Source organism: Mauremys mutica, chromosome 23 (assembly GCF_020497125.1).
Source record: "Mauremys mutica isolate MM-2020 ecotype Southern chromosome 23, ASM2049712v1, whole genome shotgun sequence".
Lineage (NCBI taxonomy): Eukaryota > Metazoa > Chordata > Testudines > Geoemydidae > Mauremys > Mauremys mutica.
In genome coordinates this window covers 6,192,270-6,264,358 of record NC_059094.1, presented here as the reverse complement: position 1 = coordinate 6,264,358, position 72,089 = coordinate 6,192,270, and the positions used below count along the sequence as shown (strand labels likewise).

At 46.0% G+C, this 72,089-nt stretch overlaps 1 long non-coding RNA gene across 1 annotated transcript; it reads left to right on the top strand.

Moving 5' to 3' along the window:
- The first annotated feature begins 24,634 nt into the window (after window positions 1-24,634).
- On the top strand, window positions 24,635-70,133 carry LOC123355235. Its single transcript, XR_006575024.1, has 3 exons — window positions 24,635-24,769; window positions 25,992-26,101; window positions 69,712-70,133. It is a non-coding gene; the product is annotated as an uncharacterized LOC123355235 (long non-coding RNA).
- Window positions 70,134-72,089: the final 1,956 nt, after the last annotated feature.

Sequence of the window (72,089 nt, the reverse complement as noted above, 5' to 3'; positions counted from 1 at the left end):
TGAGGCACAGTCATTAATATAAAAAATATACACTAACTCTGCGAGACGACGACGATAGACACAGGACACAGCCCTGACTAGATCCACGAGAGGGGGCACACAGCCCTAGGAAGCTGCAAGAGGGGTTGTACAGCCCCTGCTGCAGCCCGCACCACAAGCCCCAGGCCAAGGACTCATGGTCCCAGCTCCAGCCCCCAGTAGAAGCTACGGGGCCAGGGGCACAGGGCTCCGGCTCCAGCCCCCAGCTGAAGCTGCAGGACAGGGGTACAGGATCCTGGTTGCAAAGTCAGATCCAGTTGCAGGGCAGGGGAGCGAAGGGTCCCAGTTCTAGCTGTGGCTCCTGCTGCAGTCACAGAGGGGAGGCCCCCAGTCCTGCCTTCAGCCCCAGCTTCAGCCACTGACAGCTGAAGCAAACTACGTCACAGAGGTCTGGAATCAGTGAGTCTAAATTATAGACTTAGTCATAATACATATTTAAACATACAGAAGTATTTGTACACTAAACAAACAACAGGGGTAAAGGGCTGGGTTTTTTATCCAGTCAATAAATCAGCTTCCCAATTTTCATACCTCTCAGATATGCCAGAAGTCTAGTTCTTCTTGGATGACTCTGCCATAGTCATGACTTGCTTCTGGGCAATCACAAAGCTGTAGAAGTCCTTGCAACTCATCCGGAAATTCATTCTGACAAGGGTTTCACTCCGCACCAAGTCTATGCTGCTTCGATTCCGGACATCAGTCCATGCACCTTTCATGATTGAAAATACACGCTCTGAGTATGCATTGCTTACGGGTATACTGAGCACGTATGACACCAGCTTTGCCATGTTCAGGAATTCAGTGCTACTGTCCTTGTTTATCAGCACTTGAGACCAGAGTTCCCCAACTGAATAGTTTCCAGGCTCCAACTTGGAGTTGATGTCTTTGATGATACAGTACTCATCATAGAGCTGATCAAGATCTGCTGTTTTCTGAAGGTTTACAGCTGTCACGGCTGTAGACAGATCCTTGTATTCGAATACCCTATTAACATTGATGTTCAAGCACTGGGTATTGAACAAGTAGCCAGTTGTTGAAAAATCAAACCATTTCTCCAAATATAGGATCGACACATCATAAAATTTCATGAAGACTTTCTGGAGACATGCAGCAGTGACAGGCAGCATCTGAGTTAATGAATTTTCAACTTTGGAGCCAAAGAATTTGTCATTTTTCCATTGCTGAAGTTTAATTCTCTGAGTATTCATTATGGCATACACTTCACATGCTGTCATACTCTCATTTTCCAAACAGAGCACAGTATCATTGAAGATTTTCAGGATATTCTGGAGGAAAAACAGATGAACCTCAACTTTTCTAGGCCCCTCACTTTGTTCACCGTTTTCCCTGTCTGAGAACAGCATCCATAGAAACGTTGGACACTTCTCACTGCCCAGAGAAACAAAGTAGCACTAACAGCCTGCCACGCATTTACAAGCCTGTTTACAGCTGGGAAAAGACTCAACCAGCGCGTCGGAACATGGCGCAGTAAAGTGGCGTACTCCATGTCCACAAAGTCAAACATATCCTTCAATGCTGCTACTCTCTTAGCAGAACTGCTGAAATGATTGAACATCTTAATCACCAGAGTCTCCATGTCAACTTGTAGGGTATTACTAGCATGTTTCACGGTGTTGTGCACAACGTGGGCAGGGCAGTTTGCTGGCAAGATATTTTCATTTGGTTTTTTTAAATTCTGGTACACTGATTGTTGCTTTCCATAATTCACGTTTGCATTATCAGCACAGTAGGAAGTCACTTTGTTTAGGTCTAGTTTGTGTGTCGCAAGTTTTTCAAGTAATGTGTTGCTTATTGCAGTCCCTTTGCTTTGCTCATAGAAGTCTAACAGTTTATCTTGGACTCCATGTCCAAGTGTCCAGTATCTCAGTGATAAGGGGGAAGTTTTCACATTGCCCTTGTTAGCTGCATCTGTGGCAACCGAGAGATAGGGACCATCTGGCTTGCTGAGGTCTTTAAAAAATTCTGTTGAGAGCGGTGACAGCACATTTTTGATCAATGCCTCCGCTTTAGTCCGGCCACAGCTGACGTGCTTCGCAATTGTTGAATCTGGATACAAGGTAGGCTCCAGTTTAAGTTCACACTCACGTGAGCGATAGGAGTGTTGATGGACGACTGTGTAGTAAACTTGAGTTAGCTCAGTAGCAATAACCTTGTTATTAAAGGATTCATTTGGCTTGCTGAAAAAAATGTGAGACCAGGGTATTGTTCTTGTGAGTCTGGGTGTTTTGTCCATGATTTTTTGATTCAGCATGATGCTTAACATCAGAGTCACCGCCATGGCAAATGCTAAATTCCTTCCTGCATGCTTTACAAAAGGCTTTTGTATCCCACTCATAGGATTTCCAAATTCAGGTGTAAGTGGCTTCCTATTCTGTCCTGTATCTGCACTGACTTCGTTTGTTGTTTTTTGGAAGTTGGCTCCTCCCTTGCTGTTGCCATTTCAGGTGGGGTTTTCGGCTGAAGATCGTTAGCTTGCTAGCTAGCCAGCCACTGAAAAGAACCATGCAGTCTCTGTGCTTCTTACGTGTTATTACGTGCCCACTGTAGTTTGTCCCATGGTATGCACTGTGGTTCAGAACTGTAAAGTACATATCCCTACTGTAAATTTGTGTTACACCAGAAAACAACCTGAAAAACCAAAATTGCCAGTAGATAACCGATCACAATCAGGTTTAATGGGTCATTCCCAATCAACTAATTTTCTATTTCACTACCAAATGTAAAATTTTACCTGACTATCGGGACAAATGGTATCCTGATTGTACATCGGGCAGATGCAGTGGTGAGCTGCAGTCAGTTCCCACCGGTTCACGCCAGGGACAACTGGTTCGAAAAGGGTTTTAAAATTTAACAAAAGCTCTAGCAGCTCCCTACCCTTCCCCCGGCCCCAGCTCACCTCCTCTGCCTCCTCTTCTGAATGCTCCTCCGACTGCTCCTCCCGCTCCCCAGCTTCCCGCGAATCAGCTGTTCACGCGGGAAGCCTGGGAGGGCTGAGAAGGAAGCAGCGGCTTCCACCAGGTGAGCTGGGGCCGGGGGGCGGGGGCGCCAGCGGGAGGAGGGCTCCAGGTGCCGTGCCACTCGGCGAGGTCGCGGCCGGACCCGGGGGCCGGGCGGCGTGGCTCCTCCCTGGCCCCCGGGTCCAGCCCCAACCTCAGCCGGGCGGCTCCACTCCGAGCCCCAGCCCGGCCCCCAGCTCCAGGCAGCATGGTAAGGGAGCAGGGAGGGGGGTGTTGGATAGAGGGCAGGGGAGTTGGGGGGATGGATTAGTGTCGGAGCGGTCAGAAGACGGGGAACAGGGGGATTGAATGGGGGCAAGGGTCCCAGGGGGCAGTCAGGAAGGAGTAGCGGTTGGATGGGGCGGTGGGGGGCAGTCAGGGGTAGGGATTCCAGAGACAGTCAGGGGACAGAGAGAAGGGGTGGTTGGATGGGGCAAGGGTCCTGGGGTGCCATCAGGAATGAGAGGAGGGGTTGGATGGGGTGGCAGGGGGCAGTCAAGGGACAGGGAAGGGGGGTGGATAGGGCCCGGGTCCCGGGGGGGTTGTCAAGGAACATGGGGGGTTGGATGGGGCAGGAGTCCCCGGGGGGGGCATGACCCCCTCGTGGGGTGAGGAGGAGGGAACCGGTTGTTAATATTTTGGCAGCTCATCACTGGGCCGATGTACGCTGCCAGGTGCAATCCCTGCTTGCCAATGTGGGTAAGTGACCTGGGCAGCAGCTTAGCAGCGCTCAGCCCGGGCCTGGCCAGCGTAGAATCAGCACGTGCAGAGGCAGGTGCCTCCTTTCCTTGGCTCTGCCATGAGCAAGGTGGACCAGTCTGCACACACACTGCTGGGGAGGGGGATGCAGCCTCTGACACTTACCTCAGGGACCTGCCGGCCGCTTCCTGGGAGCCACCTTAAGTAAGCACTACCGGGACCCACCCCCCCCGTCAGGGGCAGAGGTGAGCAGCAGGAAGGGCGGGGCCGGCCCGGGGCAATGGGGCATGCATGGCATGGCCAGAGGCACACTGGTCCGCCTGGCCCTGTGCTACCAGCCTGTCCCTTCCTGGTGGGGGTGGGCCCAGGCTGCGCCACACAGCTCCCCTGCCCAGCGCCCCCTGGATCCATTATGCCTTGCACCCCGTGAACCCACTATGCCCAGAGCTCCCCCACCCCCACCCCTACCCAGCGCCCCCCTACCCACAGCCCCACCACAGCTGCCCAGCACCCCACACAGAACCCCCCACTCGCTAGTTTCCCAATACACACAGATTTCCCCTCCCTGTGCCCGTCCCCAGAGCCCCACCACCAGAGCTACACAACGCCCCACACAGACCCCCCCGCCCAGTGCCCTGACACACACAGCTCTCCCCCACTTCCCAGCACCCCCCCAACAGGCCCCCACTGCCTAGCACCCCAAAACACAGAAACCTCCCCCACTGCCCAGCATCCCCCACACCCTCACAGCCCAGCGCCGCCCCCACACCTCCCAGACACTCACTCCATCACACCCTGCCTGGCCGCACTCACCAGCCCTGCTGGGAGGTCTCTGGCTCCTACGGTGAGAGCGGCGAGGGGAGCCTCCAGGCTCTCCCCGTGCTGCGCCCGCCACAAGCACGAGCTCCGTGGCTGGTGGCTCCCATTGGCTGGGAAAGGCGCCAGTGGGAGCTGCCGGAGCCGCGGAGCGGGGCTTGCAGGCACCAGCAGCACGCAGAGCTCCCCCCCCGCCCCCGAGCCAGAGGGACCTGCCAGGGGGCGAGGTGGGGAGTCCCAGCGGCGCTTACCTGGAGCGGCTCCCGGGAAGCACCCGGCAGGCAGGTCCCTCTGGCTCCTAGGGTCGCGGGTCAGGGTCGAGGGTGGGGGCGGGGGTAGGGGGGCTCTCTGCCCGCTGCTGGTGCCTGCAAGCCCTACCCCTGCAGCATGCGGCGGCGACCTCCTCGCCACCTCTGTGCCTGGGGCTGCACTGCAGGCTCCTGCCGGTGGGCGGACGCCGGGAGCTGCCCCAGGAAGAAGAGGTGCGTGGTGCTGGCGGCAGCTTGCGGTCCTTCTCCACCAGATGGTCCCGATATCAGGACAAAGTGCCTCCCGACCAATGTAAGGTCAGGATACGGGACAAGTCCCCTAAAATTGGGACTGTCCTGATAATATCGGGACGTCTGGTCACCCTAGTGATGCCTATGGCTTGATTTTTCAGAGAACTCAGCATTATATAGAGAGATATAGTGGATGAGATAATATCTTTTATTGGACCAACTTCTGCTTGTGAAAGAGACAAGCTTTTGAGATACACAGAGCTCTTCAGGGTTGGGAAGGGTACTCAAGGCATGTCTACACTACAGACTTTTGCCAATGCAAGTTGTGTCAGCATAAAGCCACCGCAATTAAGGTATCACTTCTGTGCATGCATATTTGGCTTCTGCGTTGGTGCCATGCATGCTGACTAGGAGTGTTTGTGTTGATGCACAGTGTGGTGCACCATGGGTAGGTATCCCGGTGTGCAACTCACCACTGTCTAGTGGTGAGATGGGCAGAAATGAGTCATGTAGGGGTGACTGGGAGCAAGGGTCAACTTCCCAGCATGCAACTTTCTCCATCCCATAATGTCATCTCTATCTCATAATTTTCACACCTTTTTTAAAAAAAATCCCATGAACCTGCATGGCCTTCCTCACTGTCCACCATCTCTGATAGAACATGGAGCCTGCACAGCTCTGCACTATTGTCATGAGCGTTGCAAGCACAGGATGCATGATTCTCTGGTATTTGCAGAGCTGCAAGAAGAACCAAATCAGTGGGGAAAATGACCATTTTGTGGAGGACAGATTGCTGTGAGACACAGTGAGAACCAATTGAAGGTTATTGGTAGCGTTCATAGAGTAGCTGCAGATGGTGGAGCACCACTTCTGTGCCTGAGAAATGAGCACTGACTGGTGGGATCGCATCGTAATGCAGGCTTGGGATGATGAGCAGTGACGGCAGAACTTTTGGATGTGTCAGGCCACGTTCCTGGATCTGTGCACCGAGCTTGCCTCAGCCCTCCTGCACACGGATACCAGAATAAGAGCTGCACTGACAGAGGAGAAGTGAGTGGCAATCACACTGTGGAAGCTTGCAACGCTGGATTGCTACCAGTCAGTGGGAAATCATTTTGGAGTTGTGAAATTCACTATGGGGGCCGTTGTCATGCAAGTGTGCAGGGCCGTTAATTGTCTGCTGTTACGCAGGACTTTGACTCTTGGCAATGTGCAGGACGGGTGGATTTGCAGCAATGGGGCTCGTGAACTGCAGTGGAACAATAGATGCCATGCAGAACCCTCTTTTGGCACCAGAGCATCTTGCCACAGAGTACATCAACAGAAAGGGCTACTGACGAAACTTCACTGGCATCAATGTTGGCTGGTCAGGGAAGGTGTATGATGCTTGCATCTTTAAGAACCCAGGACTTTGCAGAAAGCTACAAGCAGGGACTTTCTTTCCCAACTGGCAGATTATTATTGGGAATGTTGAAATGCCAATAACGATTCTGAGGACCCAGCCTACCCCCTGTTCCCCTGGTTCATGAAGCCATACATTGGCCAGCTCGACAGCACCAAGAAAGATTCCGCTACTGGCTCAACAGATACAGAATGGCAGTTGAATGTGCTTTGGTAGACTGAAGGGATGTTGGTGTTGTTTATTCATAAGATTGGATCTCAGTGAAATAAACATCTCCATGGTTATAGCTGCATGTTGTGTCCTGCATAATATCATAATATCTGTGAAGCAAAGGGGAAAAAGTTGCTGCCAGGCTGGAAGGCAAAGGTGGAGCGGCTGTCTACAACTGGCTGTTCAAACTTAGTAAGGGCAAATGGAAGAGCTCAACATGGAGCTATATGGCTCAGGGAGGCTATGAAAGAGCACTTTAACCGTGAGCAACAGTAATTAATTGTGATGTACTGTGCTCTGCCTGACCCTGCTGGTTTTGGGCCTGTTAGGAATTGTGTGGTGCTTGGTGTACCTCTATGAATATAGCACTGTCAATGTACCTATTAATTTTGTGGTGCTTGCTGAACTTTTATGATTATTACAGTGTTTTTTTCACTGATCCTCTGAGTTGTGTCAATAACAAGTGTGTGCTTTCAGTACTGCTAGGCACTCTGCAGCATATGTTGGGAACTAATAAAAATTAATTATTTTCCAAACAATAGAATGTTATTGAGTAATGAAAACACTTCCAAAAAAATTCTGTGCAAGTTTAAAACAAATACATTAAACCATAATAAATATATGGAACTGTGTCCCATCACCAGCCATTGGAGATATTCAAAGTGAAGTGGCAAGTTAACACCTCTGTAATCATAGGACAAAAAAGGGTGGTTAGTGGATTACAAGTTGTTGTAATAGCCATAAATCCAGTGTCTTTATTAAGTACATGATTTTTAGTTTCTAGCAAATTCATGAATTTAAGCTTCCAGGCTTGTCTTTTGAAGGTGTTGTGCAGATTCTTTTGAGGACGAGGACTGAGAGGTCAAATATGGAGTGATCATTTTGTGAAGAGTGTTTGCCCTTGGGTGATGTGGTGGTTTTGTCTGTTATCATTTTTCCGTGTGAGTTCATTCAAGAGTGTAGTGACACCCGCAAATTCTTACCCCAGCCTTGCACCCTACATATAGTTCATGAGTGGCTGGGAGTGACTTTACAGCCTATTGGCTGTGTGTGAGCAGAGCCTGGAGAGGCTGCTTGTCACTTTTGGCCACTGTCAGAAGACTGGATACTGGGCAAGATGGACCTTTGGTCTGACCCAGTCTGGCCGTTCTTATGTTCAGTAGCAGAACAAAGTAACAGGCACCCTGGGCTGGATAGTTAAAAGGACACAGCGGTTCAACAGTCCAGATTGTATCCTGGGGGATGTCACAATGGGTCATCAACAGAGTGAAACTTTTAGCTCCATTGCACAGTTAGCTCCTCTAACCTAACAGAGTAACTGACCTTTGAACTAACAGAGTAACTGATCGCAGTAATAGGCTGTCGTTTATGTGGCCCTGCCACCAAAGGGAGATGAGAGACACATTTTGCTAGTGGGTTTCACAGCTCTTTGGTCACTGCAGAGGAACCTTTAGACTCAGGAATTCTGGGTTCTATTTCAGATCCTGAGGGGCACGTACTCTGGTGCTTATAGACTCTTCTACACTCCCTACCCCTTCAAGCTTGACCTCTCCTGGCCCTGGCCCACCAGCCTGTCCTTGTCCCAGTTTTCCTCCACCCTCAGTTACCCCTACTTGTCTCCAAGTCTGAGCCCTGTTTCTTCCCCTCCTGCTCCCCCCCCCCCCCAGTCCATTCCCTCAGCTCCTCATTGCAGTACACCAATCCCAAGCAACCCAGCCCATTGTCTCAGTCTCTCCCCTGGTCACTATTCCCCTGCATCTAAGCCAGCCTTATGTATCCTTCTCTGCCTCCATGCTTGGTTGCAATGAGCACTGAGAGCAGGAGAGACAGACTCCAGGCTCTCTGTTCCTGGGCCTGGCCCCACAGTGGACCCTGGTTGCCAGAAAGAGCAAATGCAGGGAAAGTCCTCCTCAGACCCTGCAGCTGTGGGATGGCGCAAACCCAGGTCAGATGGAATCTTTGGAGAATGTAGCTGCCAAGTTTCCACTGACAGTGCACAAACTGAGATTTTCAGAGGCCCGTCACTTGGCCACATTTGGACAGATTTCACAAGGACAGCAAAAGGCACATCACTAACACCAGGGTGACCCTCTCTGCAGCGTTTCAAGTTCCTGTTCCAAAGCACGGAGTCACTAGAGCATTTCAGTGAAATTATTTTAACTTTTGTAACTGGACAAAACAACGTATTTCCCCTTAACCTCATTCTGAGAAATGACTGAACTGATTTTACTCAAATTCCCCTTCCCTCCCCCCAGAAAAATTCAGCCTGAGGCAGATCACTGGCATAGGGAATTTAAACCAGAACAGTTCAAGTTTGTCAAAGCTATAAGCAACTGACATGAGGATCTTATGGGAAGTATTGGGCAACCTTAATTATAGGCGTTGCTTCCTGCACAAACTATAATTGGATCTATACAAACCCTCCCAAGTTCAGTTCGAAACAGGTTTGAATTTTTTTTTTGCCACAGCTGGTTGTCAGTCTCCGGAACAGGGTTAGATATGAAGGAGAGCAGTTTTCCCATGCTGTAGTGTCCTTGCAAACTCAGAGCTGTAACGCCGTAGTAGTAAGAGATTCCTGATCATCCCTTTGATCAGTGGAGGGCAGCTTCACTCATGCACATAAGGCACTACCACACATTAGGTAGCAGGTTTCAGAGTAGCAGCCGTGTTAGTCTGTATCAGCAAAAAGAACAGGAGTCCTTGTTGCACCTTAGAGACTAACACATTTATTTGGGCATAAGCTTTCGTGGGCTAGGGAGGAAAAGTTGCTGCCTGGCTGGAAGGCAAAGGTGGAGTGGCTGTCTACTAAGTTTGAACAGCCAGTTGCAAGGGCTAATAGAAGAATTCAACATGGAGCTATATGGCTCAGGGAGGCTATGAAAGAGCACTTTAACCATGAGCCACAGTAATGAGACTAATCAATTAAGGTGGGCTGCTATCAGCAGGAGGAAAAAAAAGTTTGTAGCCCATCTTAATTGATTAGTCTCATTAGAGTTGGTATGGCAACACCCATTTTTTCATGTTTTCTGTTTGTGTGTATATATATATATATATATTCCTACTGTATTTTCCACTGCATGCATCCGATGAAGTGGGTTTTAGCCCATGAACGCTTATGCCCAAATAAATTTGTTAGTCTCTAAGGTGCCACAAGTCCTCCTGTTCTTTTCACACATTAGGTTGGTATTTGCATGGGATGCCCAAAGTCATCAGGAGATGGAAGATGGGACTGTTGGCCCATGTGACTAGCTGTGATTTTCACAGTGAACACAGTTTGAAATTGAAATTTACTGGTGAACAGTAGCCTCAAAATGTTAATCGAAATTGAAATAGACCAAAAAGTTTGCAAAAAAGTGCATAGTTCCAATAGTCAAACTCAAAGGAAGGCTGATTTCAAATGCTAATGCAAAATATTCAACTCAAACTGCAGAGCAGTAGGAAGCGGATGATATAGTTTTGTATTTAAATAAGACACTCTCTCCCTGTTTGTAATTAGTACAGTGTGAAATACAAAGTGTAATTTTCATGTATACCCAGATTTGGATCCAAACCAAAACCAAAACAATATGAGACTTTTTACCAAGTATTTTATGCTAAGCCAACTTGCATTCCATTCTAAATAAAACAAATAGTTTGTGGTGTTTACCTTTCTGAGCCACAAAGGAGAGAAGGAAATGCTATATGTGGTTTAAGCCTTTGCTTACTTAAGGAATTTGTCCTATGAAAAATACTCATTGATGAGAAGGAAGCCTTTTGGCTAAGATCTGACTCAGTGTAAACCCCCTGATTTGCCCTATTCAGCTGTAGGTTTAGATATGGGTTTTGGCCTGGCCCCTGAGTCTGATGTTTGACTCTAATTTTCATACTAGCCCAGTTACTTCCTGAGCTTAAGTAAATGTGTATGCTCAACCATTGAGGTCGAAGCTTTGTTTTCACGTTTTCCTACTTGAACTGGTTTCACTTGCATTATTCACCTGAGCAAAGTTTATCAGTTACTATGATTCCTTAGACTAGATGGGAGTGAAATCCTTGTCCCGGAGAAGTTAATGGGAGGTTTGTCATTGACTTAAATTGGGCCAGGATTTCATCCTAGGGCTTCCTTTTTTCAGAGTCTTGTGGCACCTTATAGACTTACAGACGTTTTGGAACATGAGCTTTCGTGGGTGAATACCTACTTCTTCGGATGCATGACATCCCATGCATCCGACGAAGTGGGTATTCACCCACGAAAGCTCATGCTCCAAAACGTCTGTTAGTCTATAAGGTGCCACAAGACTCTTTGCTGCTTTTACAGATCCAGACTAACACGGCTCCCCCTCTGATACTTTTTTCAGAGCTGATCCTAATTATTGTGGGAATTTTACTTGTACTGAATAGTTTTTACATCTCCTCTCCTATCACACCCAGCACCCTCACCCAGCACACTCATACACCATCTCATCACCCACCCACCCCAGCTCATGTTTATCCCCTCCTGCACCCAACTCCCTGCACTGAGCCCCCTGCCGCACCCCACACCCCTCCTGCACCCAACTCCCTGCACTGAGCCCCCTGCCGCACCCCACACCCCTCCTGCACCCCAATCCTCTGCCCTGAGCCCCTTGCCGTACCCCACACCCCTCCTGCACCCCAATCCTCTGCCCTGAGCCCCCTGCCACACCCCACACCCCTCCTGCACCCAACTCCCTGCACTGAGCCCCCTGCCGCACCCCACACCCCTCCTGCACCCAACTCCCTGCCCTGAGCCCCCTGCCGCACCCCACACCCCTCCTGCACCCCTATCCTCTGCCCTGAGCCCCCTGCCGCACCCCACACCCCTCCTGCACCTCAACTCCCTGCCCTGAGCTCCCTGCCGCACCCCACACCCCTCCTGCACCCAACTCCCTGCACTGAGCCCCCTGCTGTACCCCACACCCTCCTGCACCTCAACTCCCTGCCCTGAGCCCCCTGCCGCACCCCACACCCTCCTGCACCTCAACTCCCTGCCCTGAGCCCCCTGCCGCACCCCACACCCCTCCTGCACCTCAACTCCCTGCCCTGAGCCCCCTGCCGCACCCCACACCCCTCCTGCACCTCAACTCCCTGCCCTGAGCCCCCTGCTGTACCCTGCACCCCTCCTGCACCCCAATTCTCTGCCCTGAGCCCCCTGCCGCACCCCACACCCCTCCTGCACCTTAACTCCCTGCCCATAGCCCCTGCCACACCCTGCACCCCTCCTGCACCCGCTGGTGACAGGGAAGGGGCAGCGTTGGGGTGGGGACTTTGGTAGAAAGGGGCAGGGAAGGGGTGGGAAGAGGTGGGGTAGGGCCGGGGCCTCATGGAAGGGGTGGAGTGGGGCGGGGCCTGAGGCAGTGAGGGCGGGGGTGTCAGTGATGCAGCCCTCAGGCCAAGGCACTAGACCTCATGTGGCCCTTGTGATCATTTGAGTTTGAGACTCCTGCATTAGGAGTTCAGCCTTTGGCCTTCAGCCAAAATGTGATTTTCATTTTTTTAAACCCAATAAAATCTTCTTGCCGTTTTTAATTTAAAAAACCCAAAACTTTTTCAGCTCTTATTTTTTCCCATTTGTAAAACTATGAAATGGCTTTAAAAATACATTTTAAAACTGAAAAATTAGATGTGCAACCAGAAAAAATCCAGTGTCTTTGTACTGAATTTGCAGAGCATTGCATGTTGTCTCTCCTGGGCTGCATGGATTGAACGTGAGCACTCTCTGTGTATTGTACTCATGGCAAATCACACACAGTGTGGCAGAAGGATGCAAATTAAAGACCCAATCATGCAATCTCTCAATGAAGGGCGGTGCTTAATTTGTAATGAAAGAGGTGCCGGGACTCAAGCAATTATTTTTCATTCATAACTGATGCAGCAAATCCAGAGGTGCCGGGGCTATGAACTGCCAAGCCCAGAGGTGCCGGGGCTATGAACTGCCAAGCCCAGAGGTGCCGGGGCTATGAACTGCCAAGCCCAGAGGTGCCGGGGCTATGAACTGCCAAGCCCAGAGGTGCCGGGGCCCAGCCCTGGCAAGTTCTGGCACAAATTAAGCACAGATGAAGGGCATGCAGGGCTCAATTCTAAGCGCAATCCCACTGAACTCGATAGGGCCAAGCACAGCACTTAGGAGTAAGTATTTGCAGGTTTGTGCCTTTAACTTTGAACGCACAGATTTAAAATGTAAACCCGACACAAAGTCCAGTTAACCCCCTTTACGTTAAGGCAGCAGCACCCTCGCAACATTCCGTCGCAGGGTTAGTTGGTGCTGAATTCCCCCATTTGCCGCACTGAGGGAAGCCAGATGCACTGTTAGTCTGAACCATGCTTTTTTCCTTCCCTTGGCATTCAGCCCCTCGGGAATGGCTGGCTCCTGCTCTGATGTGAAGTCCTAGAATGATGGTCACCTCCCAACTGCTAAGGGCTGCTGCTGGAGCACAAAGCCACACCAGCAGGGACAGGTCAGTGCTTGTTTACTGGGGGAGGGTACGTCTAAGGTATCTGGTTTGTGGGTTTATTTTAGGTTTGTTTTTGGCATGTTCTGGCTCTTGTTTGGTACTTTTTTTTACGAGGGGTGTTTAAAAAGATGTTTTCACTGTTGTAACTGTGTTGATCCCTGGATATGAGAGAGACAAGGTGGGTGAGGTAATATCTTTTTATAGGCTCAATTCCTGTCCTATAAAATAGAAGGAGCCAGGCTTTTGAGCTTAAGAACTCTGTGTTTCCTCACCCACCCTGTCTTAGGGACGAGGCCCGCTGGCCCTACTCTCCTGTGAGCGTGCGCCCAGCGGGACCGACGGGCTAGCAGGGCTTGCATTAGAGCTCTAAAAGTATCTGTGCAGAGGCTGGTTTGAAGCTGCAGCTCGGCACCATCTCAACGTGCTGTGGTAGTGCAGCTCCTTGTGGAGCGCGAGCAGGAGCCCGGTTAAGCCAAGTCTGTTGACCCAGAGTGGAAAGCTCACACGCTTCAGAGGCTGCCAGCCAGTGCAAAGCTGTTCTGAGCAGTGAGCTCCTAGTGACTTGCAGGGTGGGATCATTCAGGTGCATCATCCTCTACCACAAGCTGTTTTCAGCACTCCCCAAACTGTAAAAAACTCTTTTTTCTGTATCTGATTAAAACCCTTATTCTCCCCTAATTGCTTTTGAGGAGTTTTATCAATTTTCACTTGAACCTGGCAGCCCGCCCCTGGTAATATCTCAATAGCTATAAAATACTCTCTAAATAATTGCGCAAAACTGCGCCACACAATAAGAAAGCAGTGCTCACCTGATCCATCTGCCCACCCTCCCAGGGCCGCAGGAGAGGAGCATGTACAGAAAAACCCTCTTTCTCTTTTTGCAGAGAAAAATGGGCCTGCGTTGGTGCAGCTCTGAATGCTGGAGTGGAGAAGAAGGGCAAAACTCATGTAGGTAGATACCCTCATTCAGCGAGCAAGGGACAGTTACTTCACACAGTGGTACAGCCGACTGAACCAAGCCTGTAATGTTTTACTGTTTTAGTGTATTATACATAAGAATCCCGTCAGGTCTGTGTGTGCTCTGCAACAAAGCAGACTTACTTCAGTGGCAAGGGGTGGGTTACACAGCAGATTCAATAGCCACAGCATACGTGGGGCCTTGAGAACAGTGTGCCGTCCTCCTGGGCTCTTTAGTGGCAGCACACAGGGGACATAAAAGCCCCTTTGCCAGCCAGAGGAGAGTTCCCCCGGCACAGGCACTGCATTAAAGAGCTGTGTACACAGGGCCCCTTGCATGCCCTGGTAGAGGGGTTGGGGCAGAGGTGTGTCGGGAGCAGGACAAAAGCGCACTCTGCTACGACTGCTCTGAGCAGCTCCAAGTTGCAGTTACTCAGAGGCAGCCCAAGCAGGGATGCTGTAACTTAGAGTAGCGACCTAGGCTGCTTCAGCTATGTTTGGGCTGCACCATCCCCCAACAAGGCCAATCCCAGGGATGCCAAGGGGACCTAAAGTTGCCTTTGGCCCAGCTCCCTCTGAGCTTTACCTGTGTGTGCAGGCAGCACAGCACACAGTCACCCCCAGTCTTCTGAACTACTGGTACTTGGACCTGGTAGCACGGTGCACTCACTCTGGATGGATGTAAATGATGACACAAGATACAAGCGAGTGGAGAATCAGGTATCAAATGTCCAGACCTATGGGTCTGAGGCATCTCCTTGCATGCTACCAACATATGCCTGTGTCCAGTATGTTCACTTCTGAGTATTTCACAACTCTGGCAAGGTTAAGCTAGATGCCAGGGGCCAAATCCTCAGAGTAACTCCTTTCAAGTTAGTTAGATTGCTCCCATTTATCCCAGCGAAACAGGCAGCAGAGCTTGGCACTGTATAGTTCTGAAATAGTTTTTGTTAGTGGCCAGATATCTTTCTCTGAACTAAGTTTATGAATTAAGTTTCTGCCTTGAGGTTTTTATTGTCTGGCTCATGTTAGCTCTATGTACAATATTACCATGACCATGCCACAAAGCCAGACATATGGGTTACAATGCCATGGGTGACCCTGAGACAAATGGCTACCTATTAACAATCTTAGAAGAAAGACAGAAAGGTAAATGGTGTGTGTGTGTGTGTGTGTGTGTGTGTGTGTGTGTGTGTGTGAACTTCAGAATACGGGTCCAATGATACATCTATTTTGATTCAAATGCTAGGCACTTTTACAAAGTTTAAAATTATGCCCATGACACATCTCCAAATGTGTGCAATACACTACAGGCAGTCCTTGACTTTATGATGTTTGAGTTATGGCGAACGGCACTTACGACATTTATAAATTGACATCCTGTTTCAACTTTCTGACATTGGTTTAGACTTTCCAATGTCAGTTTTGACTTTACGATGCTTGATCCAACATTGCTCTTATGGAAAGATCAAGTTACAATGTTTCGACTTAAGACACAATTTTCAGGAGCCAATTGTGTTGTAAGTCTGAGGACTGCCTCTAGTGAGCGATAAGGCTGTCTGGGATAAATGGTATGTAGGAACCAAAACCAGGATCGAAGCGGTGTAATGGTGAGAGCAGGGACTGGTAGTCAGAATTTGTGGATTTTATTCCTGCCTCTTCCACTGACGTGAAATGTGTCATTGGGCAAATCTTGCTCTCTGTGTCTCCATTTACACGTTTCTGAAGTGAGGATGATGTCACCTGTCTACATAACTCAGCGCGGCTTCATTAACATTTGTAACGTGCTTTGAAATGCTCAGAGGAAAGTGGCTACAGATGTGCCCAGAGTTGCCAGCAGTTCAGTAAGTCGTTAAGTGGAGGGACCCATGTTCTCAGTGATGTGGACAGTAGAGGAAGCACTCTACTTCCAGGTACCTATTGCCAGGCCAGCTGCCTTTTGTCACACTTAAGAATCCTTTTGGGAAATGAAAGGAGTACGTGCCTATTCCGTCTAAATGATTTTATAATCACCTCCAGCCTTTATTTTATTCTTCTGTCCAGTCACTATTTTAATTATGATTATTTACCCCTGGGAACTAAAACCTCTTGGTTTTTGCTTTTGGTTCAGTTATTCTGGTAACTCATTAAATGTCTGTGTCACATGCTCATTATTAGAAAGTGAAAACAACTCCCTAGCTGTGCCAAGGGAGAGATTTTATGGTGAATTACCATAAATAAGTAGTAGCTTAACAGCTTGAGACTCTTCTAACATTAGGCGGGTTTTTTTTAGACCTGTAATGCACTGCAGATCATGATGCTTCCTGTACTGAATGGTATGAGGTTATTGTCTGTGGCTGGTTTTAATACAGATTCTTGTAGCAGGATAACAGGCAATCCTATACATGTAGAAGAATTAGAGTTCTCTGGTCTCAAGGAGAAGGGGTGGGGGAAAAAGCCCTTCTGCTTAGCTACTTTTATAGATCTTTTCTGACAGAATTTGGGTCAGGAATGAAGTTGAATCCTGTTGGGTATCAGAAGCCCAACTTCAAGAAATAAATTCATTTTAAACAAGCAGACCCCTCTCACCCTGGTGCTCCCACCGAACTATGGCACAATAAACATCTTAGCTAAAACAAAGGTCAGAAGCAAGTGTTAAACAATAGGCTGATTTACACTGAGAAGTTTGGTCTAGTGGTTAGAGTGTGGTGACTGGAAATCAGAAGTCTTGGGTTCTGTCCACAACTACCTCACAAGGACTGCACGAGGCTTAATTAAGTTATGTCAGTACATCATTTCGTGATACTCAGAGGACAGGTGCTAAAGTTCAAAGTATTGTTATTTATTACCGAAACCTGAGACTTATGGACAGGACTGTTGGTGGTTGTTCAGCTGGTATATTAGCTCTCTCTGAAGCTGGCAAATCAGACCTCTAATATGTGGCTTATTGAGTTAACCGATGGTCAGCAACTGGTGTTTGCCTGGTCACTGAAAGGAGATGCTAGGTTGTAAGGAAGAGATGGGCAAAGTGGATTGACATGAAAAAACTGGCCTGAATATCAACTGGTGACCCAACTCGGAACTGACCTGTGAACCTTTTGAGGTTCATCCATCAGGAGGTACCAGATGGCCATTTCAGATTCTTCCTCAAGTGCTTCAGATTCTTCCTCAAGTGTCTGTTCCAGTTAGACGTGTGTGTGCCCAGTGCATTCGAGCTGGAGAGGTCTGTGTAGCAGTACCCGATGGGGTGGAGTATGTGCTCTGCATCTCCTCATGCGTCCCTTCACGTGAGGGCATAAAGGGCAGAGCTGTCACAACTCCCCTTCCGCTCTCTCTCATGGCCCATGGCTGTAAGCTGGAGGTCCCCAGGCTCTGTCACAGTACCCTTTTTTCTCTTTTTGAGACCTTTCTTCCTGTCAATGTATAGTTAGTTAGGTAGTACTGCTGTGTTTAGCTTTGTATAATGTTTTATTCCCTTTTAAAATTTAATCCTCTTTTGTTCCCTGTGGAGTCAGCTCCCTTTGCCAGAGAGGGAGAACATTGGCTGTATTCTGGATTCTCCTGGGTTTAAACATTGCCCCTCTTGCAGGGCAGGTACCCGTTACCAATGGTCACACCCATTGCTTGTTGTGTGTGGGAGAAGGTCAGATTAGGGAAAGAGGACCCCAAAATCAAAGGAGCGTTGCTTGAGCTAGCACTTAATGGAGCAGGCGATGAGACCATTATCAGATCTGGGACTGTCAGATACAGTATGACCTTATCCTATCACCTCTAAAAGTGCCCCATCTCTGAGCTAAAACTTCCAAAACCAGGGCAGACTGGGTTCCTCTCAGTGGGAGAAGAGAAAGTGCTTCCTTTCTCCGGGCTCTTCTCACAGGAACTCAAGACCTGAAGGCCTCCCCAAACCGAGAAAGATCTCATCAGGGCTAAAAAAAGACTCTGGGTACTGACAGACTTTGAAAGAATCAAACAAGAGGCTTCCAGCACCAACGTTAGAGCATCAGCTTCAACTAGACATTCCCTGGTACCGGATTAGCTTTCGGTACTGTTGACTCTGCCACCAGCTGGTAGGCTTCTGCTGAGTCATGCACCATCAGAGCTTTCTGACCCAGCAACTGTTTCCATAGCTCCAGGGTTGTTGGCACTGGCTACACCTGAGGTTTATGAAGCAGCAAGTGGTTGGTTATGCGTCTCGGTACCCCTCTTCCCTCTTATTCAACTGAACATTTCAACTGTAATTTTGACTTTATCGGTACCATCTTTAATGCTGGTGTCAACATCTTCATCTATTACTGCTTCATCATCCCAACTGGCACTGGTACCAACTTTGGTACTGACAATAACTCCATCTACAGGTTTGGCACTGATGCACCATCTTGTTTTGGTACTGATGGCTGTTCAGTTTTGTCTGGCACAGTCAATCACATCTGCACTGGTACTGACCACTGGCTCATTGGATGTACTTTAGCACCCATCCATACAGCTTTGATACCAGCTTAAATACCAACATTAGTACCAACCTCACGGGTTAAACGAGTGCCACATACATACCATTACACAGTTCCACCATTGCCATCAGATGATTGTAGGTCTGAGTCAGAAAACAGTAGGAGCCCATCTCTAGTACATCGAGAGGATCTTGTTACTCTCTTGACATTTCTGAGAGACATTTGAGATCTTGATCTCAGAGAAAACACTCATACTGCAAGGAGTGTCCTTGGAGCTGGCCAACTAGCCTTCTCTGCCATACCCTCAGTGGCCGTATTGGATACCCTGGGAGCGCCAAGTACCTCACACAGAGATTCACTTGGCCATGTCAGGCACAGATTACCTCTTCCTCAGCCTGTTCTGCAAGCCCACCTGAGGATCCATCTCAACAGAAGGAACGATCACCCCCTCTAACTATTGTGTCATCCTCTCCTGATGAGGCCTGGTATCACATTCTCCACCCCTAATACCAGATTATTTTAAAATTTATAAGGATCTTATGAAATTAGTGGCAACTCTGCGGGGGACAAGCCAAGCTTGTCCAGGAAAGTGCCTGCAAATTAATAGACATTTTTTCAGCTGTTGGGTCCATGCAGAGTTGTGCTGCCCATTAATGAGGCTCTAATTAGATTGTGCCTCACACCAATTGCAAAAAAAGGACTGATACGTGCTACCAGGTCCCTTCTCAGGGTTATGAGCAGTTTTATTTGCATCCCACCCTGGACTTCCTGGTAGTCATGGCTGTGAATGAACATTCTCACCATGGCCATTTTTGTACCACTCCCAAAGAAAAAGGACCCCAGAAAGTTAATTTAGTTAGGAAAATAATTTATTCCACCACAAGTCTGCAGATGCCTATTGACAACCATCACATGCGTCTTCTAAATATATCATCTGGGATTCTCTAGGGAAATTTGTGGATGAGCTTCCATAGGATGCAAAGGAACAGTCACAGCAACATTTTTACCAGCCTGGAAGGAGTCATGAATCTCCAAGAAGGAGACCTTCCCTATCTGCCTCTTATGGCTCTGCTAAGCAACAGCCTTCAGGCTCGAAGGAGCCCATTTGACTGCCCTTTTGAGAGCGGAGTACCAGCCACACATCTACTTTCCCTTTTCCCTCCCTTTGGAGACAAGTTGTGCCATTTTCTTGGTGTTGGGAGTTCATCACCTCAGATACGTCCTCCTAAGCACGATGAGACTGGGTTACACAATCCAGTTCCGGTCTATCCCTTACCCCCGCACTCCTTCCATTCACTTGTGCACACTCTATCCTGCTGCGGAGTTTGGTTTGCTCTACATGACACTCTTGCAGCTGGGATAGTGGGGTTTGGACAGTCAGTATTTCACGGTGGTTTAAAATGCACACAGTTGATCGGGAAGTGGCAAGCGGTAGCTTGTATTGTTGGGGTAACTGGGACAGTTGCCTGAAAATGCTGAGAACGCTTCTGACCTCTAGTCATGAATGTGTGGCTTAAATCCCATTCCTGGAATGTTCAGACATGAAAGCATGGTGCACACTGTCACCTTCCTTCCCAGAGGCAGAGACTGTTGTCCACACAGTGCCCTGAGCAACAATCCTCTGGACACAAGCTGGGAGGAATCTGACCTTTCTTTGAAGAAATGCTGAAGATTACTTAGGCAGGTCACTGGAATCGAAATCTAGTGCTCTTCATATGTACCTGGAGCCCTCCGTTCAGTCCTCTTGTCTCCCTGCACATGCGGTCTAGCTGTCTGGTTCCCTTCTGCACCTTTTAAAGCCACTTCACATAATATAGAATGAGATGCTATCTCTATGCAGTGGCAACAAGAACATTACTTTTATGAATTTATTAGGATCCTGGGAGGCAATTGGGTTTAGTTACGCAGGTGTCAATGAGGTGTCAGACCCACTAGTGATGCTGGCAGTTAGAAATGAACAACTTTTTACTTGTGAAATGAGCAGGTTTGATCTGCAGTCAGCCAGAAAATAGAACTATGGTGCCTCTCATGTCTTTTACTTAGAGTCACTTTTCAAAGTAAAATGCATATTAATTGTAAGGGTCAAAATCTTCACCTTAATTAGCATGAAAAAAAAAGCAACAAACTCAGCTTGCTTAATCATGGTATCCTGCTAGAAAAATGCAAGCAGCATGAAATCAGGTGCAGCACATGACTAGACAGGTTGCAATGTAGACAGAGTTGTGGTAGGAAGAACAGCAAGAAAGCTGGTAACTCTAAGTTTCTTTTGTATTCAGTAAGCATCTTCCTAAAAAGGCAGGCATATTTTTAATGTGTTTTTCACTGTATACATCTGAGAGTCAGTCCATTTCTTAACTCACAGTCCAAACTCCTTGTCATTCTATCCCTTCCATTATGAACAGTTGTATATACATGAAATGTTGTTTAGTATTTACTACTCAGCCTTACTTCCAATAGAAGGGATGTCAGCCTATATAACCTGTCTGTCAAATCCAGGGCTTCTCAAACATTTCCACAGCGTGTACCACTTTTTGATAGAGATTGTCACATGGACATAGGTGCTGGAACTCGGGGTGTGGGAGGTGCTGCCGCATCCCCTGGCTTGAAGTGGTTTCCATGATATCCAGGGTTTACAGTTTGGTTCAATGGCTCTCAGCACCCCCACTATATAAATTGTTCTAGCCCCCGGCACATGGACACCTCACATCCAATCGCACTCCATTCGGGACAGCACAGCACCCCTTTGGCAACTACAATAACCGCTTACAGGAAAGAGTAAAATGTTTACGCTGCCACCAACCTTAAACATTTAGAAATCATGAGGCAGGCCTCAAAAAAATCATGAGATTGGCTTAAATATTGATAGAATTTTAAAAAATGATAAATTTTCTTTGTATTCTGGTTTCTGAGCCTGTAGGACACACTTGGGTCATGCTTTCAAGCTTTTCCCACCATAAGGGCTAGACTTTTTTTTTTTTAAGGCGAGCCAAGATTTTCATGTATTCACGTCATTTCAGCAGCCAGAGCTTTCAGGAAAACACCAAATGTCATCATGAGACTTGTGGTAAAATCATGAGAGTTGGCAGCACTGTGTTTATATGTTTTTAGCCATCTTCAGTGTGATATGTGCCTTGCCTTTTTTGGGAACAAGGACTCACATTGTCAACTTTTGCTCTTAATTTCAGCTCTGTCTCCCTGGTCCCCTGGAGCTTGTCTCCTCCTGGAAAAACAAACAAACGAATCTTGCAGGAAAAGTCTAGCAACCATGACACCTCAACTTTAAAACAGACAGTAGCCAAAATAAACAAGCCTATTCACTGTGGAGTAGGGGGCTGGCTTGGGCAGGAAGGGTCTCTGAATGGGACTAAGTTCCTCCATAGATTGGCACAGAACACACTCTAGAAGGATACATCAGACAGAAGGGAACAGGTGAGCTGAGAAACATGGCTGGAGATGGCAGCCCCCCGTTCAGCCAACTCCTTTTGGAGTGAATGGGACCAGGGGATAGATGCCTGGGAGTGTGATTTGGACTTGAGTATGAGCTGCCCCACAGGATAAACTCCCCATGATTAAGCTGAAGATTTTAAACAATAGGTGCTTAAAGCTAGGCTCCAAACACCACACTGAGGTGCCTTATTAAGTGATCTGAGTACTGTGCACCCAAAAACTCCTACGGAAGTTGCTTGTGATTAACACTTTTGCAAATTAGGTCACTTCATTAGGGGCCTGAACATGGACTAAACGAAACCCCACAATACTGCCTTGAGGTGGTAGTTGTTTTTCCTGCTTTACAGATGGGGCAAATGATGCACAGACAGCAAAGTCGTTTGCCCCGTCACCAAGTGTACCAGTGCTGCTGCTCTAACCACTAGCCCACACTTGGCTTCCAGGAGCTGTCTAGGTGATGAAATGACCTTTTTGTGGCTTCTTATTGAAGTCTGGAAGGGGAAGAAATGCATCAACCAGTGTACAGAGGATTGGGGGACTGGAGAGTGTTTTTGTTGAAAAGCCTGATTATCTCACTTTCTTCCCTCTCACCACATTAGTTTCAGTGCCTGCAGTGACACACAGTGGCGATGAGTGTTTGCTGTGCCAAAGGGAGACAGAGGGCACTGAACTTTGTTGGAAATGGTGTCTGCCGAGTTCCCCTCAGAGGAGCACAGTCACTGCTCTCTGGGCTGACAAGAACACTGGCGTGAAGGGCTGTTCTTAAGATGGCCTTGGTTTCTATTCTCTACACTTATGTCCCAGTGCAAGGGAAACTACAGTTCATTAATGTTTGGATCCATTATGTGTCCAGTAATGTTCTGCCCAATATGTCGTTAATTTACTACTTTATTTTAACATGGTCCGCACAGAACTGTGGGCTTCGTAAGCTGATTTGTATTGTAAATACTGTATTTAAATCCTCTTTATTTTTTGTGACAAGGATTTTTTTTTATCCCCATGCAAGCTGTGATGAAATAAAAAGAAAGCTGTTTAACATAGCTCTGTTACTCCTTTTTCATTTGTACTTTAAAGAACCCGATGAGAAACTCTGAAAAATGTCCTGCCAGGTACAATTCTGCGGATGTCACAGGATTGTTCCCCTTCTTTCCTTGTTTATTTGTACAAGGCACATTTGCATGCAAAGAAGACAACTGTTTCCTTAAGAGTTCATCTGCCTCTGATTTTCCACCATTGTGTCTCCCAAGTGTATATCTCACATGATGGGAGGCAGAACGGTCTAGTGAAGGCAGGAGTTCAGGCTTGCTTCCCAGCTCAGCTGCATGCATGCTGTGTGACCACAGGCAAGTCACTTAATGACCCTGGCTCTCAGTTTTCCCATGTGTAGAATGATGATGATAATGTTTACCCACCTCACGTGATGTGGCCTACATAAGTTAAGTGCAAAGTATTATTAACAGGCCCCTGTTAATGATATATTTTCAACTAGTTCCTAATGCCACAATCAGAGGATGGTATCTTAGAGCTGAGAGAATTGTGGGGGAAAAAATCAAATTTCAGTGTTACTGTATTTCTTGGTTTGTTTAATCTGAACTTTCAGGACTCACACTTCATAAACACAAAAATGACTATGAATATCCCCACTTTAGGGGGGAAATATGGGGATCCATCTATTTCTGTAAAGCTCTCAGATACCATGGTCATGAGTGCGGCATAGATGCCTAGATCCAGACTCACTTACTGAAAGTGAATTTTAAACTTGGGTATTTGCCCCAAACAATTTTTGAATTGTATGTCTGATTGTAAAAGTCAACATTTTTTGCTATGGTGGTTACTTTATGTAAACTGTCCAGTTACGAAAGCGGAACACACAGGTCAGGCATTATCTGCAGAAGAAATTAACAAGTAATTTCAGATAATGGATTCCTTAGAAAATGTTCTGTTTGTGAGTTAAAGTGATTTAAATTAAACATATACATTATTAATTGCGAATTATTTGGCCAGCTCTGTTATGACTTCAGGGCGGGGGGCCGCGGAACTGCAGCTGGAACCACTGGCTCTCTTAAGAAACAAAGATTCCCGTTTTCATACAGAAAATCTCCGCCGATAAGCAGCGAGGGGCTCGGCGGCGCAGCTCTCCGGGGCGCAGGCGATGGAAGCAGAAGCGTCTCCAGAACGCGCCGCGTTTCGCCGTTCTCCGACCCCTGCGCAGCTCTGGAAATGGCCGGGGGAGCTCTCCGGCCCCGGCTGGTAGCCCCCGGGCTGGAGGGACCGCGAGCCCCAACGCCGCTGCCCGGCAAAGCCCGCTCGCTCCCGAGCCGAGGAGAGCCCGGGACCCCCCCCCGCCTCTCGGAGGCTCCCGCCCGCGGGGTTAGTGTCAAAGCCTCCGCTCCTGCCAGGGCAGGTTGTGCGGCCGCGTCTCCCCGGGGCCCGCTCCCCGGCGGGTCCCGCTGCCCTCCGGCCGCGGCGAGCCTGCGCTCTGCGGAGCCAGCCCCGGGGCGCTCCGGCTGCTGACATTTCCGGCTGCGCGGGCCCGGCCCATTGGCGAGAGCCGGCAGCGCGCCGGAGCAACGACACATGAAATATGATAATTTTCTGCTGAAGAGCCGGGGGAGGGGGAGGGGGAGGGGGGGAGGAGGAGGAAGGGAAAGTGGCTGGGGGGAGAGCACCGCTTGATTGCCATGGTTTGTCCGACAGGCTCTGCAGACTCAGGACTATACCGCGAACAGACGCGTGGTGGGTGCTAAGTGACAGCACCCCGGGGAGAGGGAGAGCCGCCCAGGAGGCTGCTCCGGCTGCCCCGCAGGTGGGCTGGCTAATGCGTGTCCGCAGGGGAGACGCGCGGGGCGGCTGGCTGGACGCACGGGGCATGTGTCTCGGCAATGGAGGGCTGCGATTGCTGCCCTAGGCGTAGGCTGGGGCGCCCCGGCTTGGCTCGGGCTCTGAGATCCGGGGGCTGGGGCGGTGCTTGGGGGGTTCTTGTTTGCTAAAAAGAACCAGGAAATGTGCTCCGGAGCGGTCTAGCTGCCTCCTCGCCGCCTGCCTTTAGAAACGAGGTATGGAAGCGTCCCAGGGATGGGATGGTCTGAGCCAGTGAAATGTGGGGGAGTGGGGGGCGGGGGCTGGGCATTTCTCGTGGTGTTTGGGCAGAATGGCTTTATTGCATGCCCGAAACTGCCCATTTCAAACTTTCAGCCCTCGTCCTTAGTTGTGATGATGGTAAGTACTTGACAGGGGCTGTTCTCTGCCTTTACTTAACCCTGTCATGGCAAGTGGGGAGAGCAGCTGCTTCAGTAACTATTTCGGCCAAAGATTCAATAGCAGTACAAATCATATCCATAATTGGAGGCTGTATATTGAGAAGTCAGTGTGTCTTGTAACTCACGGCTATTTAGTTTTGTGGTGACTGTGTAGCTGAGTGGCAAGTTTATCAGTTTATTTTTATTACCTAATGCAAAGATTACACTCTTAAAGTCTGTGTTGATAATAATAACATTTATTCAGAAAGACCATTAGCCCAAACGATGCCCGATCCCTCTTTTTGGGCTGTGTGGACAGGGTTTTTTGAGCACTGAGTGACAGCTCTCCTGAAGTGATAATTGGTGTACTGTATCTTTAAAAGGTTAAAACCCTTTTCAAAAAGGCCTAGACTCATAGTGGGAAAAGACAAGAGAGGCTTTGGCTGGCTTTGGATCCAGAAAACAGCTGCTGATTCGATTCTGCATCTTCAGGCTGAATTTATTACAGATTTTTCAGCAGCAGGGATTCTAGGAGGAAGCTTCCGTTTGGGTTTCTTGACCATGGTTTATTTTTATTCAGAGGAATAACAGAGGAAGGATTTGTTCCGGCTGGAGCATGCTCACAACCTGCAGGATCTCCCATTATTAAACTGCCTAGTTTGGGGCTTTAATCTACATGTTTTATTATTGCCGTTGTTATTATTCGGCACCGTCGATCTACTAATCTTATTTTTATTTTAAAAGGAAGCTGATCTCATAATGAGCTTTTCCCTTCCTTGCTTGAAACAGGTGCTAATGAAAGAATGCAAATAGCATTGGTTGATCAGAACACTTCATAAAGAAGGGAACAATCACCAAGCCAAACCAGTACAGAATCTGCCTGCCGTCAGACAGCAAAGGTAGGCACTGGGATTTTGCATTCTGCATGTGTCTGTGTATGCGTGTGTGGTGGTGTAGTATTTTTGACTATTGCTGCAGTTGGAGAACAGCACAGCGAGATTCCATTTTGCTGCGCTTTCCTTATGAAAGGTGTCAGGTTGCTGTTGAGACAGCCTGTTGGGCTGTGCTGCTGTATGCTGTGTCTGTGTGTCTGTGTGTGAGTCTGTGTATTCCCTGGGTGGGCTGAGCTCACTGCTCTGCATGGCGTGATGGGTGAGATCTGTGAGCCTGAAGTAACCTTAGCAGTGTCAATCAGCATACATCAAGAGTGTAACCCTATCTGTGCCACGCTAGACATCCACACTGCTGTGCGTTCTTTTTTAATTAGCTTTGGCTGTGGCCTGAATTCATCGTCGATTGACAGCAACTTCGTTTTCGCTGAATGGAGCCATATTTTGCTCATGGAACAGAGGAGGCCAGTGTGGGTAGAAGTAAAATGCCTTGTCTGTTGGCTAAGAATAAGATTGACATGCTGCTGTTTGGGGGCATTTACCCCTAGCAGAGGTCCTGACCATTGCATTCAGGAAAAATGGGCATGTTGCTCTCTGGGAAGCCTCATCCTGCTAGTACCAGCGTTGTGCCACCTCTCACGGCTATGTTGAGTTGGTATGAAAAGGCCCTGTTCTGTTCTCATGTCTGGTATTCATACTCTGTCTCTGGTGAATACCCAGAGCTACTAATTGATGTTCCATCTGATGTAAAAAAAGAGGGATTTGACCCATCCCTCATTTTCACAAGCAAATCCCTGACCATAACCGAATTTGAATGTCCTCTCTCCTACACAAAGCCTGGTCACTGGCAGTTCTCCTTATACCCTGCCAAATAATATTTGGATCCAGTCAGTGTTAGGATTTTCTTATCTTCATGGGGTTGTCCTTTGCTATGAGCCTTCATAGATTTTGGCGGGTTATTGTGACATTGTTCTGCAGATGCTGTACAGCAACCTCATGCAGTACCTGGCTGCGTGTCTTGTTCATGCACTCAGTTTTCTGCTGTGTTTCACAGAACTGCAAGACTGGAATTGCAGCAGTGACTGCAGAGGGCTCTTTTGGGGTCAGATTCTGCCCGCATCTTATGTATGATCTCCTGTTGACTTCGGTGCTATGAACCTCTGAGGGCAAAATTTAGCTCTTAGCCTGGGAATCTGGAGCTAGATCTTAATGTCTTTAGGTAGTTTTGTGTAGTTTTGTGAACAGTCGGGATTTTGTCCTATGTGATAGAGGATTTTAGAAATGGCATTCATTTTTGACCAGGTATTCAGGAAATGGTCTGCAAGAAGTTTGCCATTGATTAATTGTAAAAGCCAAGAGCGTTCAGTGCATGACACCTGGCGTTTCATAGGAACACCCTAGTGAGTCCCCTAAAAACAGAATTGTTATGGATATATCTCCCCCAACTAATTACTTTAATTAGGAATTCATGGACATGGGTAAATAACGTGCATGCGGTATGATTAAAACAAATTGTTGGCTCAGTGACTGTGTCGATCCGAGAATATTCCTACAAGCTCTGTTTCTTCCTCTGAGTCATTCACCACATGTCTGAACTGTCATTAAGTTCTCTTCCGCCAGCCCTTTACCTGTGCTGCTGCTGACTGTTTGGCTAGTCTGCCCCTGGAGATTCCGAGGATTGCTTCTGCAATGTGTGTGTGCATGTACGCACGCGTGTGCAGGCACCTCTCTCTCCCTCCCCCTCCCCTTCCCTTCCCTCCCTTTCCCGAAATGGCAACTCTGTCCTAACGTGAACTTTTCACCATCCAAGTTCATACTTTGCAGAGAAAATGTAACTTGTATTTTAACAACTCTGGCATACTCCCCTAGCAGACCAATAAACCTCAGATCAGTTAGTGATGGGGCATTGTTTCTGCAAAGATAAGAGTCTGTTTCTGGTTTTACTCTAGGAGCACGACCGTCAGTGAACCGAAGCTGCAGCCCTGCTATTTAATAGATTCTTTTCAAGATTTTGTTTCCACTTAAGGGGGCAGGAATCCTCTCGGCTAGAAGCAAACACAGTGGGTTTATTTATTTATTTTGTTGTAGCCAGCTTGTTTGCACAGCTTGTCATGTGAAGCGCTACCATGTGAGAGACCCTGTTCATTTCCAGTCTTGGGGTTTCAGTAAACTCAGACTAGCAGGGGTTGGCAGGATTGTTGAGATATAGTATTTGGATGAGAAACCTCCAAAGAAAACTTTAGGAGCTGCAGGAAAGTGATCTTGGTAACTCACTAGGAGATGCTCTTCCTACGGAGTCACTTTAGAACCATTGTTCCATCATGGTGTCAGGGGGTGATGTGCTGCTGACAGGATATTAACATCAAGGGCCTCATCTCTCTGTGGCCATTAAAAATTCCATGGCTTTTTTTTTTTTTCAAGAATAGGGAAACATGTGTGTTCTGGCCAAATTCCAGTTGTTCCATTGTTCCTCCCAAAATTCCCCCTGTAATTTCATTTGGATGTAATTAACTTTACTTCCTGTTTTGAATGGTTAGGTAGGATTACTGAGTGCTTCTAAATAGCTATCTTATTCCACCCCAGAGGTGTCTGCATTCACACAGTATATGCAGTAACTCTTGTAAAATACTGTATATAGTTTCTAAAGTACATCAGGATTTTATGGGAATTTATGGCCCTCCATAAATTAGATTATTGTCATTCTCCAACTCCTGGGGATGGAAAGAGAAAGACAGGAGTAGAGCTAATCATTCTGAACACCTTTAGAAACTGGGTCAGAGAGCAGCACCACAATCTCATAGGAGACTACTGGTCCTTTTGGGTGTCGTGTTTGTAAAACAGCTGTCGATGTATATGAGTGCACCCACACCCACACACTAAGAGACAAGTGTGTAGAATAATAGTTTACAAGATGTTGTTGAAAATTCTGAAATTTGACTTTGACCAATCTGATAGTCTAAACTGATGCCTTGACAAGCAGAGCCCGTTCTGGGCAGATGGTGATTGCTGGGTGTGGAAATCAAGGCCTTTGAAAAGAGATACCTGAGCCCTCTTGAATGCCTCCATAATGTGGTGTGTGGTAATTTTTGTACTTAGCCATGGTTAAGACCAGTGGTTCTCAAATATCCTGATACCCTTTTTGATTTTTGGAAAAAAGTATGGCCGTCCTGTTAAATATATTTTATGTAAATGTAAGAAATTTCCTAAGGAAAATCCAGACAGTTTGTGGATGTGGCAAACATGGAATCCAGTTTGAAAAGCTCTGGTTTAGAGCGTGCTGTGCCTTCTTCTTCTCCTGTATTTCATGAGCTTAGTTCAGGATTTGCACCTAGATTTCAGTTGGTCCATAATTACCATGAGTCTTAGCTCTCTTCATTCATGATGTGAAGCTGGTGAGGAATGGAACAGGGTGTGACAAAGTGGGAATTTTCTTAATGTTTTGTATGAGTACTCTGTGTGGGCCTCAGTTTCCCTATGTGTTGGTGGTGTGAGAAGGGTGTGTGATTGTTGCAGAGACCCCTAGAGGGCAGGTGTGACTGCCGTGTAGCTCCCTGGGTCTAGACAATGGCCAAGCATTCTGCATCCTGGCACGTGATAGCCGGAACCCCTCCTCTGCAAGAGCCAGCCGGAGGAGCTGGAGAACTACGAGAGAGTTGGAGGTCAGGTGACTGGGTTGCCCAGGAAACAGCACAAAGGATGGAGGAGTTATAACTGGGCATGCCTGAGGGTAGGCGGCTGGAAGCTGGTCAGTCTCTTGGTTTGGGACTCGGGAGGGCTGTGAGGGTACAGCCCAGGGCTCTGGGTCTCACCAAAATGAACTTTGCTGTAACTTCCTGCTTTCTGAGCTAACGAGATCCGTTCTGTATTGTGTTCCAGACAACTAATGAACCCTTCTGTTTTACAGTGCTGACTGAGAGTCACTGCTGACTGTGGAAGTTGGGGTGCATGGCCCCTTTGGGGGCACATAAGACTTCGCCAGGTGGACTCACTGTGGGGAGCTCACGGCGTGAAACAGGGTGCTGAATGTCCCGAGGTCAGACCCAGGAGGTGCTGAAACCAAGGATGCTTGCTCTAGTGAGAGTGTGCCCTCAGGGGTGTCACACTACAGGAGGGTCCTGTCTGAACTTCATCCAGAGCAGTTCCAGAGCACTGAGTCTGCTCTCCCATGACACAGGGTCAGGACAATAGTAATACAACACTGACCCAAAACTGTCATTTGTAAATGGACCAGCAGGGAGCAAGTCACTTTCCTCGGTATGGTGGAAATGAAAACAAGTCTATGCTGATTTGTGGCTAAAAACATCTCACTCGCTCAACACAACAACTAAGCACCTACAGCTGGTATGACTGAGAAGCATGTGTGTCGCCCATTAGCATGGATGTCTCAAAGACTGGGCAGGGACTGTCTTATTCTTCTGTGTTTGCCTAGCACAATGGGGCCCTGCTCCATGTCTGGGGCTCCTAGGTGCTACGGTAATACAAATAATCATTAGCAGAAAGCTCTAATGTATTCATTTCTTTGGTGGCCTAGTCAGTGTTGCCTCTTGTTTGTCGGTAGCAAAGTGATGTTCAGACAAAGGGCAATGTGCTGCTTCACCATGTTTAAAGGTTACTAATTGTGCTCCCACGGAGATATCAGAATTGATAGACCCCAACGTCTTCATCTGTATCTTTGAAAGACTCAAGACATCTGTGCTGAGGGTAGAGAGGTACCAACTGCTTAACTCATGTATTGGCTCCTCTTTGGGCTCATTGTGTAACTGCTGGGGGAGGAGGAGGTGATATGAATTCTTGTTAACGTTTAGGACTCTCTCTTCTTACTCTGTGTGGAAAATGAGGCAGATGGGGGAAATGACTTGGCCAAGATCTCAGTACGAGTTGCTGGCAGAGTTGAGCACAGAAATGAGGAGTTCCAACTGCTGTAGACTCCAGTGCTTTCTATTTTTTTTTTCTTTTGCATGACTGAGCATTCACCGGTCACTAGCAGCCATGAAAAAAATGCTTGGAGGAATATGTGTTATTTTATAAATAATCCTTATGGTTACATACATAAGAGAAAACCTGGCTCATGACTGCCTGCAAAATAGTCATGGGATGAATCAAATTCTGTTGTTCACATCTTAAGTAATTTATATTACTGAGAGCTGGAATAATGTTCACCAATCAGATTGTCTAACTCTTGGGTTCCCAAATATTTTCATGGCATGCACCAATATTTAGTAGATAGATTGTCTCATGGATACTTCCACTCCCATTTATGATCTCATAACATCTGTGTGGAAACTATGGCAACTGCTTCTATGGAAGAAAGGTATTTCAGAAGTGGTTAATGTATCTGTTGAAGAAGTTTAGCAAGTGGAAACAAAAAGGAAGAGCAAGCACCCCATGATCCACCAGGAAGGACTCCATGATGTACCGGTGCTTCACAGACCACAGATTGGGGACACCAGTCTAAGCAAATGCGTGATTCTTGATTTCACAGTGAGTTCCATGAAAAATAATAGTCACCTGTAAATTCATCACACAGCTGTTGAATATGGGTTACAAATCCCCGCCTATGGCTCAACCACAGGCCATTTTCCAGGTCACCTACTCATTATGGTCACACTTCAGGGTTTCAGTCAACCACCTGCAGAGGTCAGGAAGGGATTCATCCCTCCCCATGTGTTTTAGGTTTTTTGTTTTTATCTGCTCCCTCTAATGTGACAGGGATGGCCATGGCAGGAGATGGGACATTGGTTGAGGTGGGCAAGGGCTCTGAGGTAGCACTGAGCATTCTGTCTCTCTTGGCTGGTTGGCTCTTGCTCACATGCTGAGGATCGAACTTGTCACCCTATGATTGGTCGAGAAGGAATTTGCTCCTAGGTCAGGTTAGCAGGGACCTTGGGCTCCCCCCACCTTCCTCTGCAATGTCACATGCCAGGATTAGCTGGGTATATCTCACTTAATCATTTCCCTGTCATTGCAGGGGCCTCAGGCCTGGTGCACCTCCATCCCTCCTGTTCTTGGACTGTGACACATAATGGTCTAGTCTCCTGTCAGCTGTGACACTTTGGTCTAATTTGGGTTGTTGGGTTTAGTGTGCAGGTGCTGAGTGGTGTTGGTGGCCTGTGATATGCAGGAGGTCAGACTAGATGGTCTGCTGGTGCCTTCTGGCCTTAAGCTCACCAATTCCTCACTTCTCCGTCTCTCTGTATACTGACTCGCTCCCTTCCTGATTTCTCACTATGGTAAAAGGCCACATGTATCTACATCTTACTGTAGGGGGAACATTAGTAACCACTGTGGTTCAGGTTGCAGGCATGTTTCCATTCTATTCCCCTACATTCATTTGCTTGTAACTTTCTGAAATTTTCAGTCTGTCATTTTCTAGTCTTGGTGTACACCTGAAAGTGAATGTTATGGGAAAGTTTGTGCAAAAATGGTTCACGTTGCTATTCAGTGGCTCCATAATCAGGTGAACTTTAATGGCCTGCTACCCAAAAACAGCGTAAGCAGTTTTCTTACTGTATTTTTAAAAAAACGCATGTTGGTTTCATTCTGCCAAGCGACTGTTGCTAGAGATGTATAAACAATATGATTGCTAAGCAAACCACATTCCTACAGAGTAGGGACAGCTCCAAAAGGCACAGACCACTACCACCTTAATTGTAATTTATCACAGTTATAGTCAAATATATTCTAATCTGTTACAACATAATTTCTTTATATTACTTATGGGAATAATGAGCCTGAGACCTGGCCAGATGGTATCAGGTGAAGGGAGGAAGTGCTTTGTGCTCACGGCAAATTTGGAGGAAGGCCATTAGAGTGGCTTTGCATTCTGATGTCTCTGATGGAGGTATGTCCTAATCCCACCAAGAGACAGAGTGGAGTTTTTATATGAGAAATTTAACAGCTGGATCAATGAGGCTGTCTCATTAGACAGATTGGAGAGTCATAAACTTTGGAATAGCTTTGACAGTGATGAAAAGGATGTGTTAATCTATGAAAGCAGACTTCTTCCTGGAGATAGCACATTGTCTACCCTACAGGGTGCATGGATATATGGCCAGCAGAGTTGGGAGTCCCAGGTTTGTGGAAGATGTGTCAATAATGAATTAAAAGTGTAGCCCTGTCACTATATGTAGGCTGTTGGATTGCTGTTAGAACCCTGACAATGTGCTTGTATTGTTTGGTCTGTAATCAGAGTCAGTGGCAGGCTTTTCAGAAAAAAGGGGGAAGTAGTCATATCTCCAAATAACCATCAACTTCTGAGCGTTCCATCTGAGATTTGCTTCGTTCAGCAGAACTGGATGCCCTGCTCCTGAAATGCCTTGTCTTGCATTTATTTCGGCAGAAAATGTATTTTCTTGCATGCTTGTAAAGTGCTTATAAACCCGCACAACTATGTAATAATGATAATTGGGTTTTATTTTTCCGCGATGAGTCCAATGTGAAACCTATCAACACCCCTGAATTTTGGGGATGGTTAGATTCAGATTTTGATGTTTGTGGCTCAGGCCCAACTCTCTTTTTGTTAGGTACCCAAAAGAGTAAGGATTGAATTTTCCAAAGCACCTAAGTGACTTTGGAGCTCAAGTCCCATTGAAAGTCATCTGTGTTCTCCAAACCCATTAACTATTAGTCACAATTTTGGGACGACTTGGACATTAGCTGGACTAGAATTACACATGTTTTCCAGTAGATTCATTGCATTACATGTAATAATACATAAAATAACTTCTTCTTTCAATGATTACCACAATTTATCATCCCTGGAGGAAAAATACTGATATACGTTCTGCAGATGCTGGTATTCTGATTATTTCGACAGCCCCTGGTGCTCTACAGACAAGGAAAACACATTGCCCCAGCTCTGGGGAGCTTACACTCCTACATAGGAATATGATTATTATATTGCTGTTATTATCATTTGGAAAACAAAAATGTAGTATGAAAAGGTGGAAGGATTATGGTATTGTGCTTACAAGTCTGGGTCAGATCTGGGTTCAGTTCCTGGCTCTGCCACTGACAATCTGTGTGACCTTGGGAAGTTGCTTAATCTCTGTGCCTCAGTTTTCCGTAAATAAAAGGGGATAATAATACATTTTTTGTCCCACACCTTGTCTGTCTTGTGCAGTTATATTGTTAGCTTTAGAGGGCAGGAATTGTCCGTCACTGTATATGTTTACAGTAAGGCCCTGGTCTTGATTGGGGCATCTAGGCACTACATAATACAAATACTAGATGTTGATAATGGAAGGCATATGCCCTTTCGAAAATTATACAGAGGCAATTAGCTTTCACTTATTGGACTTTCAGTCTGTAGGGAAGAAAAATGTTTGGAACCGCCTGGTAGCTGGAGGGAAGTGCACTTTTGAACTTTGGCTCACAGACTTTTGCAACAGTTCCAATATCTGGTGCTATTAAATGGTTCAGAAGTGGTAGTGCATTTAGTTGTAAGGGTGTGTGTGTTGTTTTTAAGTAGTACATGAAGTATAGAGTTGTAAGAACTTGTGTATGCCTGATTATTTAAGTGTCCATTCCAGTGGAGGTGTCGCTGGCAGATGGGAGTCATCATTTATTTCACCCCTCATTCACAGAATTTGCATTTCTGTGTTCTGATTTGTAACAGCCCATGGCAACTGGCACTGATCAATGTTCCTTCAGGTTGACCAGTATTGCAAATACATTGTGAATGACGACATAACTCAGAAGTGTTCTAGAAAACAAACTTTTAAAGGGAACTCTGGGAAAATAACTAAATCCTCAAAGTACTTAATTTAGTTGGAATAGTTTGCAAGTTTATTAACATAAGGGTAAAACATGTCATGACAAAGCTGCAGAAAAGTGCAAACTGTGATCAGTGCATTTTGAATTTTCATTGCTATGTTATGTAACAGAAGAGCTGCATGAAAAAACAGCAGTAACTGCACACAAGACTCATGCTGCCGAAGATCTGCATGTGGAACTTCCATTATTGGAGGGAATGTTGTCTAGTGGTCAGGTCAGAACTTCTGGGTTCTATTCACAGCCCTGTGACTGACTTGCTTTGTAACTCAACACTAAGACCGGGGGTCGGCAACCTTTCAGAAGTGGTGTGCTGAGCCTTCATTTATTCACTCTGATTTAAGGTTTCGCGTGCCAGTCATACATTTTAACCTTTTTAGAAGGTCTCTTTCTATAAGTCTATAATATATAACAAAACTATTGTTGTATGTAAAGTAAATAAGGTTTTTAAAATGTTTAAGAAGCTTCATTTAAAATTAAATTAAAATGCAGAGCCCCCCGGACCGGTGGCCGGGACCCTGGCAGTGTGAGTGCCACTGAAAATCAGCTCGTGTGCCGCCTTCAGCACCTGTGCCATAGGTTGCCTACCCCTGCTCTAGACACTTCACATGTCTGTGTCTCAGAGTGTAATGGTACCTATCTAACAGAGGTTTTGCAAGGCTTAAGTAATTATTGTTTGGAAAATACAGTTAGATCAACAGGTGCAAAGCAATGTATCAGTGGAAAGTGTGATTACTGGGTATTGATAGGAATTCCAGACATTTTTTCGGGGTGCCATTGCCACAGCAGTTTTTCTCTTTCCTGCCCCTTAATGAAGAAAACATAATGGGTCTTTGGATGGAGGGTAAGTCTTTCCTTGGGTAGGTGCACACCAAAGTGCTGCAGTGTAACGCCCCCATGTGGACACTGCAGATACAAACTTAAAGGTCCCTAGTTTACACTATTGTAGTCCTGTTTGAAGAGGATCACATTAGTGCGAACTGGGAACCTTTACGTTTGCACCCACAGGATCCACATGGGGGAGTTACAGCACAGCACTTAGGTGCGCGCTGCTATTCGCTCCCCCGCAGGAGGCAGTGTAGACATGCCCTAAAATAAGCCGTGGTCTTGTAATTACCGGCTGTTTACATCAGGGGGCTAGTCTGGATTTATGTTTGTGTAAATGAGAGCAGAGCATGGCTCTGTATTTCAGTGGATATATGCAAATGGCTGAAATAAGGCTGGGTGTTCAAATGTAACTGTAAGCCCCAGAGCTAGAAGGGTGGAACTCTCTGCTCCCTCTATAGGGGAAAAGGGGGAAAACCTGCTTGCACCAGCCTCTTTTCCATGAATTACTGTTGTTTACCCATAGTTCTACATAGGGTGTTTTGTTGGGATTTGTCTGTTCTGAGTGTATAAATGATAACTGTTACTGTAACTGTACCCATAAGAGGGCATACGAATTGTAGGCGGCGTGACCTGGAGTAGATGCGTCATCCTTACTGTCAGGTAGTGGTCTCTGGTTTGGGAATGGGGTTCAGGTTCATCACGAAGCAGGGTGGAGAGCTCTGTCCTTAAGACCAGGGGCTGGGGAGTGGGGATTCTTACCAAAAGTTATGTTTTGCTCTGGGTTCCCTGCCTGGAGATTCTGAACCATGGATAGAGTGAGACAGAATGGGATTAGACTACACTGGACCAACCTAGGCTGTCTTTTTCTTGCAGCGAAGACATACACACAATCTCCATCCACCTAACCCCCACTCAGGTATAATTAAGGTGATCAGGCAGGTTCTATTTTGATTTCTAAGATCTAGAAGTAGCAGAATGGCTCTGGGTGGGGGCCTGAGCTTAATTTTATTTATATTAGAAAATGACCCCATGGCAGATTGAGCCCAGCCTTTGTCACTGCCATTGGCGCCTATTTAGAACGGCTGTAAAACTGTCACGTTTCTTGACTTTTGATTGCTCAACGATGCAGCCATAGTTTGGCATTAACATAGTTTTTACATTTAATTTCCCAGGTTCTTTAAAACCCATGGATAGAGAGAGACCAATCATGAAAGGCCAATTGATGCCAGTTGAAGTCATTAGCAAGCTGAGTATTTGTAGACTTAGCATGTACCACTTGACCAGAGGTTGACTTTATCTTTTAGTATTGCAAGCAAAATACACTTTTATATACCTGTACACTCATGTATACTTGCAAGTGCACAATTAAAAAAATACCCTTAAGGTGGCAGGAGCATCCCCAGACTCCCTGCAATTTCCCCGATTTGCTTTTTTGGGGAATGTTTTTAGCAGTTTAAACCTTTCTAAAGCCTTAAAGCTGCCTAAGCAGCTTAAACCAATCTAAAGCCTTAGATCATTTTAAACAGGTTGTGCCAGTATAAGGACTTAAGACAATCTAAATACCTTAAACAGATCTAAAGCTTTAGTATGAGGATTTGGTCAGTCTCAGCTTTGGCTGACTGGTGCATGGTAAGTCTACTAGTGTGTGGCTTCCCATTGACCTGATCAACACTAGTTGGCCTTTGCCATCTGATGCCTGTTAGAAGAGACCCCATTTCCATAATTCTGTTTTTCTAAAGTTGGATATTTAATCACTCAGGAGTAAGGGAATACAAAAGTTAAGCATGAACACACAACCTTAACTCTGCCTCCTTTTATGCCAATGTGTTCTGATAGTTTCTAATTATAGCATGTGATCACAGTTATTGTAGACACAGGTAATGCTGTAGTACAATGAATGATAGAACATGATGGATAGGATTTGAAAGGATCCTAAGGGCGTTAAGTGCCAATTGAATTGTCGCCAGTGCCTAATCGCTTATATGCCTTTGAAAATCCCATTCATATTATTTAAAGACCTTATGTGACCATGTAATTAAACACTCTTTCATATGGTCATACATTTCATATATTTGTACAAGGGAGAATGATTTCATGCTGCATGGCCAACCTTAACGTTTACATTTTCTTAATTTTGAGTGCTATCTCTGCCGCCTCATCATTGTGCTAACATAGAGCCTCATTATCCGCTCATGCCTTCCAGTGACAATTGGAAATAACTCACTGGTTTCTGTGATAGCAGAATTAGCCCTAAAACTACAGTCCCAGTAAAAGCCGCAGTCAGGGAAATTTTCCATTCTGACCTTCTTACCTACAGAAGGGGCCAGCGCCACTTCTCCCATGTCCAGTCCTCAGATGCTGGGTTGCAGGTTGCACACCCGAGTAGATATACGCAATCTGAGCTTCGGCCTCTAGGACAAGGAATCAGCACTTCGGTTATTTTGGCCACGACACTGGACAAATTCCATTGGTGGTGTTGCCACGTTGGCCCCTCAGAGTAAAATGTATATTTATTATGAGCATCACAGCAAAGGTGAGTTACGCTAAATGATTAGGTGTGTTTCTTCTTCACAGTGTCTACAAATGACTACAAATTAGTTCATTTTAAATTCTGTTCTCAATGACTGTATATGATAACATAGTAACAGAACCAAATCAATGGGAAATGAAAATGTTACAGTTCATAGCAAAGACTGTAACTTGTAAACTAAGCTGGCATCTCCATTCACTCTGAAGATGAGCTCTGTCATGTAAAATAGCCACTTTTCTATTAACGTTGCATGAAAAGTAACACAAAAACACACTCTCATTCTGTCTCTCTTTTCTAGTAGCCTGGGATATCTTGACTTCAGATTCCAGGAGGAGAAAAGATATTAGGATTTTCATAACATTAGCGTTTACATTGATACGAATCTTTGGAAAACGAAAAACAAATTTCACTTCCCTTTCTAGAAGTAGTTTTTTTCCCCCCATTTCACATGGTCATTTATTTGTTTATTGTGGGGCTGCTCAGAAATGCTGGGCTGCTGACAGTGGTTAGCCATAGCACAGGTGCTCATGAGTCCCAGGCTCCCAGATTTTATTCATTTAATAAATTAATGCAATATATTTATTAACCAGAAAATAGCATCCAAGTATTTGTTTGAAGGGAACTGTTTTTGTTTCAATATGCTAACTCCTGAATTCTTTTGCATCAAAAATATGTAAAACATAATAGAAAGCCTGAATGCTCTTTTAATAGCTGACAGATCATCTGCTGGGAGAACAGAAGCCCCTGAACTCAGGTCTTGGCAGATATGTGGAGGGGGAAGTGATTTTCATTTACAGTATTTTGCATTAAAATGTATGCATTTGTCTTTTCACAATCCACCTATATTTCTGTTAATGAATGTGATTGATTTTTTTGAATAAAAAGCTTGTCTGTTTAGAAACAAACAGTCTACATAGGAGGAATGCCATGGGGGTCCAGAAGCACCTGGGATTGCACAGCACTATACATTCAGTTGCAGGTGGAGTCATTGGGCTATAGACTATGGATGCAGACATCCAGTTCATAGTAAAAAAAAATTACCTTTCCTCCTTAGAATGTCTGGTCCAAGGAGGTCAGTATTAACTTTGCTAGCAGTGTAAACACATTGCAGCTGGGTAAATCCCAGATGAGCCAGGGCAGAGAACAGCAACATCATTTTAAAGCCGGTTATTTCCCTTTTGACTGGAAAAATAAAAACTATCTGTAAAGTGGTAGACCAGGATGTATCACTGCTTATGATACTCTTCTATAAGCATTGTAAGGCAGTGGATCTTTGCTGCTACTGTCTATATGGCCTTGCCTGCACAAGTGAAAGGTGGCATACTAAACACTGTTTGGACCTCCTACCATGCCTCTTGCACACCATGCATCCCCAGCAGTGCAAAGCCATCCTGTCACCTTCTGGATTGGGGCTGGGCATTGAGTTAGGCTACGTCTTCACTACCCGCCGTATCGGCGGGTAGCAATCGATTTCTCGGGGATCGATATATCGCGTCTCATCTAGACGCGATATATCGATCCCCGAATGAGCTCCTGTCGACTCCGGAACTCCACCAACCCGAATGGCGGTAGCGGAGTCAACATGGGGAGCCGCGGACGTCGATCCCGCGCCGTGAGGACGGTAGGTAATTCGATCTAAGATACTTCGACTTCAGCTACGTTATTCACGTAGCTGAAGTTGCGTATCTTAGATCGATTTCCCCCCGTAGTGTAGACCAGCCCTCAGGCTAGTCACTGTGTCTGTCAACACTGCTGCAGTTGTGTAGCAGCTGCACTGGTGCAGTTGGTCCTCCCGGGGAATCCCAGAATGAAGCAGCCAAAGCAGTGCCTGGCTGGCAGGGCCGGCCCTAGACCCCAGCGCGCCAAGCACGTGCTTGGGGCGGCATGCCGATGGGAGGGCGGCAGGCGGCTGCGGTGGACCTCCCGCAGGCATGCCTGCGGAGGGTCCGCTGGTCCCGCGGCTCGGGTGGACCTCCCGCAGACGTGCCTGCAGATGCTCCCCCGAAGCCGGGGGACCAGCGGACCCTCCGCAGGCACGTCTGCAGGAGGTCCACCCGAGCCGTGGGACCGGCGACTGCCAGAGCGCCTCCCGCGGCGTGCCGCCCTGCTTGGGGCGGCCCAATTCCTAGAGCCGTCCCTGCTGGCTGGTCTCAGCTCTGCCCCCCTAAAGCGACCCTTCGTTCACCCTGCAACTCCCCTATTAACAAATGTCACAAACACAGAATGAAAACACAAACCCACTAAAACCATCCTGAGTAACATCTAATCCTAATCCTCGTCTGGGATTTCTGTGGCCACACAAAGGACACTCTGGTTAGTTGATAGGGGGTGGACACACACATACACATAGACACATGTATATACTTCACTAGGGGTCACCATAGATGTCCAGTTCCTGCCTCGGCAGCGTCTCCCACATGCCTGAGCTCTGAAAAAGAGCCCACAGAACATGTATATTAGTTATGAGATCTGCAGTAAGGCTGTCCCCGGTCCTTCATGTCCCCTGGCAAAGCCGTGGTGCTCGAGCACTCGCCATCCCACACCTCCCCTGAGGACTGATGCATCCTGGGGGCCCAGTAAGGGGAGGGGGGAAATGGGAGTCGAGGCTGATTTAGCTGCATGAGAGGGCCCTGTGCAGTAGAAGAGGGTATCTCTCTCTCTCTTTTCTTCAGTTATGTGAAGTTAGTGCACAGGTCAGTTGCTAAAAGGGAGAAGTGGGGCCTTGGTAGCAGCAGAGGTACTGTAAGGGCTTGTCTAGACTGGCAATTTACAGCGCTGCAACTTTCTCGCTCAGGAGTGTAGAAAAACACCCCCCTGAGCGCAGCAAGTTTCAGCGCTGTAAAGCACTAGTGTAGACAGTGCAGGAGCGCCGGGAGCGACGTCCCTCGTGGAGGTGGTTTTTTAGAGCCACCACACAAGCCACATGAAAGCACGGTCAGGCAGTGCTGCCACAGCAGCGCTTTAGCACTGCCAGTGTAGACTAGCCCTAACATTAGGAGATTTGCGTAAGGATTAGCAGAAGAATTCCCAGCTCTCAGCTGTTTGCTAAGACTCTTTAGCCCTGTTTGATCTGAGATTTAGTCAGCAATTGGGCGTTTCTTCCACAATTCTTAGAAAACACTAGATGGGTGTGTCTAGGCGCATATGTATAGATAGGCGTGTATCTCATAGGGCTAAAGCAAGTGTATAAATCAAAGGATCATATTCTGGCAGGATGCTCTATTTTGGCACCTGCCAGAAAATCTGTGTACCACAGGGGAACGTAAAAGCAGATGGTTTCCATTATCAACTCTGGCTCCTCCACTCGATGTGAAAACTTGGGGATCTGTTGCTTTGTGGGCCCTCTGTGACGTGAGCTGTAAGGGGGTGTTCTGGGGTGGGTAGTGAGGTGTCACGGAGCATGGGCCAGACATTTGTGTGCTTAAGCCTCTTTACCAAGGCTAGTGATAACTTTGCATCTGTTTCCCTTCCCTCCCTCGGGCCTTTGCTTAGGGCCATGTCTAGCCAGAACGCTAGCTCACATGGAAACTGTCTTCCATCCTGAATGGACTCCTGTTTCATAGCCATGTGGCCTGTTTCCAGACTTTGTGCCCATGTGAATGGGACTGTGCAGGGTAGGTAGGCATGGTTTTGCTACAACAAAATTGAGAAGCTTCTGAAAAATAGGGGCAGGTGGCAATGCTGGCACCAGCTCCAGATCATGTGAGTATTGCTAGAATCAGCTCTATGACCATCATGTGCAAAGTTAAAACATATGCCACAGCATAGACTATGGCTTCTTTTCTATATACAAGGAAATGGGGTACTTTATGGCTGGTACAGGCACTTCAGCGTATGAAATCATGTCCATTTATCTTTGCAAAAAAGGAGACTAAGTGGGGACCTTATTCAGGTGTTGTTAAATTCTGAAGGAAATAAATAGAATGAAATAATTTCCCTAAATTACTGGGCCAGAGATGAACACTAGAACAAATGGCCACACATTTATGGAAGGGTTGGGCAGGTCAGGGATTTAGGAGAGGTTTCTTTAGGCAGGTTAATGTGTGAAGCAAATGCTAAGAAAATCAGCAGGAACAATTAATAATTGTTGTATACAGCACTGCTTAAGCGTTTGGAAGTAAGGACAAAATGTGGATTACGGCTGATAACTCCAGGGAGAGAGCGGGTCGATGTCTCACACGATTTACATGTTACGTTAAAAAAACCCCACAACCCAGCACCTACAAATATTTAATCTGGACGGGGAAGAGCTAGAGAGTATTTGAGTCTAGGATTATGAAGGGTATAAATGGAAACTGCTCAATCCCTCCTTTTTAGGCGGTCCCATAATACTGGAACAGAGCAGTCACTCAGTGAAATTAATGGGTGATCCATTTAGAATCAGTGAAAGAAAATACTTCCCGCAGCACACAGCCAGTGTATGGGATTCGCTGCTGCAGGAGGGCAGAATCAAATGCTGTGGCTCCACTTAAAACTGGACCTGATTAATTTTATCTCCAATAGATTAGCCTGGTCCTTATCCCATTGAATTCAGTGGGGTTAAGATTGGACCCAATATTTATAGTTGAACATGCAATGATGGGTACAATCAAATCTTATGTTTTAGGGCATAAATTGGTTGCTGCAAAGATCAGGCAGGAATTTCCCCCCACCAGGGCATAGCTGGCCATGTGCACTACACCTTCACCTTCTTCTGAGCTTTCAGCTGTTTGCCATTGGCATAGGCAGAGTGAGACAAAAAGGAAGATTATACAGAAACAAGGACCAATAAATAATTTTTTATTTTTTTAATGTCAATAGTAGTGGGGCCGATCCTTTCCTCCTGAGGTCAGTGGAAATTTTGCCTTTGATTTCAATGGGACCAGGAACATGCTCAGGGTTTGGCCATAGGAGAACGCAAATGGTTGCATCCTACTGTGATTTGCTTCAATGCACAGTCCATGCATTGCACCATCAGAGCCATTCCAGGGACATTGTATTTTTCTCATGAAATGGCTCTGGACACTGCTGCTGTTTGTTGGTTCTGCATTTCACTCATTTGATCCCTGTTACTTTTTTCTGGACCGTACCACCTTACAAAATGCTTGGAGCTTCCTGGAGAAAGTCTGACTCCTCTTTTTAAGCCTGTTTTGCTGTCAGTGTGGTTAGTCTGTTGCCACGGCAGCAGCAAGTTACACAATGACTTGGGAGATCTACATTCAAGAGCTGACTTTGATCTGTGGGCTCTGGGCCAGAGAGGATTTAGGTGAACCATGGGCTCTGGTCTAGGGGAACAACATGACCCACACGCACTGTAGAAAGCCCAGCTGGATGGTTCACTGGTGTTGGCACCAATATTATAGCAACTCCTATTCAGTGATCCACTACACGGGATTGAGTTCGGCCCTTCTGGCTGGTGAAATGGTGCTAGTAACAGTACTCGGTACATGGAGAGAAACAGGCAAGTGGTAGCACGTGTTGCCAGCATTGTAGCTCCACAAACAGCACTAGGAAAGACATCTGTAACGACCCCAGTTGTGCACAGCTGTAGCTGAACTTTCACAGCAAACTGCTAGAATGGTGAACTGCCCCAGCTGAGATTTTTTTCCATCACTTAGGCTGTCTGAATGCCATAAGTAGTTTCTGGAATGCCTTTAAGCAGCTTCTCGCTAGTGGTCCAGTCAAATGCTGCTCGGCTAAGCAGAGCCACCAGCCGTTCCAGACACACTTCTCTAGAACTGGGTGCAGTCACTTGCAACTGCTGCAGCCGCCACTGTGATTTACTTCTGAGCTCTAGGGCAAAGCAATATTTGTAATAACATTCAGGAAACCTGCTGGCAGTAAAAAAGTATCTTGGTGCTGTCAACGCGCAGTGTGGAAATCCCAAGGGAAACACCTGATACTTAGCTGCAACTTGGGCTGAGTTCTTTTGTTTTTTAATGTGTTGAAGGAGAGAGAGAACTGCCTTGGATATATTCACCAGCAAAATAGCACATCCAATCTTTGTATGGTTTTTGAGGTGGGCGTGTCTCGTAGAAGTTCCCACCCGCCAAAATTCCCTGTCACTGGATGAAAAGCAGCCATCAGAGTGGAAGATGGAGAACTCAGGCACAGAGAGGTGATGTGAGCACACAGCGAGTCTGGGGCAGAGCTGGGAATTTAACTTTCATCTCCTGAGTCCCAGTTCAGTTTCTTAACAACACCCCCACCCTGCCTCTTGCTGGCCGTGCACAGAGCACGCAGTAGCCAGATTAGAACTCAGCGTAAGAGTTCAGATCTTGCAAGACAATAATCGGGCTTTTGTCCCTTTTGCTGTTACTGTTCAATTCCTACAGTGGATCCCATCTGAACTCTGTGCTCTCATGTAGCAGAATGCTGCTTTGGTGGACTGTACCACTTATTTCACTTGAAATAAAATAGCATTCTCTCTTCATTGGCACTGTTGGAATCGTTTGCCCTTCTCCAGCCTCTGTCTTTGAGCGTGTTCCCTAGGAATGTACATACAATCCTTCATTCTGTGAGTGCACTACACAGGGCAATATGACATTATTTGGCCGGTAATACAATATATAAGGAGCTGCACCCTTTATTTCTCCTCCAATAAACAAGTTGAATGGTGTGCTGCACTATGTTTCACCTGTCCCTTTTCTCCAACTTTGCGTACATGCATTTAGTATTTTTTACCTTTCATAAATGTTTTGTTATCATATAAGTAATTGAGTGAGTCTGAGTATGAAATGGCCATCTCAGCTGGGTGACTTCCTCCTTTGCGGATCTCCCTCGTAAGGAATACTTATAATGATGAAGCTCAACTGTATTATCTCTTCTGTAAAGAAGAAGGTTTTGTGTAGCTTGCATTTTCCAGCATGCTTTGTGGAGATGAATTGTAGGTACATTGAGAGGCAGCCCTGTTGCCTTTGCATTTGCCTATGAACTGAGCCCAGAATATTCATGCTATTCTTGTTAATTAGTGGGACACCCCTTGTGGTTGGTTAGTTCCAGGCAGAAAGTTGAAGCACATATGTACAGTCTACAGTATTTAAAAGATGCAGTTATTATAAGACATCCTTTCCCTTTTGTTTGTGGAATGCGAATCCTGTGAACAATTGATACAGTGGGTGTTGAGAGAGATGCTAACCTGTAAGTTCAGTGTTGTTTGGATTTTGTGATTGCTGCTTTTATGTTCTGTGGATCAAAAATGATCTCCAAAGCCTTTTGGTGTTGATGTATGGTCCCTCTGGGGAGCAGTTGGCTGTAAGGGGTCAGATGCCTTGTAGTGCTAGAATCAAATAGTTCAATCTATTTAGCTTAACAAAGAGAAGGTTAAGGGGTGACTGGATCACACTCTGTACGTTTCTACAAGGGGAACAGATATTTAACAATGGGCTCGTCAATCTAGCAGAGAAAGGTTTAACCCAATCCAGTGACTGGAAGTTGAAGCTAGACTAATTCAGATGGGAAATGAGGCATACATGTTTTTAACAGTGAGAGTAATTAACCATTGGAACAATTTAGCGAGGGTCATGCTGGATTCCGCATCCATGACAATTTCTAAATCAAGATTGGATGTCTTTTCTAAAAGATCTGTTCTAGGAATTATTTTGGAAAAATTCTCAGGCCTGGGTTATACAGGAGGTCAAACTAGGAGGTGACGCACATTGTTCCCTTCTGGCCTTGCTGTCTATGATTCCATTAGATAAGAAGTAGTGCATTATATTCTCTATGTTTTCAAAGTTTGGGTAGAATTTTACACCTTTCTGAATGGTACGGAAATTATTATTTTACTTAATATTTATGTTGCAGTAGCACCTAAAAACCAGTGAGATTGGGGCCCCATTCTTCAAGTCACTGTGACGGGCTTACAGTCTAAAGGATAGCAGATGGATGAGACAGGCGTGGTGGGAATGACAAAGTAATAAAAATAATAAGATGTGTGCAATTCTTAGCCAATCAGGAGCAATCTGGTTGGGTCAATTGGAAACAGTTATAAGTGCTCAGATACTGTGTTGATAAATTGTATAGATGAGTATTAAAAATAACCTGAAGTGACTTGTCACATCAACAAAGGAATGTAGGAAGTGCTATACCAGCTAAGACTAGCTAATCTATCTCGGTATCCTATCTGGCAGTTGGCAGCATGGAAAGCTTAACAGAAAGCTGCAAGAAAGCCCATAGTGGACAGTTATGGAATTAGCTGCCCATAGAGGCAGAACTGGTTTAAAAAAAATTTATTTCCATGAAAAATTTTCATGAAACAAGAAGCTTTTTGTTTTCCTTGTAAAACTGCAAACAAGTAATTTTTAAAAATGTTTCAATATTTCTGCCAAAAAAATTCATCTAATTGATTAAAAAATTTTGGTAGAATCAAATGTTTTTGCTTGACTTGCTGAAATATTTCAGTTTTCAGTTGCCAAAAAACCAAAAAAATTTCAAAAATGGTTGGGTTTTCGGTTTTTCAACATAAACCTGAAAAACTGTATATTCCAGCAGGTTGAGAAAATAGCCATTTTCTCCTGACATTTTTTGGGGGGGAATTTTGCTGCCACAGAGGGAGTTGTTTCCCAATACCAAGGAGCTAGTGATTGCTTTTTGTCGCTTACTGGTGTTTTTATCCTATGTCAAGTAATAGTGGGGGTTACATTAATATGAATACAGTAATAGCCTCACCCACTTTTGAATCCTGTTAAGCTTTCAGCTTCAGTATGATCTTGTTGCAGTGATTACCTACAGGGTAATTATACATTTTGTGAAAAAGTATTTTCTTTTAAATACTTAGTAGAACTTGCTGTCTCCCTGCAAGGTGAAGACTTTGAACCCAATTCTCCAGTGTGTTGCACCATGTGTTGTCATTGACACCCATGCAAAATGAAAGCAAAATAGGTATAAGCCCTGCTAAATCAGTATTAGAGTGTTTTAAACCCTTCACAGCTGTCAGTAATTACATAAGGTAAAAGGCAGTGGAAAAGCAGGTCCATTGTTTCTATGCTCTTATCTGATTTAGGAGTTCACAATTTTGTGGCTCTGGATATAGTGATCATTCAGATAAAATATTGAGAAGATGGAGGGATGAAAGCCAAATTGACAAGGTTCCAGTGCATTAAAGATGTTGGTGCAGGTTAAACAAATTCCATTCTAAATGCTCTTTGGATCAGTTTTTTTTTGGGCAAATACTTGATCTGTCCTCCAGATTTTCAAGGCTGGAGGACAGCCTTGAAAATCTGAACTGTGCCTCCAAAAAAACCCTCAAAAAACACTTCGCTAAAATGTATTTCTGGAACAAACACACATTTCCTCCAAGATATAGCATGCCATGCTAGCAATTAGAAATTTTACATGCACACAAATGTGGAGCAATGGCTCAGCCTGCAGACTGTGTCTGTTACCTTCTCATGCCGGTGGGCATGAATCTCCTTCCTGGCATTGGGAGCATCTGCAGGACTAATTAGGTAGAAAACAGGCCTTGGGGAAAACCCCTTTCTTTCTTTTTTTTCCTCTTCCAGTGCAGTGAGCAGAAATTTGCAAGACAAAAGAATTTGCTTTGCATTGTTATTTTGCTTTCTGTCTTTGGGTTACATGGAAACACACCTGCCATTTTACTGCTTCCTGCAGCAGATGCAAATAAAGCATCCTCATAAGAAAATGTTATATCCCTTAAAATAAACTGTGCTGCTCAATGGTGTGTATTGTCTCTGTTTTCCTGCTGGAATGCGTCTGCAAAAACAGAAAACCACAAGATAAAAATACAGTTGCCCACCAGTAATAAAGAGGGGTTTCTGTCAAAGGTGTGGTCAAACTCATGTCTGTTAAGTTTCATTTTCCAGTGCAGCAAATGTTTTTTCTTTCTTTTCTCTCTTTTTCCTTCTCTCTCCTTCCCCCGCCTCCTTTCTGTTGCTCAGAAGCTCCTTAACAGGCTCTGCCCACAAATAGCACCCGCTGGGTGTGACAGTCAGCAACACTGCTCCAGGCATTTACTTGGCACAGGATCGCTGACTATTGTGCAGCAGCAGCAGCAGCGGGTGATGTTCTGGTTTCATGCCCTTTCACGGCTAGAGCAGATGCAGCTTTGAGCATGAATGGGTGTTGAAGTGTTTTGCAATTTCCCCCCTTTGCTGTTATGTCTAAAAGCCCCAGTAGAAAAGAGTTACGGATTCTTAATGGGTCAGAAATCTTCTTCTTCTTGGTTCCCTCACCCCTGAGTCAGACTACGTCTGGTACACGGAGACCTTGAAACCTGTCTGATGGAGGAGTTTCGTTCTCTGTCATTTAATGAAGGTCTCTCGAGTAAAAAAACCCTCATCCCACCCCACCCCCAAGTCCCTCCTATATGAAACTCCTGTGCCAATATTGAGTAAATTGTGTCTGTGTGTGTCTGTGTAGGGAGGCATCTATGCCTGTAACTCTGTACATGGGTAATTAATAATAATACTTTGCAATTCTCTAGATCCTGTAAGTGAAGATCTCAAAGCACCAGCCATTGGCTCTGCTATGCAGTAGCAAAGCAGTGCCTTTGGTGTGGTCTCACAGCATTGCTTGGACATGATGGCTTTACTTTTTTTAATCACTATGTTGCTGCTGAATGAAGGTTGCCAGGTGTCTGTTTTTTGACCGGAACGCTTGGTCAAAAAGGGACCCTGTTGGCTCCTATCAGCACTGCTGACCAGGCCGTTAAAAATCCAGTCGACGGCACAGCAGGGGCCCGGGGCTAAGGCAGGCTCCTCATACCCCTGCCCATCCCCGCTGGGTCTGGGTAAGAGGGGGGCTGGATGCATGGGGGTTGGGTAGATGGGGGAGCAGCTCCTTGCACAGGGATCCCTCACCCCGCAGCAGAGGAACAATGGGTGCAGGAAGTGGGGGGTGGGGAAGGAAGTTTGCAGGACTTCCTGCAGCTGGGGGAGAAATCGGGGGGTAGGTCTGACCTGGCTCTGGATGCTGTGCAGGGGAAGAGGAATCTCATCCTCCCCAGCCCAGCCGGGACTAGCAGCTGAGCTTGGTGCAGGGTAGGAGCCACCAGCCAGGTCGTCCCCAGTCCCGCCCCCAGCCCCACAATGATTTACCTCTCTGCCAGCTGCCCTAGGCACCTGAAACACACGGCTGGGGAGGGTCACATGACTGTTCTTGTGGCTTCCCTTTGCTTCCCCATCAGAGAGTCATTTTTCTGTGGGGAAGCAAAGAAATCTGCGGGGGACATAAATTCTGTGCATGTGCAGTGGCGCAGAATTCCCCCCGGAGTATGGAATGTAATCTATCACTTAAATCAGCCTCTGTACCAGACAGGGGATAGTGCTGACCTTGCCTGGCTCCTTTGTGGTAAAAACTACAGGTGCCTCTTCTCCATTAGAATTTTACAGCAAGATAACAGTTGTGCATTAATTATTCCATGTAAGAATCTCACCTTTTTAGAAATGAAGATTAAGCCACCAAGTAGTGCTTGGCAGTTATGGTGGTTCAGTTGAGAAGGCTAGGGATCCAGGTATACCCATAGGTTTGTTCCTCACTTTGAACTTTAGCGTCCAAAAGGTGGGGACCTGCATGTACCCTTCTAAGCTTAAATCCTAGCTTGATGATTGGCTCATTTGAGAGAAATCAGTGCAATAGGTGAATGACTCACTATCCTGGGTCACAGAGTCAACAAGGAAAAGTCAACTCTAGGCTAACCCAGAGAATAGAGATTGTAGGGGCAGTGCTAGATTTCACAACAAGAGAGTATCCACCACAGGACAGATTCCATATCCTAGTAGATCTTGTCAAGCAGCTGCGGGCTCACCCTCAGATGTCAGTAAGAATCTGATTTAGACTTCTCAGTTACATGGCCTTCTCCATGTATGTCACACAGCAAGGATGGACGTTACATGACTGTGCATGTCCCCTAGAAGTCCTCTCATCCTTAAATTAATGGAAGGATCCTCTCCAGGTATGAAAAAGGAGTGCTGTTTTCCCTACCTCTTCCCACCAAGACACTAGTGACCATAATGTAATTAAATAGCATTCATGTTATGGTGGGGAGCTTACCTGGGCCACCTTCAGACCCAAGGACTTTGGACTTCCAAAGAGGCTTACCTTCACATAAATGTTCTGAAGAGCAGAGGTGTTCATCCAGCCTATACAGCATTTCTTCCCATTTTGTGCAGACTGACAGTCCAAGTCTCAATGGACAACACAACAGCAATGTTTTATGTCAACAGACAGAGAGGGACGTGACTGTCCTCCCTTTGTGAAGAAGCTGTTCACCTCTGGAAATGCTGCATCTTTCACTAAATCACACTAGTACCTCAGCATCTGCCAGGCTTACAGAATATTTTATTGAACCAGTTCTGCAAGCAATTTGCAAGCGACTGCAAATGGACCGTCAAGGACTCCATCCCAGAGAACATATTCCACAGGTAGGGTTACCTCTTGGTAGAGCTGTTCACCACAGGCAAGAACAAAAAGTGCCAAATGTTCTGGTCAAGCCCAGGTTCTCGGTCAGATGCTTTCCTCATCTCATGGACTCAGTGTACATCTATCCACCGATCCCATTAACTCAGAAGGTGCTGGGGAAACTCAGGCCTTGTCTACACTACAAGACTATTTCGAATCAATTTAGTTCGAATTTGTGGATTCGACCTTATGAAGTCGAATTTGTGTATCCATACTAAATACACTAATTCGAATTTCTGAGTCCACATTCACGGGGCCAGCGTCGACTTTGGAAGCGGTGCACTGTGGGAAGCTATCCCACAGTTCCCGCAGTCCCCGCTGCCCATTGGAATGCTGGGTAGAGCCCCCAATGCCTGCTGAGGGGAGAAATGTGTCGAGGGTGGTTTTGGGTAAGTGTCGTCATTGAACCGTCAATCACAACCTCCCTCCCTCCCTCCTTGAAAGCGCCTGCGGGCAATCTGTTCGTGCACTTTTCTGGTCAGTGACAGCGCGGACGCCACAGCACTGCAAGCACGGAGCCCGCTGCGATCATCGCCGTTTTCTCCTCCTCGCACTTTATCGTCCATCTCTTCCACAGTCAGCTGCTGAGAAATTGGGCTACTTTTCAATGGTGCTGCAAGCACTGGGGGACCATAGGGGACGTTTTATAAACATCAACGTCGGGTGGCCGGGCAAGGTTCATGATGCGTGTGTTTTCAGGAACTGTGGGCTGCTCAGACGCCTTCAGGAAGGTAGTTTCTTCCCGGACCACGAAATAACTGTTGTGGATGTGCAGATGCCTATAGTCATCCTCGGGGACCCAGCCTGCCCGCTAATGCACTTGCTCATGAAGCCCTATACAGGCGCCTGGGACAGCGACAAGGAACTCTTCAAATACCAGCGAGCAGCGAGCAGCGTGACCTGTGACTGTTCAGTTTCTTTACAGAGAAGCTGAACCTGCCCCTGTTTCTTTACCCAGTTACTGTTGACTCTCCTCTTCGGTTACATACCCCATTCACCCCGTTACCCCCACTTCCAGCACACGTGTAAAAATAAAATACATGTCCCATTATTACTTAACAAAGGTTTCTTTATTCATGACTTTTCGTGAAAGGGTTGAAACTGGGACGCAGGCTGTGCGGTGATGTAAAGACCGCCTCTAAACTCAAGGAATGACAGGCTCCTGCTCCTAGAGCGGTCCGCAGTGCCGGAATGCTTCTTTCAAGGGAGCCTGCCATCCCTCTTTATGGAATTCTGTGTGCGGGCGGATATGTGACCTTGTGGTGGAGGAGGACGGATACAGATTCCTCAGCTGCGTGACTCTGCGGTCCAGGACAAGGACCGCTGTATAAGATCTGTAACCGCCCTCCCCCGCTGCAAAGTCACATCTCCCCCGCCCACACAGATCCTGGAAACCACCTCCAAAAACCGACCAGGGTGCCTACTGACTGCACCGTGTGTGTGACCCGCTGCTGATCCTGCCCCCGTGTCTGTACCCTGGGAAAGGTGACTGTCCTATGCAATTAACCACCCCCTTCCCCACGCCCCCCATTCAAACACAGTCTTCTTTGAAAAAACATAACGGAAACAGTAATTAACAGCAAAGCATTTTTATTAATTAAGTAGACAGTTAGGGGATGGGACTGGGATTGGGACTACTGTGAGTCTGGAAGTGAAGGACTTCGGCAAATGTAGGGTATGAGAGCTTTTAGGTACTTGAGCACTGTGCTGTGGTGCAGTGACAGTATTCACGTCCCCGGCCGCCCCTCCTCCTGATTATTTTCGGTGAGGGGGGTATGGGACTGTGTGGCAGGGGAGTGCGGTTGCAGATACACTGCAGGGGGGCTCTGTCCTCCTGCGGTCCTGCAGAACATCCACAAGGCGCCTGAGCATGTCCGTTTGCTCCCTCACTAGTCCAAGCAGCGTTTCAGTCGCCTGCTTGTCTTCCTCACGCCACCTCTCCTCCCGTTCGCTGTGTGAGCGCTGGCACAGAGAGACGGTCTCCCTCCACTGGCTCTGCTGGTCCGCCTCTGCTAGGTAGCAGCCCATACGTTCCTCGAACATCTTGTCCCTTGTCTTTTTCTTTCGCCGCCTAATCTTTGCCAGCCTCTGCGAGGGGGATGCTGTGGCAGGTCTGGAGACAGAGGAAGCTGTGAGATGGGAAACAGGGAGTGAGTTCCTTGCAAAGATACATTTTTGCGAACAATTCACTGAGTCTAGGCTGTCTCTGTGAATTCTGGGTTGAGACCTCTGTGCCTGCTGGGGCAGAAATCATTTTCGCGGTGGATTCTGGGTAAATGTCGCCAGTCATTCCTTCCTCCGGGAAAGCAACGGCAGACAATCATTTCAAGCCCGTTTTCCCAGAATTGCCCTGGCATACGCCATAGCGTGGCAACCATGGACACTGTTTTGCCTTTTGTGTATGTCACCGTATGTGTACTAGATGCCGCTGACAGAGGCGGGCCAGCAGCGCTACACAGCAGCATGCTTTTGCTTTTGCATGACAGCAGAGATGGTTACCAGCCATATTGTACCATCTACCATACCATAAATTGGTAATAAGATGGTAATAAGATGGGCATGGTTACCTGTCCTTTTGCACTGCCCCATTTGGTGCTGTCATAAGTGCCCCTGGCCGAGCAGCCAGGGGCGCAAAAGCAAAAATTGGGAATGACTCCCTGAGTCAATCCCTCCTTTTTGGTATCTAAAAATAGAATCAGTCCTGCCTAGATTATGGGCAAGTGTACTAGAGAACCACTGTATCATAGAACCAGAGAGCACAGCTGCTCTGTGTCCGATCCTGCATAAATTATGAGCTGTATGCTATTCACAGGGGGTGCTCCTGCAACAACCCCAGCTGTTCATTCCGTTCTTCCCCCAGCCTTCCTGGGCTACCATACCATTGTCCCCCCACTTGTGTGATGAAGTAATAAAGAATGCAGGAATAAGACACAGTGACTTGTTTGTGAGAAATGAGTGGAAGGAAGCCTCCAGCTGCAATGATAGTCCAGGCAGGACATTAAGGAGTGTGGATGAAGGAGCCCATCATCCCTCTGCTAGTCCAGGGGCAATTTAATCTTTTATTTACAATGAAGGGTGGGGGCTGATGGAGCTCAGCCCCCTGTTGCAATGATGAGGACGGTTACCAGCCATATTGCACCATCTGCCATCAAAAATTAGGGACAGGCACCCTTGATCGACCTTACTGATGCTAGTCAGCATGGTTACCAGCCCTTTTGCACTGCCCCATGTGCCAATAGGCTGATGATGAGGACGGATTTCCATCTTTTTGTACCATCAGCCATCCATAGCGTGGGGGGAGCAAGGATGTTGGTGTTGAGTGCTGCACCATCGCGTCTATCTGCAGCATTCAGTAAAGATAGGGTGACATGTAAAAGAGTCAACAGAGGATTGTTTTCACTTCTGGTGGTGGGTGGGGTGTGTGCGCAAATTGCCGAACTATGCCCTGACCCACCGCAGACACTGTGTTTGACCCTAGAAGCATTTGGAGCTCATCTAAGAATGCAAATACTTTTCGGAGACAGCAGGAACTGTGGGATACCTTGCGTCCTCATTCCCCCCTCCCTCCATGAGCGTCCATTATATTCTTTGGCTTTCCGTTACGCTCGTCACGCAGCTGCGTGCTGAGTCTGTGCTATGCCGTCTGTTCGTAGATTTTTTAAAAATACTTTGGACCAGGCGTAAAATTACAGTAATTACCCTAATTAGATGCAGGAGTCTCCGAGCGAGATCACCCTGAGGAGGGTCACTGAAGGAGATAGAGAGCGCATGCTGCCTGAAAGCTAGCACGAACCAGGGCCCGATGCAGCCGTGCTCGGGGAGGCAGTGCTCCCTGAGTACCTCATGAAAGCCTTGCGCGGAAAACTGTGCTACCACGGAGCACCCAATAAGGCAGCTCTCCCCAGGAACCTCCTGCTGATGCTTTTCGATTAACGCAAGGAGAGCTTCGTGGATATCTCCAAGGATGATTTCTGTTCTATCCCCATATCTAGAGAGACCTCCTTTTCACACAGTTAAGATTCCTGTTATATTAAGAATAAAAGTTAACATGGTTAAAGCACTTACCGACTGCTCCTTCCCCTGATTCAGGGTCCGGGGAGGGTTGTTGGGGGATCTCCGTGACGGTGATGAATAGATCCTGGCTGTCGGGGAAACCAGCGTTGTAAGCGCTCTCGCCTGCCTCGTCCTCCACAAACCCTTCCTCATCTTCCCCGTCCGCGAACATCACCGAGGAACTGGCCGTCGACACTGTCCCATCGTCAGAGTCCACGGTCACTGGTGGGGCAGTGGTGGCAGGCTCCGTAGCGTCCGTTTGCCGCTTTGATTTTTTGGTAGCCTTGTCTGGGGTCCTTGATTTTCACGCGGCGCTGCGTTGCATCCCGGCTGTATCCTCTGTCTCTCATGGCTTTGGAGACCTTCTCGTAGGTCTTCGCATTCCCTGTTTTGGAGCGCAGCTCCGAAAGCACAGACTCCTCGCCCCACACACCGATCAGATCGAAGAGTTCCCAGTCAGTCTATGCTGGGTCCCTCTTTCTATTCACAGAGAACATGAACTCCTCTGCTGGAGAGCTCTGCATCGTTGCAGGTGCTGCGGAGCTCGCCCCGATGTCCAGCCAGGACGTCAGATTCAAAGTGCCCAGACAGGAAAATGAATTCAAATTTTCCCGGGTCATTTCCTGTGTGGCTGCTCAGAGCATCGAAGCTCGGACTGCTGTCCAGAGCGTCAACAGAGTGGTGCACTGTGGGATAGCTCCCGGAGCTACTAAGTTCGATTTGCATCCACACCTAGCCTAATTCGAGCTAGCCATGTCGAATTTAGCGTTACTCCACGTGTCGGGGTGGAGTACCAAATTCGAACTAAAGAGCCCTCTAGTTCGAATTAAATGGCTTCCTGGTGTGGACGGTTGAGCGGTTAGTTCGAATTAACGCTGCTAAATTCGAATTAAAGTCCTAGTGTAGACCAGGCCTCAGAGAAGGACTCGCTGTAATGATCATGCTAGTACCAGCTTGGCCCAGACAGTTCTTGTATTCTGACCTAATGATCCTATCAATTCATCCTCCAGTCACATTACCTATCGTACCTGACATAATATCCCAGCAGGGCAGATCCTTCTCCTGGACCTGATGTCATAGCACTTGACAGCATGGATGCTAGCTGGTTAATTACCATGTAAAAACGCTGCTCTACTGCAATCCAGAAGATATTAGTACACAACAGAAAGGATTCTATCAGGATGACCTATGCAGCCAAGTGTAAGAGATTCTCTATTTAAGTGTACAATACAACTCCGGTAGAAACTCCAATTCCTGTTATTCTGGGCTACCTGCTATCCCTAAAAAATCCAGGTCTATCTTTCAGCTCTGTCAACTGCACCCTTACAATGATAGCAGCTCCCCAGCCCCTAATTCAGGGTCACACAATATTTTTCCACTATCCAGTTGCTAGATTTCTAAAGGGCCTTTAATTCCCCCCAGTCCGGGAGCCCTGTGAAATTGGTGACTGACAGGTACCTCCCCTCTGGCTTTGGTCTATAACACGGGTTGTGAATGGCACAGAATATTAACAGGTGTCAGTTAAAGAACTGGGACTAACTTAGTTTCTAGACTTGTAGTTTGGCTACATTGGGGGATTGTCTCCTTCTCTCTCTGGTTTTATTTCCCCAACATCAAGCGATGGCTTTAGATTTTCACATCATTGGAAACTGCCTTCAGCAGGGGCCAAAGTCACATTACTGGGTGAGAGTTGGCAACACAGTTAACAAGACCATTCTTAGATTCGTCGGTTTTGTAGGGGTCATTGTTATTTACACCCCACTCTTCTGTCTCTGGATTGTGGTCCGGATATAAGTCTGGTACTGGGTAATGAAGGGCAGGCACGTAGCTCATCTTCTCTGCATTTTAATACACTCTCAAGTTTCTCAGAATATGTTTGCATGGCATGAGGAATGTTTTCATTTGGTGGGTTAGGAGTGTATGTGCGGGCACAGAATACAAGCAGTGGTGAGCGTTAATCTGTGCTAAAGCTTGATTGGCTAGCTTGGGAAAGCTGTGTTTGCTGGAGTCCGAGTAGGGGTGTTGGAGGATTGTATCTCACATTAACTCCAGGAGGGTTGTCTTACACTCCCCTTCAACCTCTGCAGAAGGAGGAATGCCCAGCCTGGCTTTCCAGACTGTGATACAGAACAACAGGCTGCCGCTGTGCCCTTAGGCTAGCCCCAATTGCTGGCATGTTATCTGGGTGGAGATCAAAGTACGTCATTTTAAAAAACAAATGCAATAAATATCTTGCATTTGTGTTGCTTTTTGGAGGGTAGGGGTGGGGGGTGGTGAAAGCAGCGTGTCACAACAAGCTCCTGTTAATCCTATGGATTTTGCATAAAGAGCCAAGGATGTATGTGTAACAGTGTTAGCTGAGGTATCTCGGGCTGCATGATACGGCATGATTTTACTAGGACACCGTTGCCTGGTTGTGTAATTCATAATTCCATGCCTTGACTTTGCAGTGAGGATCTGTTTGTATTCTGGGAATACCCTCAACTCTCTGGATACTAAAGGAATTGAGTAAATTCTCTTTTAATCACTGAAGAACTGGCTCAGAAATTAGAATTTTTTTTTAATTCTAGGTTGGTTTTTTTTAGAATTTCCTGAGAAGTTGCAAACCTGTAAAACAAAAAGCAAAGACATTCCTGTTCAGGGTCTAATAATGAAACGATTACTCAGAGTTAAGCTAGCCCTTTCCTTTTAAAGGCATTTCTTTCAATATGCTGTAGATTTGTTCCATGGAAACACAGCAGGAAAATGTAATATTTTTGAGAGAAAGTAGAAATGAACTGCCACTCAGCATCAATTCCCTCCCTCCCTCAGGATCCCATTTTCCTGCATTCTGGAACTGGGACAGTTGTTTGCAGGCAGTACAGTACGTTCTCTGTTAAAAGTACTGAGTACTTGTTTTTATATGCTGAATATTATATTCAGTTACCAGCGTGATCAGGTAGGAGTGAGAGGGAGAGAGAGTGCACATGTAATATTACATACAAAGAAAACCATGTTAAAATAACATTATGTACATTACAAACTCAAGGACTCAAAATCAGGAACCGCTAGATTTACAGATGCCCATGCCACCTTAATTCTGCCCCTCTTGTGGCTCCATCTTGTGCACTGAAATGGAGTGTGGGTGCTGGAGAAAAAATAGTACATGATTGTGTGATTAAAGACTATGTCATAACGCATATGCATATGCCTGTTCCAAGGTGCTGAGTGCCTTTAACCTTCTCTGATGCTGAAGGAGAATCATAGAGGAAGTGCCAACAATGAAACTCCAACAGCATGTTACATCTGCCAAAATGATGGATGCCCCACAGTGGATTGTCAGACCAGGGAAGAACATGAAGAGAGCCCCCCATAGCACTAAAAGCTAACCCCCTCGTGGTTATAAATACAGGCAACCTCTTCATGCTCATGCCACTAGAGCTCGCTGGTACTTTTGACACAGTAGATCACAAGGTACTGCTAAACTACCTATGTGACATGGCTGAAGTCGACAGTGCAGGAGAATCATAGAATCAGACTCTGCATGCCCCTCTATACCACCTCCAGGTGCTGCAGTGAGGAATTTGATATAGAAGCTCAGTCATAGAATCATAGAACATCAGGGTTGGAAGGGACCTCAGAAGGTCATCTAGTTCCACCCCCTGCTCAAAGCAGGACCAATCCCCAACTAAATCATCCCAGCCAGGGCTTTGTCAAGCCTGACCTTAAAAACCTCTAAAGAAGGAGATTCCACCACCTCCCTAGGGAACCCATTCCAGTGCTTCACCACCCTCCTAGTGAAAAAGTTTTTCCTAATACCCAACCTAAACCTCCACCCACTGCAACTTGAGACCATTACTCTTTGTTCTGTCATCTGCTACCACTGAGAACAGTCTAGATCCATCCTCTTTGGAACCCCCTTTCAGGTAGTCGAAAGCAGTTATCCAATACCCCCTCATTCTTCTCTTCTGCAGACTAAACAATCCCAGTTCCCTCAGCCTCTCCTCATAAGTCATGTGCTCCAGCCCCCCAATATTTTTTGCTGCCCTCTGCTGAACTCTATCCAATTTCTCCACATCCTTCCTGTAGTGTGGGGCCCAAAACTGGACACAGTACTCCAGATGAGGCCTCACCAATGTTGAATAGAGGGGAATGATCACGTCCCTTGATCTGCTGGCAATGCCCCTACTTATACAGCCCAAAATGCCATTAGCCTTCTTGGCAACAAGTGCACTCTGTCGACGCATATCCAGCTTCTCATCCACTGTAACCCCCAAGTCATTTTCTGCAGAACTGCTGCCTAGCCATTCGGTCACTAGTCTGTAACAGTGAATGGGATTCTTCCATCCTAAGTGCAGGACTCTGCACTTGTCCTTGTTGAACCTCATCAGATTTCTTCTGGCCCAATCCTCTAATTTTTCTAGGTCCCTCTGTATCCTATCCCTACCCTCCAGCGTATCTACCACTCCTCCCAGTTTAGTGTCACCTGCAAACTTGCTGAGAGTGCAATCCACGCCATCCTCATTAATGAAGATATTGAACAAAACCGGCCCCAGGACCGACCCTTGGGGCACTCCGCTTGAAACCGGCTGCCAACTAGACATGGAGCCATTGATCACTACCCGTTGAACCCGATGATCTAGCCAGCTTCCTCTCCACCTTATAGTCCATTCATCCAGCCTATACTTCTTTAACTTGCTGGCAAAAATACTGTGGGAGACCATATCAAAAGCTTTGCTAAAGTCAAGGAATAACACGTCCACTGCTTTCCCCTCATCCCCAGAGCCAGTTATCTCATCATAGAAGGCAATTAGGTTAGTCAGGCATGACTTGCTCTTGGTGAATCCATACTGACTGTTCCTGATCACTTTCCTCTCCTCTAAGAGCTTCAGAATTGATTCCTTTAGGACCTGCTCCATGATTTTTCCAGGGACTGAGGCAAGGCTGACTGGCCTGTAGTTCCCTGGATCCTCCTTCTTCCTTTTTTTAAAGATGGACACTACATTAGCCTTTTTCCCAGATTCCCATCCACTTTTGCTTCCCCTACTAATTCTTCCCTGTTTGTGAGCAGCAGGTCAAGAAGAGCTCTGCCCCTAGTTGGTTCCTCCAGCACTTGCACCAGGAAATTGTCCCCTACACTTAGGGTGACTAGACAGCAAATGTGAAAAATCGGGACGGGGGTGGGGGGTAATAGGAGCCTATATAAGAAAAAGACCCAAAAATCGGGACATCTGGTCACTCTACCTACACTTTCCAAAAACTTCCTGGATTGCCTGTGCACTGCTGTATTGCTCTCCCAGCAGATATCAGGGTGGTTGAAGTCTCCCATGAGAACCAGGGCCTGTGATCTAGTAACTTCTGTTAGTTGCTAGAAGAAAGCCTCATCCACCTGGTCTGGTGGTCTATAGCAGACTTGCACCACGGCATCACCCTTGTTGCTCACACTTCCAAACTTAATCCAGAGACTCTCAGGTTCTTCTGCGGTTTCATACTGGAGCTCTGAACAGTCATACTGCTGTCTTACATACAATGCAACTCCCCCACCTTTTCTGCCCTGCCTGTCCTTCCTGAACAGTTTATATCCTTCAGTGACAGTACTCAAGTCATGTGAGTTATCCCACCAAGTCTCTGTTATTCCAATCACATCATAGTTCCTTGATTGTGCCAGGACTTCCAGTTCTCCCTGCTTGTTTCCCAGGCTTCTTGCATTTGTGTATAGGCACTTAAGATAACTCGCTGAGAACAATGGGTCCAAACCCTCTTTTCCAGCGGACTTCAGTGAATGGTGGTAAATAGTTGCTACCCTTTTCTCTTCAGTGCCTTCTCTTCAGCATCTACATGAGACCAGTTTGGAGGTTCATAGGAAATCACCTTCTGGATGAAGAGCATCTGGCTCAAGCTCAACCTGGGCAAGACCGAAGTGATGCTGATTGAAAGGGGGAAACATTTTGAAGACGTAGTCAAGATTCCCTTACACTGCATGCATGTATCTCCTATTTGTCAAAGTGCTGTGATCCCTCAGCGTGCTCTCTGACTCATCACTGACCCAGATGATCAGGTTTCTGCAGGTATAAAAGAAAAGAACTCGGTCCTTTGTTTCTAATAGGACAGTGTCTTGATCTGGAATCCTGTTGATGGCACTAACATCACTTGAATTCTAGTTCCTCTCTTCAGCGACTGGTCTTCCAGCATCTATATTTTATCCTTACCTTATCAAATTTTGCTAATTATGAAGGATTTCTTGTACAAGATTCTGCTCAGTTGTTCTAGAATACTTCTTTTGCCTAAATGGGGTCTCCATAAGAAAGACAAATAAAAATGTGGGAGTTGTATTTAGGCCAGCATAGCTCTTATTAAAACAGATAGAAAAGGTCTAGTCAGTTCAGGGTGATCTCTGCATGGATAACATGGGTGGCAAGCAAGACTCTGAATTCTTTTAAACTTTATTTCATTCATCTGTCTTTCCACATGCGGTCTTGACGGTGATTCTAGCTATCTCAAAGAGTAGTGCTTTCTACCAGCTAAGGAACCAAAGATATTTAAATCCAAGATACTGATACAAAATGTTAATATACAGAGATTTTGTTGTTTACATATTTGAAGTACCTAATGTTTAGATAGCATTTGGATCCTGTAAATTGTTCTGAACACAATTTTATAAATATATTTTTGCAAATTTAGAAAGCAAATTCCTTTTTTCTTTATTGGCCAAACAACTAGCTCAGCCTTTGGTTATTTATATTACCTATTCTATGTGTACCTGTAGAATGTATTGTATACCATTTAAACAGTCAGTCATGCTTATTATTTAATGTGTGGAGTTCCATTCTTAGATTCGATATTGTCAGATTGTACTATAACCATTGGGCTATAGATCCCACTTATTCTCCTTTGTTCCCACTCTATGAATTATATTATTTTGCTAAGTTTTTCAATTATTATTATTTTCTCTGTCATGGAGGCATTCTCTATATTTCCTTAAATTGCCATGATTATTCTTGTCAATCCTATTGCTTTAATACCATTTGCTTGCTGACATGCATACTTGTATTATATATTCTTTCTGCATGAATTAACAAACCAAAAAAGTTCATAATTGCAGAGTGCACTTATGACTTAGAAATTCCATCGATGGCCCTTGGAGCAGCAAGTGCAAGCAAATCTGTACCCTGCTGTGCCAGAGATCGACCTACAGCTAGTCCCTATGGGAGGAGATACAATACGCTGTGTGGCCCTATTGAAGTCTGCCAGAAATCACACATCCCAGATTATTTTGGGAGTAATCTTTCCTTTCCAATCATCTACCTTTTTCACTGGCTTCACCTCAGTTTGATTGAACGGTTTGATCTCTGAGGGCTTGTCTACACTGTGTGGTAATGCGAGTGTGGCTGTGAGTTCTAAAGCACGCTGACGTGATGTTGTGCATGTGAACCTGCTGGTGCACTTTAACGTGGTGCTGTTTGGACAGATTGACACAAACACCCTTCAGAATACCTCAGCTCTCCTATGGAGGGACTGTTGCCAGGTCTTAGAGAGGGAGTACAATTTCAGTATCCCGTTCAGTCCTTGGTCTGCCTGCTGAGACAGCTAAGGAGGTTGACAATAGTAGTGCCCGTTTGTGTGATTTGGATAACTGCACTGAGAACCACCAAACAGTGGCAGCTACCAACCTTGGCAACCCTAAAGGTGTGTATGCCTTTACTGATCATCTGACCCATTCAGTCACCCTTGTTGTCATTGTTTATTATCTCAGTACCCGAGTACCTGGAATCAAATAATCAAATACAAACAATAAGGCCTGGTTTTATAACCTGGAGGTGTTTTGTCATTTTATGCCGATAACATATTTGACAGCAGCTTTTTCTGAGACTCTGAGAAGTAGGATTTATCCTCATACTTTGTAGTGTTTTGAAGATGCATCCATCACTATTCCTCTTCATTAAGGCTGTTCAGAAAGTGCCAGATTTTTGCATCCATGTAAAGGCAGCCTGAGAGAAGAAGCCTAGAAAAAAAATAATGTAATATAGTGGCTTCAGTGTTGTCTCCAACATTAACATGTTAGGAAATCATTCACGTCCGGTTAGGGATGGCTATTGTATGTTGCAAAATCATGAAGATGGTATATATGTGATCTACCTAGCACAGAAGAATCCTAGATCTACAAATGCTGTGTGGCCTTTCACCTATTGAAATGCCAATTTGAATCCAGGTTGAAATCCCGAATAAAAGAAATTCTCAGCTTGTTTCAGCCTAACTCTTCCCCAGGAATAGGACAGAAATATTCACTGCAGAGCCATTGCACATAAGGTACAGTACCACAGGTAGGGGCTCTAATCTCACTTGTAAACTAAACAGTATTAGGTCAATGCTTGGTCAATACTTGAATGGGAGACATCTAGAGAAATCTCTGGTGTTGCAGGAAAGCAGTATCGATAACTCAGTGGGAAGCATTCTATACCAGCTGTGTTGAGGAAGTTGGATGAGGTATAAAATGGAGAACTTAATCACTTGTGGTCATTAAAGCTCTGGTAGCACTTTGCACAAGAGTAGGATTGTGAGCCATGGCAGCCTGGCCAGATTCTAATCTGGCTACATTCTACTTCCCTAAATTCCAAGTTTTTACACACTTTCTAAGGGTGGGATTTTCAAAAGTGCCTATGTTACTGAGGAATACAACTGCCATTGACCTTCACGTAGGTGCTTTCGAAAATGCCACCCTATGACTTTTGTGAAAAGAGCTGCCATATTCCATTCCAGATTGCAGCAGTTCATTGGGGGTGAGTCGATTCTTTCTCTAGTCCAGTGGTTCTCAAATGTATTTGATTGTGCCCCCACTTCTTTGTGTCTCTAGTAGTTTGCGCCCTCCGACCGGCCCCACAAGTACATGTACCGATTAAAAAAAAAAAATCAACATGCGACTCTCACTAAATATAAAAACAGAGAGGCATTGATTCGAATAGAGCCAACCATCCATTGTAATAAGAGCAAAAGCAAAACAGCGATTGTGGTTGATGCCTACACTTAAATGTGCATAAACGTACAGATGGCAACGACTTTGTATAATGCTCTGCTAGCTTGTTAGAAATCCGTCAAAATGCACAGCGCCATCTAGAGTCGAATGCACAGCGCCGTCTGAGGCCCTGATATGTCTGGAGGAATCCGCTTGGCTAGTTATTCGTTGCTGCGGGTGAAATGTGCGCAGTAAGTCCCCCCCACCAGCTTCTCACTCCCCTCCCTGAATACATTCCGTGACCCCCCCGCCCCCCGCCAGGTGGTCCACCACCCAATTTGAGAACCTCTGCTCTAATGTGTAAATTGCTTTGAGGTCCTTCAAGATTAAAGGAACTATGCAAATACATCATATTATTAATACAGAAAATTTGATCTAGTAAAGCACATGCTTGAGTGTTTGCAGTATATTGAAAGCTGGGGTCTTTGACATTAGTTGACAGTGTTGCTGTTTATAGACTTTAAGTAGCCTTTGGATCTTAAACAAACCATTGTATAGTGAAAAAAAAAAAGGCAGGATAAAAGAGTCACCTGTGATCATCAGAAATGTCATGTCATATATCCTGGCTGACCTGACATTGTCTGTGGGGGGGGGGGGGATGTGATTTAAAAAATATTAGAGCCTTTCTAAGGAAAAGCACATGCAAGTCACTACATTTGTATTAATATTTCCCAAGTGCTGCTGCTTTCACATGTCTGTGTTTTCAGTGGTGCCTTTTTCAAACCAAAAAGGGCCTGCAAGCCTTTAAACCCAGCATGTGTCCAAAGTGTGGCAAATTCTCGTTGAACAGTAGTATTTAAAAAAAAAAATACCCAGGCAATGCTGGGTCGCGTGTGCTGTGAAAGAGCGGCCGGCAAGAGTTGGTATTTTCAAACAGAGGATTTCTGATTAGACATGGACTTTACATTATTGATGTTTCTCTTCACCCTGTGCTGTGTAAGGCTAATATGCATGCGTATTTGTGTGATCTAGCCTATAGAAACCTGGCTATTTGAGTGCACGCTCTGGATGCATCTTATATATTGACTGTCGCCCTTTGGTGCTGAAAGGGTTATCATTTTCTTGAGTGAAGCAGAGAAGGCCAGTCTTTCTCTGAAACTGTATGGCTGAAACAGAAGTGACATGTGACCCTCTTGAACTCATGAGGAGGGGAGGGAGGAAGAGAGAAAAAAATCAAAATAAAATGTGGTAATGAAGTTTTGACAGTAGTTTCAGGTGTAACTTTATTTACATTTTCATTTGAATGTGCATAGGCAGAAGAGTAAAAGTGCACTTTTTTTCCCCATAGGCCTCTTACCTATAAAGTTGCTGTTTTGTTATAAAACAGTATCTTTAAAGTTGATCTAGAATTTTATTAAATGTCTGATTCCTAATTCTTCAATGGAGCTCTGAGCAGGTGCATTGGAATTGCAGGATCGGGGCCTAGCTCACTTTTGTCAGGGTCTTTCCACTTTATCGCTGGAGATGAACACACTGGTTAGAACATACGTTACATTATGGCCGGCCAAAACCAGCCACGATCTAGACAAGTCTATCTGTCTGTCCGTCACTACTCGCCCTGCATCGATATTAAAGTTGTTGACTGATTGATTGCTCTGAACTTTCCAGATACACCAAGGAAGATTTATACGTGCTGAATACTCATCTGTCCTAATGTTCAGTTGGTTTCAGTGGAGCTTGAATATATAGGCTCCAGCTGATACCACGTTGTGCTGAGATCTGGTCATATCTCACAAGCTAAACTGGTCACAGACTTGTATGGAAGGCCTTGCCCTGTTCTCAGGCTAGTGTTTGAACCACAGTCGCAAAAGAAGGAGCACTTGGTGCATTATCCATGAATCTGTGCTGGCCTCTATAATTGACAAGGAGACGTTGTGCCCTTTTTAATCTAAGTAGAACTTTCCTGGGAACCAGATTAAGTAGTTATTTGGAGTGTACCATTATCTGATTATCAAAATACTGATTGATGGGCAGTGAACCTGGTGAACGTCCGACCCTGTAGATGCTGCTGTGCATGCTGTATGGAGAACTTCTGTTTTAAAATGAGCCTAGGCTGACTGATCTATTTTAGCTGGCAGTTCAAAACCTCTGCAGTATCTAAGCAGCTTCCAGGATAAAATGGGACTTCTTCAGACAGTCTCTTTATTATGTTCCTGTGTGTTTGCTGTCACAGTTGTTTTTCCGGCCTATGGACTGAGTGTGCAGAAAAAGAACCTCCCTCCCCACGTTAGATAGTTCAGAACAAAGAGGTACCTTTTTAATGCCAATCTTTGCCCTTAAAAGAGGACCAGGGGCAGATTTTGGTACAATCTTGGAAGACCAGAAGCAAGTAAAATTACTGTATTTAAATTAAAATAGTTTCTTTACCAGGATCTGTATGAATAAAATAATAGTTTGACTTTGCACCATCGTGCCTTTTACCAAGCAATCTGAAAGTACTCTACAAGCAGGAATTCAGTCTCACAACCATATTATAATCGTACACACATGGGGAAACTGAGGCACAAAGCAGCAAAGTGACCACAGATCAAGAGGTTGGTAGAGGAATCCTGAGTGCGTATCCTGGCTTGGAGCTAGATCACTGGAGGGAGAGGAAGGGTGACGTTTCTGCCTATCTTGGGGCTGCAGAGTAGAGGGAAAGGAGAAAAAGGCCGGGAGGGAGTATCCACTCCTTTTAGTATTTTTCTTCTTGGGCTAGGACTAGCTCGTGGGATGAATAAAGGTTTCAGAGTAGCAGCCGTGTTAGTCTGTATCTGCAAAAAGAACAGGAGTCCTTGTGGCACCTTAGAGACTAACAAATGTATTTGAGCATAAGCTTTCGTGGGCTAAAGTCTTCCTTAGGCTGATCATCTACTCTGCAGGACATTTACACTTGGCTTTTATTTGCTAGAATCCCCAGAGCTGGGAAGCAAGAGCTATAACACATAATTACAAAAAAACCACTAGGATCCAAAGGATATGAAAGGGAGAAGGGAGGAGACAGGGAGCTCCCAGAGAGAGGGAATGGGTCCATGGCCCGCACTGCCCGCCCCTCTCTCGTGGGTCTGTGGTTTGGGTGTGCGGGGAGATTTGGAGCTGGCGCCAGGGGACACCTTCAGCAGAGAACCTGGAATCGTACAAACCTTCCTGAGTTTGGCGAATGATGCAGACTCACAGCCTGTTCTCTGAAAGGATTGCTCAGATTCACAACATTTCAAGCAAATCGGGGCGCAGTTCAGAGCCAGTGCAGGACCCATTCATGGTTAGTGTTGAATTCTCATAGAAAATTGGGTTTTCCCATTGTTTGCACTTAGAGCCTGGTGACACATGGTGATTTTAGCGAGTTTTTGGCTTTGTTTGTTCAAACCTGAAAGCTAAATTCCTGGAGGGGCGAGGGAGGGAGAGGAGAGACTCCACACAGGTCAAAATGGCTCAACAGGTTCCATTGGCCCCTTGTGAATTCCTCCGAGCTTGTGCCCCAGGGAGTGGAGTTGGTGGCTTCCTGGGCTATGAGTGAGAGCGTCTACTGGCTGGCGGGGCAGCACAATCCTTCCCTTCACCTCTCAGAGTATGCTGCTTTCTCTTCCTGGGGCTCAGAACGAAACAGGCCACAGGCCATGTTTAAAGAAGAGATTTGTGCTATAATGAGAATCCTTTGCTTTCATTAGTGCTATTTGCATAGGCTCAGAGTGTGGGGCCGATAAGAGGCTTAGGCCATTTAGTGTAGAGAAATGTAAGGTAATAATTCGGTTAGGGAAGAAACCCTTCCTGGTTCTGCTGCACTACGCTGAGCAGCATAAAGATCTGGGGACAAAACTCGGAAATCCCTCAGTTCAGTGCTTCAGCCGCGGGAAGAATATTCACAATCCCAGGTGCATGCAAAGGATAATATCACCCTGAGGAACATCCCCCTGCTCTCTAAGATATGGAACTAACAAGGCTGGACCTGAAATTACTTGTATTAGTGTTACCATAGTGGCTAGGAGCAAGACCCCGTTGCGCTAGGCACTGTACAGACACAGAACACAGACAGTCCTTGAAATGCTGCCTGACTGTCTGCTTGCTCCCATACTTAAAACATACTTCCTCTGTGTTTAAAAGCCCGGGCTCTTCGTGCTGTGTATCGAGCACTTCTCACTCTGCAGGGTGAATTCCATTGACTGTCATTGTGCTCCTGTTGGGATATTAAAGTGCCAAATCTCTCTGTTGGGGCTACCTGAATGGAATTTTAAAAGTAATGCTGCAGGATGTTAACAGGACACTCTTGTGTTTTTAATACTTAAGAATTCAGTCCTGCAGTTGGATCCATGTGAGTGCAGGGATATGCTCACCCAGTACTGATTGCAGGATCAGGACCTAAATGTAGGTTTTGTTAAAAAGACAAATACAGCACAAAGGGTTAAAAGATCTGGCTAGAAACATATTTTTAGTTAGGTTAAAACTGTTTTTCCTTTTAAATATGATTGTGCTCCTTCTCTTGCCGGGCTTTTAGCTCTATACACCTGTTCTAGAAATGATGAGAAAGGAGGGGCTCAGAATGTGAGAAGTGCTTTAAAATTCTACATCCCCAATAGCAGCTCAGCTTCAGGATGGCTTGTCGGCCTTATTGTTCATTCTAAGCAAGTTAGAATAGTGCCTGTTGATGCTCCATACCACAGGCAGGATTTCTTGGTTGCTGGTTCCACATAGGGGTAATCAATAGGCAGAGCGCGGGCCAAATCCGGACCACTAGATGATTTTGAATGGACCCCAAAATCTTTTAAATTACTTATTATCATCAGTATTGTTATTACTTTGTATTATTATTTTCTCTGGAGTCTGGACCTTGATGATACTTTAACCAAGAAATTTGGACCTTGACAAAAAAATAATTGACTATTCCTCGTCCACATGATCACAGATCTCATAGTCCCACTCCTGACCCACATCCAAGTCTCTGTAGGAGTAATCTTTGGCAGCATGCAAACATACAGGGCCATCCCCGGTGATCACACCACATTGGGTTCCATTGCACAGGCCTTTGGTGTAATATCAGAACCTTCACAAAGTGGTTTGGAAACAAGCTGAAATATTGTTTGTATGACTAATATGTTTTGTTAGAATGCCATTTACTTAAAAAGCACGTTTCTTTAGGTGCTTGAATGAGAGCCTTTCCTGGGAACAGTCACATTCTCGGCATGTGCTATTCTGAAAATTATTATAAACTACCACATGCCAAATATATACAGTTACCAGGCTGATGGAGCACTCTGCACTGATTGGTAGAAACATAATTATTAACTAGTGATCTGCCTCCACTTTTTTTGCCTGTTGTTTTTCAAGTAAACATAAATCTGAAGTGCAGCTGCTCATTCAAGGGGACGTTTTATTCCTTTTAAAATTATAGCATTAGCCAGGACTAAACTCTGTAACTTAGTTTGAGAAGGAAGCGCTCTTAAACTCCTATTTTTAGTCACACTTAATTTTCTATCACATCTTTTTGATTGCCAACTGTAGGTGAATTGGCTTGGAATGTTTGAGCAAAGTTGGTTCAAGTGTGTTTTGTTATGGGGGAAAATACACCACTTTACCCACTTTAGGAATTTTGATATTATGTTCTTGTCTAACAGACTTATGGATACCATGGCTAATCAGCAGAGATTGAATCCGGAACAGTATTAAAAATGCACAAGCTCCTAGCATTTGAGTGAAAGAGTTAACACAATTAGCTGGAAGTAAACAGCAAACTGTTATAGTTACTGGGACCAGCCACTAGAGGGAGACACAATCACACACACTAAGGCAATGTATGACACTAGTATGACTCAAAAATGGCTCAAGGAATCTAATTTAAAATTGGCATAAAGGTGATCCTCACTGAGGAATGGAAATTAATACTTTTTTTGGGGTGGGGGGTGAAGTTTATAAACTCTCAGTGATATTGCAAGCAGCTCTTGACTTTGACTAGTAGCTGGCTTGTCAAACATTAACTATCCTCAGTTTTGACAACTATAACTGACAGTGTATTTACATCCTTGTTACTGATAAGCTAATTGCCTCACTTTTGACATCCATCCAATCTCTCCTTGATAGTGCATCTTCTGTCTTCCTCGTCTCCGATGCTTTGCAACATCCACTGGGATCAAAGAACAAGAAAAGGACTCTAACTTGGACACTGACAGTCTCTAGCCAGCTGCAACTTCCCAGTTGCCATTATACTCCATCCTGCAGCCACTGGGAACTGCATGGCACATGGCAGCATCTGGAATAAAACTCTGATTCTCTTGCTCCCAAAGCAGGTGCCTTCACCACCTAAGGAACAGAGGAGGATCTTTGTTAGCTGATATGACTCTCAGGACACACAGCTGAGCAGTTCTGATTCTAGCCTGTGGAGGGAGGTGGTGTGTAACATACACAGAGAGAGAAATAGACATTTTCACAAATGCATAAGCAAAAAACAAAACATGTGACTTCCCCTTTAAGAGGAATAATAAATAAAGTGTGTATCCATTATATTTTGCTGCTTCAATGCATTTATGATGCATCATGCCATTTGGACAGAACCCTGAGGGGTCTCAGAGCTAGGGTGATCAGATAGCAAGTGTGAAAAAACGCCACAGGGCGTGGAGGGTAATAGGAGCCTATATAAGAAAAAGACCCAAAAATCGGGACGGTCCCTATAAAATCAGGACATCTGGTCACCCTACCCAGAGCTGAGAAAACTTCAGCGTGTCAGACTTCACAAAAATTAAGAGTAAGATTTTAAAGTACTCCTGGATACACAGTGCAAAATCCTAAGCGCAAGAGTGAGATGTTTTAACATTAATCCAAAACAAGTGAGTCAAACTCTGTATGAGTGAAACTTGGCAGGGCCGACTCTGGGTATGAGCTTACATCAGAGACACTGAAATTCCTTTGCTGCTTTTTGCCCTTCTGACTCAAGATTTTCCCTGTTAACCCCTTCCCCAGATGGTCCCCAGGAAGCCCCGAATGATGCCTCTTCCCCCTTGTTTGTACCCCTCCCACTGTGTTCTAGCCCTCATGCTGCAGCCACCACCCAAGGCCGTAGTGGACCAGACAGGGATCTCTTTGGAGTCTGTCAAGGCTGCTGCATTTAACGCCCCCAAGGGGGTGCAGTGCAGCAGTGCTCCCCCCTCAGAGGTGCTGAGCACGTCCAACTTATGCTGGACTCAGGAGTGAGATTTTTTTGTATTCTTTGCTCCTGCCTTTGAGGAAACACAAATCACGTACGTGCCCATCCCGAGGTTGCGCCTGACCTGACTTGACTTAGCCACAGAAATTAAAAAAAAAAAAAAAAAAGAAAAAAAGGCAAAATCCAAGACACAGTAAATCCCTTAAATCCAGTACCCACATGATCCCAGTCTGATCTGGCCCCAAAACTTCATTATCCCATGTCAGGAAACAACCCCATCTGGCACTCATCTCACCCCTCCCTGGTGCCTGAAAAACACACTGAGTCTTGCAGCGTATCTGGAAACATTTCAAGTCCATGTTCTAGCACACTAAGGGAGGGAGACAAGCCTGCAGGAGTCCTCTCCTATATCAAGAGAGCCTTAGTTCCAATGCCACTACCATGGCAAAGTGGCACTAATTCAGCATCCTGCATGCGAGTGTGCATGTTGGCTTCTGGGTGTAGTATCTGATACAGTCTGCATTCTTTTGCCTTCTTTCCTTCCTTGTTTGTGCACTAGCATCTCAGCCCTGGAAACAGGCCTTGTTTGTTACTGTGGCTTCTGTCTGCTGCCTTGTGCTTCTGCAGCTGCAGAATGCAACAAATTGGAGGAGCAGAGTGGTTATTTCAGCATAACTATGACAGCTCTTTATTTCACTGATTGCTGTGGAAACTGCCATTTTCATTATTTACATAAGAACATACAAACAGCCATACCGGGCCAGACCAATGGTCCATCTAGCCCAGTATCCTGTCTTCTGACAGTGGGCGATGCCAGAGGGAATAAACATATCAGGTAATCATCAAGTGATCCATCCTGTCGCCCACTCCCAGCTTCTGGCAGTCAGAGGTTTAGGGACATGCAGAACATAGGATTGAGTCCCTGACCATCTTGGCTAATAGCCATTGATGGCCCTATCCTCCATCAACATAAGGAATTCTTTTTTTGAATCCATGCTTAGTTTTGGCCTTCCTGACATCCCTGGTAAAGAGTTCCACAAGTTGACTGTGCACTGTGTGAAGAAATACTTCCTTTTGTTTGTTTTAAACCTGCTGCCTATTAATTTAAGTGGGTGACCCTTGGTTCTTGCGTTATGTGAAGGGTTAAATAACACTTCCTTATTTACTTTGTTCACACCAGTCATGATTTTATAGACTTCTATCATATCCCCCCTTAGTGGTGTCTTTTCTAAGATGAACAGTCCCAGTCTTTTTAATCTCTCCTCATGTGGAAGCTGTTCCATATCTTTAATCATTTTTGTTTCCCTTTTCTGAACCT